This window comes from Triturus cristatus, chromosome 7, assembly GCF_964204655.1.
Source record: "Triturus cristatus chromosome 7, aTriCri1.1, whole genome shotgun sequence".
Lineage (NCBI taxonomy): Eukaryota > Metazoa > Chordata > Amphibia > Caudata > Salamandridae > Triturus > Triturus cristatus.
The window spans coordinates 1,552,401,470-1,552,473,558 of record NC_140590.1 but is presented as its reverse complement, the minus strand read 5'-3'; positions in this window follow the sequence as shown (position 1 = coordinate 1,552,473,558).

Genomic DNA, 72,089 nt, shown 5'->3' with positions numbered 1-72,089 from the left:
ACAAAAGAGCGTAGACCACATCAAATTGGCGGTAGAATGCGTTTATTTTCCTCCTTACAGCGATGTAGCAGCCTATACGCGTTTCAGCCCCGGAGGGCCTTGATCACATGACACGCTGGTCATCAGTCACATGATTTTTAAACCATTTTTTTCTCATTGCTTTTTTTATAATTTAAAGTGCAAGTGTGCTTAAAAGTGACAGTGCTTTATACCACGTTAATAAAGTATCAACAATGCATTAGCTTACTGACATTTTCCCAAATATCAATATTAAAAACACTCACAAAGTAATATCCATAGTATAAATACCTTTTCAGGGGCAAAAAATGTTAGTTCAGTGCAAAATTCGCAATTCAGTGCAGACAGGATGAAATCCTAGTGCAAATTACATAGAGTCAAACTGTGCAAACATTGCAAATTAAAAACAAATTGCCCACAAATAGTTACTTTACTTAAAATCGTAGCTTAAATGCCATGTAAAGTAACTAGTTAAAAACCCAACTTAATGTGGTATTGGGAATCAAAGATGGATAGTAAAAATTGTAAAAAAATAGAGATTATACATACAGATTTTTAAAAAGTACTAATTAAAAGAACTGTACTAAAATGCATAAACAATTTTTACTGCGTGAGGTTATTTTATGGGATTTAGTCTAAATTAATCATCCTTCTAGTAGTTGGTCTTAGATGGATGTGGACTTGTCAAAGCATTGCTGATCACCCAAATAGGAGTGTTCAAATAAAATGTGTTAAGTGCAAAGCAGCTATTTATTATAAATAAATAAATAGAGTGCTAAAAGAAAAATTTGTTTAAAAACATGTCATGATAAAATAATAACCTTAATGGTTTTATTAATCTAAGATCAAGGAGAACAGCTATCAAGAGGGCCTGTTAGTATGCTCAGTTATATATTTGGGTGAGCAATGACTTTGATATTCAGATTAAAAACAGGCCATTGTTGGAACTATAAAAATGTATGGAGGTCTTCAGTCATGTTTAGACCTCCTGGATGTTTACAATCTAGTTCCAAAATATATCTGGTTTCGAGTCTGCGTAGGGATTTTTCCCTGTCGCCACCTCTTTTAGAGATAGGGATCGCATCAATAATAAAAAAAGTTAAAAACTTTGGATCTGATTGATGCTTCTCCTTAAAATGGCGAGCCACTGGGTAAAATTGATCAGCATGTTTGATTGCCCGAATATGTTGCAAAATTCTCTTGTGTCCCTGAAGTTTTGTGCTGCCCACATATCTTAAACCGCAGGGACACAGAAGAACATATACCACATGATCAGTTTTGCATGTGAGGGCTTTATCAATCTTGATTGCCTGCGTCTTGAAGGGTGTGGTGTAAGATGTAGTGTTGACACCGTTTTGACATGCCTTGCAGGTTTTGCATTTGGTGAAGCCCAGTCTGCTGGAGAGCCAATTGAATGCTGGTTTGTCAACTGGGTTGTTTTGAACCAAGATATCTTTCATTGAGGGTGCTTTGCTGTATGTAATAGAAGGTTTCATGGGCAGCAAATGGCCTATTACTGGGTCATTTAGTAATATAGGCCAGTTCTTTTTAATAATCTGGTAGATTTCTTTTTCCTGATTGCTAAAGCCCAAGATAATTCTGAAATTCCCCCTTGGGGGAATAGTGTTAAGAGATAGGGGGCCTGATTCAGTAAGCTGCGGTTTAGGTTGGAGCAATTGGGCCCTGGTTTGTTTCATGCTTTTCTGAATTGCTGTTTTAATACATTTTTGGGAGTACCCCCTCTCTATGAACCTGTCTTTACTTGCTTGTTGTGCTGCTGATAAGTCAGTTGGATTGCTGCAGATTCTACGCAACCTAATCATCTCACCGTAAGGGATACTTTGGATTAGGTGTTGGGGGTGGGCACTAGACGCGTGTAGTATGGAATTTCCCGCTGTCGGTTTCCTGTGTAATTTGGTTACCAGTGACCCATCTTTGATATATACTTCAACATCAAGAAAAATGACTTTGTCAGAGCTTATCTCAGCCGTGAATTCAAGATTAAGATCATTATTATTCAAAGACTTGATGAATTCCCCAGCTTCAGTTTTTGTACCATCCCACACAACAAAGAGATCATTTATATATCTCAGCCAGAGTTTTACATTGTTACGGAGAGTGGACTCGTGTTGGCTCTTGAGGACCAGCTCCTCCCACCAGCCCATGTGTAAACAGGCATAGCTGGGGGAAAAGCTGGCCCCCATAGCCACTCCGCGAATTTGTTGAAACAAAGCACTCTGAAAGAGAAAGATATTGTTGTGCAAGCAATATTCAATCATTTGAACCAGCATTTTATTGTGTTGTTCTTGTTCCGGGGGTCTTCTGTTGAGATAGAATTGCACAGCTCTTAACCCATCTTGATGATTAATACTGGTATATAATGATGTAATGTCCATTGTCATAAGTAGAAACTGTTTTTGCCAGACAAAGTCATTGATTTTTAGAAGGAAGTCACTGGTATCTCTGAGGTAGGAGGGTAGACCCTGCACGAATTCTTCTAAAAAGTAGTCTATGTACTGGGATGTCTTTTCCATCAGGCTATTTCGCGCAGAAATTATGGGTCTTCCTGGAGGTTGAATTGGGTCTTTGTGTAGTTTAGGAAGAAAATAAATGACTGGTGTCGTGGGTGTATCATTTTTGAGGAATTTATATTCATCCGCTGAAATGAGTCCTGCACTTTTCCATGAAAGGAGCTTTGTATAGTACAGATTGTATGTTGTTTTCAGACTTAGATTGTCACTACGACCATAGCATTTGCGGTCCGAAAGTTGTCTCATGGCTTCCTCGATGTACTGTGTTTTCTCCCAAATAACCAAGTTTCCTCCTTTGTCAGCATTCCGAATGATCAGATCTGAATTAGATTTGAGTTTTTTCATTAGTTGATGATATTGGATATCAGATTTATTCATTTTGTACTTAGATGATTTCTGTAATTTGAAATTCAGCGTTTTAATGCCCACCGTAATCTGTTCATTAAAGATGTCAATTGCATCTCGCAAAGCTATTGGGGTAAAGGTAGATCTTGGTTTGAATGGAGTTATAGCCTTTGTCTGATTCCCAGCCGAGTTGGCAGTGTCACTAGAGAAAGAGGTCATATCTGGTTGAGAGATCGTTTGCGCCAAATCTTCCATAACTCTCAGGATGGGCATGTCAGATCCTGTAAGGTTAAAGGGAGGCGAGATTGGTTGATCTTTTGTCATACTTTCTCCGTATGGTGGTGTCTCAGATTTCTTGTTGATCAGATGGAATTTTTTAAGTTTTAATTTCCGTATTCCTTTAAAGAAGTCTATTCTAGTAGAGGCATAGTTGAAATTATTTTTTGGACAGTATGAAAGCCCCAAAGAAAGAATCCTTTTCTCTGATTTATTGAGATGGATATTAGAAAGGTTAACAACAGTGTTGTTGTTCGCACTCAGTTCTTTTGCGGTTTGCGCTTCCATTTCCTTTGATTTTGCCTTTTCTGATTTCCATTGTCTTGCTTTTCGCCTCTCCCTTCTTTTGATGGTATTTGTCTTTCTTGCTGTGTCTGTTGATGGTTCCGTGGGCGAAGCGTTTGACGTCGTTCCACGCATAAAAAACCAACTTCTTGCTCAAGAGTATGTTTGACTGCAGTCTGTGCCAGGCTGTTAGCTCTTGATTCCTGTTCAGTTTCGCTTTCAATAGCTGAGCTGAGATCTGAAGTGGAAGAGTATTCAAGTGTTGATCGACTGGTGCTTGCAATTACTTTTGGTTTCACTGTTTGTGCACCCGTGTCCTTGGGATTTCTAAGGGAATCGTACTTGCGCGCAAAGGTAAAAATGCGTCCGCATTCATAATCGACTTTGTCGCGATGGAATTTAAAAGTTTTTCGTTCCCTTATTTTTTCTTCTTCCTTGCGTAGGCGTTTCATCATTTCAGCTCGTAGTTTGGTTTCTTCATCTTTTAGGTTCATTGATTCGATTTCTGTGTTCAGCTGATCAATCTGTTCCTGCGCCTTAAGACGGTCACTTTCAGCGTACTTGACAAGAATTGTAACCAGCTTTCTTGAGGATTCAAGGTTGGTCTCTGCCCACTCCTTCATCATCCTGGGGTCAGGGGTCTCGTAGCTGGGGGCTATTAATATTCTCAGTCCCCGTGGGACTCTTCCTACATCCAAATAGCTCTGGAGGGACTTGGCTTCCCACCATTGACTTTGTTCGCCTTTCATCAATTTTTCCAAACAACGCATTTTCTCCTTTAAACCAGTTCCTGAAATGTTTGTATTAGTATTTTGATTGGTAACGTGTGTTACGGGATTATGTGCATCGTTAAACATTTCGGAGCATGTCGGCTGACATCTTGCTGTTCGAGGATTCAATAAGGATAATTGGTTGGGACTTTGAAGTGGCAGAGAGTTTATACCTGGTTAGTTTAACACATAGTATCTCCCTTGTCACTTGTCCCCGCTAAACTTCTCACCCAGCACGTTCTGTTTGAACTGATCCTACCTTCACTCACGCGCATGCGTTGCTCCGCGTCCTCCGACCCGGTAACGCCGCACTCCGAGCTCGGCTTCGGATCCTTCGGATAACGGCTGGGGGGCAAAACTGCAGAAAATCCTCCCGGATTATGTCTTCGGTGTCCGAGAACGGACTTTGTCTTCCTTGTCCATGTGTTCGCCCTCGATGAGAAGGGGTCTACTTTGAGCAGGGGACGACAAAAACCGGCGCCATATATCAACGAACTCCTCGTAAGTTTCCTCGATTCTTTGAACACAAAGGAGCGTAGACCACATCAAATTGGCGGTAGAATGCGTTTATTTTCCTCCTTACAGCGATGTAGCAGCCATTACGCGTTTCAGCCCCGGAGGGCCTTGATCACATGACACGCTGGTCATCAGTCACATGATTTTTAAACCATTTTTTTCTCATTGCTTTTTTTATAATTTAAAGTGCAAGTGTGCTTAAAAGTGACAGTGCTTTATACCACGTTAATAAAGTATCAACAATGCATTAGCTTACTGACATTTTCCCAAATATCAATATTAAAAACACTCACAAAGTAATATCCATAGTATAAATACCTTTTCAGGGGCAAAAAATGTTAGTTCAGTGCAAAATTCGCAATTCAGTGCAGACAGGATGAAATCCTAGTGCAAATTACATAGAGTCAAACTGTGCAAACATTGCAAATTAAAAACAAATTGCCCACAAATAGTTACTTTACTTAAAATCGTAGCTTAAATGCCATGTAAAGTAACTAGTTAAAAACCCAACTTAATGTGGTATTGGGAATCAAAGATGGATAGTAAAAATTGTATATATATATTCACTGAAAAAACCATAGGTTTCAGGGGCGTTATAGTTAGCTGGACTTTTCACTCGTACAAAACCATAGAAATTCCCCCGTTGTAGTTAGTTCAGCCAACTATAACTCGCGCGCCCGCAATGCACTGCTGATGACGTCACATATTACATCACTCATGACATGGTCAGTGACATCACTCATGACATCACTGATGACATCTCAAATGACATCACTGATGACATCACTGATGACATCATCCAGTGAATGTGTGTTTTTCTGAAAATAACATATGTTTTATATATGTATATCTCAAGGTCGATGGAAGAATAAATGGGTATATAAGTGTCTAAATGGATGATTTGTTTTTGAAAAATTGATTGTATAACTGACTGATTAAGTGTATCTTAGTGAATACATGGCTTAGTGAGTAATGTTTAAATATGTAAATATCTGTATCAGTCTCTCACTTTGTGTATAAGTGGCTGCATGGGTTGGTGAGTAGCTACATGAGTGTCTATATAGGTTATTAGTTGGTTTTTTGAGTATCAGTATGTGTCTGATGTCTGTATGGTTCGGTGGGGGGTATTACGTAGTGCATAGGTGCATGAATGTGTGACTCACTGTTTGTATGTGTTGAAGACAGCATGTGTGCAGGACTGTATGGGTGGATGAGTGTGTGCATGGGTGTGTTAGTGAGTGAATGACTGTCTCAATAGTGTCTCTATGAGTAACTACATATGTCTTAAACTAGTATATGTGACTATTGGTGTATATAAGTGAGTATATGTGAGAGTGAGAGATTGAAAGAGTTCCTGTATGAATAAGTATGTGTTTCTATAAGTGATTCTTAAAAAGACTAAGTATGTGTAAGTTTCTGTAGAAGTGTGGTGGTGTGTGTATAACTGTATATGCAGGTAAACAGATGTTTGATTCTTTATTAGCATGAGTGACTATGTGTGTGAGTAACTTTATGGATGAGTGGCGTTGTGTAACAGGATGTATAGGTGTATGAGTACATATGATGAGTGAGTACATGTATGAGTGACTGTATAGGACTGTTGGTGAATGAGTGGATGTGGATGTGGATCTTACAATTACTGAATAGGTTGTTGTAACTGGTATTGGTATGTCCATTGTTTTGAAAATTTTAATTTCTATTTTTGAATGTGTGTATCAAAGGTTATATTAGGGGGAGAGGAGGTCTGCCACTCTATCACAAGGATGATGTCATCAGTGATGTCATCAGTGATGTCATGAGTGATGTCACTGACCATGTCATGAGTGATGTAATATGTGACGTCATCAGCAGTGCATTGTGGGCGCGCGAGTTATAGTTAGCTGAACTAACTATAACGAGGGAATTTCTATGGTTTTCTACGAGTGAAAAGTCCAGCTAACTATAACGCCCCTGAAACCTATGGTTTTTTCAGTGAATTTCTAAGGTTTTTTAAATGCTAATTCCTAGCTATAACGTGCCTGAAACCTATGTTTTTTTCAGTGAATTTCAAAGGTTTTTTAAATGCTAATTTCTAGCTATGCCTACAGAGATAGGACATGTGAAGAAAGAAGGAAAAACGCACAGAAAGAAAAAAAGAAATGCAGAAAGAAGCAACAGAAGTCCTCAAAGACGAAGAAAAGTGCAGGAAGAAGTATAACGCGCAGAAAGAACAAACAGAAGAACAGAAACAAGCATCCTAGAGCCAGTGCTATGTTAAAAGACACTCAGAATACAGTGAAAACACCTACATACACTAGGGCACACATTGTGTTGGGGTCCCCCTGTGATTAGCATGACCTCCTCTGTAAGCCCCTAGTATATAATAGGGCAGGGGATTAAAACTACCTCTTAAAACGCACCACAGAGCGTGTTTGAACACGTCACCTAATGCCCCGTCCCCTCCCTTCCCCACTGTGTAAACACGCCCTGTAGCCGTTTTAAGTTGGGAGATTAAGTCCCCTTGAATCCTGAGGGTCCCTAGGGTCCAACTAGACCACTAGGTACCTCCAGTACGCGCCACAGAGCTGTGTTGCAGAGAGGTGTAAAAAGTGGCACGGCCTGCACCACCTCTCTGCAACGCAGAGCAGTGGTGCTTACTGGAAGCACCTGGTGGACTAGTTGGACCCCAGGGTCCCTCAGGATTGAAAGGGAATTATTTCCCCAACTTAAAAACACGCCACAGGGCCTGTGGGCATTCTGAGTTGAGAGATTAAGTCCCCTTGAATCCTAAGGGTCCCTAGGGTCAAACTAGCCCACTAGGTACCTCCTGTAAGCGCGACAGAGCTGCGTTGCATGGAGGTGTAAAAAGGGGCGTGGCCTAGAACACCTGTCTGCAACGCAGCTCCCTGGCGCATACTGGAGATACCTGTTGGGCTAGTTGGCCCTCAGGGACCCTCAGTATTGAAGGGGAATTAATTCCTCAACTTACAACTGGCCAGGGGGCGCGTTTGCAGAGTGCTGCAAGGAGGGGGCGTGGCCTCCGGCGCGATGCCTGTCTTTTATTTATTTATTTTTAAGAAGGAGGGCTGTGTGGCCCCCTTTCTTTTTCTAATTTATTAGCCCTGGGGACCCGATCCCCCAGGGCCTGCACCCTAATTTTTTTTGTTGAAAAAAATTAATTTGGCCCTCCCAAGGCCTTAATCGGCCCGGGGACCCCAACCCCCAGGTCATGGCCTTTTTAAAAAAAATTTATTCTTTAGGAGGGGGGCTGTGTTGCCCCCTCCTCAGGCCACTTATGGCCCGGGGACCCCATCCCCCGGGGCTGGCCTTTCTTTTTATTTAAAAAAAAATCTATATATATTTATAGAAACACCTAGGACATGCTGGACAAACCGTATGTACCTATCACCATGACGATTTGCGTGATATTCATTAAAAGGCGACTATGCATACAATGAGTCCACGTAGAATGTATTCACACTGCTAGTGAAGCTCTGACATGTCTGACACCCTACCGTGCCTATTCCCGGCGCCCCCGCTGGTGGGTACTCTCCAAGTAGACACCCTTGTCGTTTATTTATACAAACATGGGTAGCTATTGACGGGCACATTTAATATACATGCACACCAAGCCATTCAAAGGGGATTCGACAAAAATTCGACCAAACTATGCAAGAAACCCCCTCACGGTTAATAAAACACACATCCAGTGCCCGCCGAGTGCCACGCACCTCTGTGTTGTATTCCACCAGCTAGTGCGTATGCTATGACACTCTCTAGCCCATGTGCACGGTAACACCACCCCGTGAATATGTCATGCCACACTTGCCTTCGCACGGGTTATATTGCCCCATCTAACGTGCCTTCCTCGATGCCTATGTTATAAAGCACAGCGCTATGCCATACATATTACAATCTGGGATCCATATCTTTGTCACAGTGCATATGCAATGTTACACTACCCAGCACATATTTTATATTACAACTTTAGAGACTACTTAGGTTACACAACACTGCCCTGTGCATATTACACTCCAAGGCGCATATCACATAGCAAGCGCTAGTGCCTGTGCTATCTCGCGCTCTCCAATGAATCTGTCATTGCGCACAATGTATTGCATATTATATTTCACGCCCCGGTTCATCTTATATCACACTTTTTGGTGCATAGTTTATACCATATACTATATCTAGTTTTCATTTTCAATTGTGCTCTCAGGACTATGTTCTATATAACACTGCGTCCACCTACCCTTTTCATGGGCATTACATTTTGCGATGGGGGGTGGAGGGTCAGGGGATGTTTCTGCCAGGTGAGCCCGGAGTCACAGTCCCAAACGTCCTCTTCTTCCTGAATAAAAGTGAGATTATGCTGCATACTTGTTCATATTTTAAGTAGTTCGCACAGACACACATTTTAAAAACAAAGTTCCTAATACCCACCTTCTATGAACAGTTAGCTTGCTGCCCCATCCACCTCCTCCCTATCCTCTGTTGTCTGAATCCATGGACTAGCCTCCTCCCTCCTGCCATGCATGGTCTGATGTGCTGCCACTGCCCTGAATTTAGCATGATGTACCAGTCCACTCATCCTGCCCTCCATTGCCCAATTCTATGGCCCATCATTGACCTCCTGCTTAGCCTCTGTGCTTTGCTTGCTGCCCCTATTCTCCTTCCCCCTGCCCTCCAATGTCTTTGTGCATGCCCCTGCTCCATCCTTTTTGACCACCATGTTCCATGGACCTGCCACTCCTATCTACTCTGAGTGTTCTGTTGAGCTGCCACTCCCCTACCACCTGCCTAGCATTGTCAGATGACTGTAACCTGTCGCTGCCACCTCCACCCTGCCTGCCCACATGCCATGCTCCTATCCCCTTCCTCCTGTCCTCCATGGTCCATTTTACTGCCACACCCTTCTGCCCTCCCTGGTCTGTTGTGCTGCAACTGCTCCTCCTGCCTGCCCTGCGCGGTCTGTTGTGAGGCCCCTTCCCCTGAACTCTCTTGTCTGTGCCCAGGTCCTGACCCTCCCTTCTATCCTCCATGGTCCTTTGTGCATGCCCCTGCACCCTCCATCTTGCCCATCATAGCCATTGTGCTGCCACTAACCCTCCCGCTTGCCATGCATGGTCTTCTGTGCTGCCATGGCCCCCCCCCACCTTCCCTGTGTGGTCAGCTAGCTGCTCCTGACCCCCTCCCACCTTCCCTCCATGGTCTGTGTGTATGCCATCATAGTCTCACTGTTGCTCTCCATGGTGTGTCTTGTTTCTAGTGCCCATCCTGCCTGACCTCCATGGTCATCTTGCTGCTCCTGCCCTGCCCCCAGCCCTCTGTTTCCATGTGCAGACCCCTATTCCCTCCCTCCTGGCTTGTCGGTTCCATTGAAATGCCCCTGATCCGTCCCTCCTGCCCTTTATGGTCTGTTATGCTGCAGATTTCTCTCCTGTCTGTCCATTATGGTCAGCTAGCTACCATTGCCTCTTTCCCCTCTGTTGTCTGTTGTCCATGTGCATGGTCCTGTCCCCTCCCTATTGCTTTCTATGTATTGTTGTGCTGCACTCCCGTCCCGCATGCCCTGTGTGGTGTATTGTGCTGCTGCAAACCCTGATGCCTGCCCTGTAGGGTCAGTTTGGTGCACCTCTCAATGTCCCTCCTGTCCTCTGTTATCCGAGTCCATGTCCCTACCCCAATTCCTCCTGCCTACCATGATCCAATGTACCATACTTGCGAACATTTTGAACTTGGTAAGAGGGAGATTTTGAAATAAAACTGGGGTATTGATTTTCCCCTTTGAGTTACATTGAAAAAGAGAAGATTGTAGACAGGAAACAGATCAAGTAAAGCCCATTTGAGCTTAAAAACATTGGACGTTTCCTGGCTGAAACGGGTCTGTTGGCATGTATGGTTGTATGACCACTGCCTCTTCCTTCTGCCCACAATGGTCTATTATATTGCCACAGCCTCTCTTGCCAGTCCTGTATTGTTGGTTTGTTGCCCCTGCCCCCCTTTCCACTGCCCTCCATAGTCTGTTGTGCTGCCACTGCCCTTCTTGCCTGCCTAGTGTGGTCAAATTGTTGCCTCTGCACTCTCCTACCTGCCTTCAATTTTCAGAGTCCGTGCCCCTGGCCTCTGCCTCTCAACAGTATCCCAATGAACAACTAGATTGCTAACATTCTATATTTAATACAAAAGTGTGGAATGCCTGACGTCATCTTGATGTAATCAAAACTGTAATGCCTAGAGCATTTCCTTTAGAAATTACATATAAGAGAGGGTCTTATTTGCATCTAAATTATGGTTAGTGCTCTAAAAAACTAAAATGAGGACATATTTTCTGAGTTTTCAAATAGCGACAAAGAACTTTTAAATTATTTGTAATCTGTATGTTTTTTTATCCAGTTGACCACTTGATTAAATGTTGCATCCAAGGGGAGAGGGTATGGTGTTACTTCCAGAGCTGCAGACTTTGCAACTGGGGAACCAGGTTGGAGTTTCTGCTTCAGCTCAACATTCTGTGATTCTGGTCAAATCACCTAATCTCCCCATGTCTACAACCAAAATGAATTTGATCTTGTGTGATGTAACCAATGTTCATGTAAAGTACTCCAATACCTGACAAGTCTGCACTATATAAAACTGCAAATACACAAAAAATAACTGTTTTGCACACTTCTGTCATTGGGCTACATTTGGGCTACATCTGGGTGATATTTGGGCTACATTTGGGCTCTTTTGTCTCTGGTGGCCATTTTAGGAGATTTATTTGTTATGAAGTTTCCTAATTTCCTCATTTACTGCAGTCTCCTCAGTAGGAAATGCTTTCAGTTTTTTACTTTGATTCTATCAAGAAGGTATTCATATATGTCACACATTTGCCATAAATTCTGAATGTTAGCACTCTAGTTGCTCATTAGATCACTGCAGTAAAGCTACTGCTCACCACGGAAGTCTGCTGCTAGTATTAGAAGTGCATGTTTCAGTCTGCATATCAGAATTTTTTTATGAACTAGAAGAGGAGTTGAGAAGTCACTCAAAATGTGCCCTAATTTTTCTTTCTTCAGCACTAATTATAATTTCTATGGCAAAATGAACACCCTCATTGTGTTCCTTTTTAAATTAAATGTTTTAAATGTTACCAGTTTATTCCAATCAAGATGGCTTCAGGTGTGCCATACTTTTGTCATAAGTAAGACAGTAAGCGCTCTAGTTGTTCTTAAGAACACTCTGGGACATTCTGTCATTGGGCTATACTTGGGCTACATCTGGGTGATATTTGGGCTACATTTGGGCTCTTTTGTCTCTGGTGGCCATCTTGGGAGATTTATTTGTTTTAAAGTTTCCTAATTTCCTCATTTACTGCAGTCTCCTCAGTAGGAAATACTTTCAGTTTTTTACTTTGATTCCATCAAGAAGGCATTCAGATGTGTCACACATTTTCCATAAATTCTGAATGTTAGCACTCTAGTTGCTCATTAGATCACTGTAGTAAAGCTACTGCTCACCAGGCAAGTCTGCTGCTGGTATTCAAAGTGCATGTTTCAGTCTGCATGTCAGAATGTTTTTATGAAATAAAAGAGGATTTCAGAAGTCAAAATGTGCCCTAGTTTTTCTTTCTGCAGCACTAATCATAATTTATATGGCAAAATGAACCCCCTCATTTTATTCCTTTGTAAATTAAATGTTTTAAGTGTTACCACTTTATTCCAATCAAGATGGCTTCAGGTGTGCCATACTTTTGTCATAAGTAAGACTGTTAGCGCTCTAGTTGTTCTTTAGAGCACTCTGGGAAGTTGCAGTAGAACACAAAGGAATCAACTGAAAGTCTCTGCCCTTGTTGGATGTACATGTTTTACTGAGAATGTCAGACTTCATTCTTACATGACTGAGAAAGATAATGTGAATTTACAGAAAATATGCTCTCAGTTTGGTTTATAGATCACCTTCCAAACCTCGGTGGGAAAACTATGAGAAAATAGTTTTCTCTCAAACATGGTTTGTGATATCACAGCAGAAGGCTTTTTCACATGGTAAAATCACCTTAGAACGCACCACAATTCCTAAAATGAGTATGGTACCATCAACAAATGATTTATAATGTAACTAAAGTCTTAAAACCTCCTATTAACTGCAATGCTTTTTAATGAGGTGCTATCATGTATATTGGTCCCAAGATGGCTGCCAACACTTCTTGGATGAAGTACTGACAGCCAATCAGATCTCACAATGAGATGTGTGGTTAGGCTCCGCCCAGATATGTATGTGATTTTACTTTTGATTTTCTCAGGAACTACTGAACAGATTGACACCATATATGCAAAAGGCACATGCCTGACCTGAGGACTACCTCTTTGCCAAATTTCAAGTAATTCTGTTCAGCCGTTCGGGCTGTACCTTGGACTAAAGGTCCCTATGGAAAATTGCATGGGGAAAACGTGTTTTGGGACCCCCCTTTTTTCTCAGCCCCCACTTGACAAATCCCCCCGAGGCTTTCAGGGTAGGAGCGGAGTCGAGCGCCCCACCTATTTTGAAAATTTCGCGAGGATTCGTCAACCGGCGCCAAAGTTATTCCAAATAGAATGTTGCGGATTTCCTATGGAAACACGGTCCTAACTATAACTATCTACTGGCGACCGCCAGTAGATAATATATTACCTACTGGCGGTCACCAGTAGGTAGTTATAGTTAGGACAAGTTTGCATAGGAAAAGCATTTTTTGATGTGCTTATAACTTTGGCTTCGTTTGACGAATCTTTATGAAATTTTCCCCCATTTTTTTTTTTCAGATCAGCTCCTATCTTGAAAGTTTGGGGGTGATTCGTCAAGGGGGGGCTGAGAAAAAAGGGGGGTCCAAAAACGTTTTTTCTCTATGCAATTTCCATAGGAAACTTTAGACAAGGCTACAGGTCAAACTGCTAAACGGAATTATGCCAAATTTGGCAGGGAGAAAGGTCTTGGTCCAGAAAGCACGTTTTGTTTTTAAATGGGGTAAATCCATTCAATAGTTTTTGCCAAATATCAAATTTTACAGATATCGATATTTGAGAATTCTGACATCTGATTGGCTGAGGCGTTACGAGCACGAGCTTGTGGCTCATTGGCTGTGAACGGTTGAAACTAGGAAGTGTTGGCAGCCATTTTGTGACAAATATACTTTCTTAGGAAAGTGAAGCTGTAGATATGAGAGGGGTGACAAATAAAAACGCAATTCATAAATTATCCCTTAAGCGTGGCCACACCCTCCCTTGTTTTGTCGCCAATAGTTTGTAAAAGTGTTGCCCCATATTCTTGTTTATATAGGAGGGCATCAGTTACTTTTAGATAAAGTATAAAAGAAGTGTTACAAGAAACACTCCCGCACTACATCATCTCAGGTCACAACAACAACAAGTAAAAAATAGTCAAACATAAATTACGTCATATTACATAGAAACGTACGCTTCATCAAAACATTAAATGAAGAACTATGTATACAATTTTTTTAAAGCAGCTACTATTTTATAAAACATTAGCAGTGTTACAAACTGTGAGGTACTACGTTATCAACGGAAATAATTGTAGTATATGTTGTTAATTTCTCGCACAGATAGATCTCCAACCCATTTGAACTACTATAAAGTCACAGTATTAAAATATACAGGGTGAGTTTATAGTATTCCACAGGAGAACAAGAATAAGGACCACAACAAAAAAATCAAAAGTTTTACAATTTCTATTCTGTAGAACTCGGGAAAGTTCTGTCGTAGTGCTTAGGGCTCGCTCACTGCGCCGCTAACAGATCACATACTCCTTTAAGAACATATAGGATAGTAGTATAATATGCACTACTATTCCTATATATTCTATAGGGAGAAGGAGAATATTTTCCAGCGGTGAATATGTTCAAAGCTTCTTTTCTCCGGGACTTCGAAATCTTTCCTTTTCGCGCCGACGGGTCATAAACTCCTCTGAGCTCAGTATGAATGTGAATATTACAATATACATACTCACACTATATGATCCCAGGGAGAAACAGTGTAAGAACCAGAAGCTGCTGACGTTACATACAAATCTTTAGTCTTCGTGCCCACGGGTCACCAACACCTCTGAGGTCAAGTATAGTGTCAATATAATAATATACAAAGTCACACTATATGAGCTCAAAGGAGCTAGAAAAGGAACAGTGTTTGCTCTATTCTGTCTGTTTCACAATACAAGCTGCTGACATTACATATAAATGGCAAAAACAACCAATAACACTTTTTTCTAAATACAAATCTTTAAATATTCACAAAGAGCAACATATTATAAATATCTACTATGCCATAATCAAACAACTTACAACTCCGTAATATGTTTTGTTGTCACAAAAGAAGAATCCGACGCTAGAAAATGGAACCTGCATTACAGAATGGACACGCGTTAATAACTCGCAAAAACAAAACTAATCGAACAACGGTGTGGTTTATATACTTTTTGGTTATTGAGTAGTCTATGGAAGGAAGATGCGGCTCCGCTCATTTAGATGTCACCTTTTACAGTTGACACGTGCTCACGTTTTCACTGTTTAACTTGTGCACGTGTTGGGAAAAGTTACAAAATGTGAAGCGGTAAAGGTTTCGATTTCGATCCTCACAAGTATAAGTTCCTTAATATGTACATACGCTGGAGAGCTTATAAACTGTTACCCGGCAAACCGTGTCATTTCCTTTTTCGTGACTAAAAACATCTATTATTTGCTGTAATTCTAAATAGAAGACATTAGAAAAATATCGTTCAGAATAGAAGAAAAAAAAATACATGCCAATATTTCTCATCAGTATGGTTTTAAATTAAAAAAATACCAGCATTTTGTAAAGCATACAGCTACCTCCGGAGAGGTGTCCCGGCGCTCGGGGGCGTCGGGAAGATTTAGCAAGGTGTTGCCCACAGTGACATGGTGGTGGGCTAATGTGCCGCCGGGAATCGAACTGTGAACGCTGTTGTTTGAAGTCAGGTATCATAGCTGCTGCATCACACTTTTTCCACACTTATTTGTTAATTAGTGCTAATTAAGTTTTAAAGATTGTTAAATTATAACTTATAACAGACTACTGTTACAGTTAGTTTTCCACTACAAAAAGTATGCACGTCTTTTTAAAATTTACTTAAAAACAATATAGGTTTCAGGGACATTGTAGTTAGAACTTAGCATTTATAAAACTTTGGTACCTCCTCACACTCTAATATAACCTTTGATACACCCACTGTAAAATACAGACTACCATTTTCTAAATCATTAACACACCAATACCAGTTACTACATACGCACACACTGATTGCTAGGTCTACACACACATCCACTTATCCATCCATACATTCACTCATACATGCAGTCACTCATCAATACAACACTATCATATGCACTCATACATCTTTACAGACAATCACACACCGCCACTCATCAATGCAGTTACTCACACACCTACTCAGTCATGCTAAGAATCTATCACACTCCCATTTACTCACCTATACAATTATACACACACCACCTCACTTATTCATACAGATACTAATGCATATATAATCAGTGATACAAGTACACACTCATCTATACAGCCAGTCTCACAATCACTGACTATCATGTAGAGTCCTTTATATACTTCATCTCTCACATACACGGCCGTTTACATATGTAGTTACTTGGACATGTACCACTGAGACATCCATTCACTCACCAACACACCGATACACACACTCACGCACCCATACAGCTGTTTCCACATACACCCTTGAACCCATACACCCAGTGAATCAACCACTCACACATCTATGCACAGTCACACACCTCCCACCCACCCACACACACACTCAATCTCCCCCTAAAAATACTCAGAAAACCAATCAATAACCTATATAGACACTCATGTAGCTACTGACCAACCCATGCAGCAGCTTGAACAACAACAGACAGACTGATACAGACATTCATACAGTTTAGTCACTAACCCATGCATTCAGTAAGACACATTTAATCACTCACTTATACAGTCAGTCACCCACCTACTAAATCCTCCTTGCAGACACTTATACACCCACTCATTCTTCAATACACCTTGGAATATAAATAAAACATATTTCAAAGTTACAGAAACACACAGTCACTGGATGATGTCGTCAGTGATGTAATCAGTGATGTCATTTGAGATATCATCAGTGATGTCATCAGTGATGTTACTGACCATGTCATGAATGATGTAATATGTGACATCATGAGCAGTGCATTGCGGGTAGCTGAACTAACTATAATGGTGGAATTTCTCTGATTTTGTACGAGTAAAATGTCCAGCTAACTATAACGTCCCTGAAACCAATGGTTTTTTCAGTGAAAATATATATATATATATAATATATATATTACCTACTGGCGGTCGCCAGTAGGTAGTTATAGTTCGGATCTAGTTACCATAGGAAAATGGCAACATTCTATTCCCAATAACTTTGGCGCCGACTGACAAATCTTTGCGAAATTTTCAAAACTAATTCTTTGTTGAGATCAGCTCCTATGTTGAAAGTTTGGGGGTGATTCGTCATAGGGGGGCCGAGAAAAAAGGGGTCTCAAAACGTGTTTTCTCCATGTTAATTTCCATAGGAAACTTTAGATAAGGCTACAGGTCGAACGGGTGAATGGAATTACTCCAAATTAGGCAGGGAGAAGGGTCCTGGTTTAGAAAGCATGCTTTTGTTTATTTGGTGTGAATTAGTTCAGTAGTTTTTGAGAAATATCGAAATTTACAGATATCGATATTTGGGAATTCTGCCATCTGATTGGCTGAGGCGTTACGAGCACAAGCTTGTTGCTGATTGGCTGCGAGCGGTGTGAGTGGTTGCAACTAGGAAGTGTTGGCTGCCATTTTGTGAATCCGTTGAAGCGAGTAAGGTAAAAAATGGGGAAAAAAGGGGGGGGAGTGGGAACTAGGAGGGTAGGAGCACTGTAACCTATGTGGGGTGTTTAGGTTGTGCTTTAGAGGGGGTGCGAAGCGAAGTATTTACCCCTACCGGTGTGTAAGTGGTGGGCTACGGAAATTACGTGAGGTATTGGGTAGAGTCTGATGCGGGTAAGATGAGCTGGTGCGGGACTCAGGGATTAAAGCGTGAGCCCAAATTGTGTGTCTTATGCTGTGAAGTCATATGCCGTGGCCGCTGCACTACAGTTGTGGAAGTAGTGTCCGGATGTGTTTATAACTACTAGGATGAACTACTGACCCGTACTGGTATGAAAGTCCTGGGGTACGGAATATATATGAGGTAATGTCTAGAGTCTCATGTTGCTAAACTGAGCTGCTGCCGGAGTCGGGGATTAAAGCGTGTGCCCAAACTGTGTGTCATATGCTGTGAAGTCATGTGCTCTGGCCGCTGTGCCACATCTGTGCAAGTAGTGTCAGCATGTAGTTATAGGTACTTGGATGAACTTTTGTTTAGAACATTGTAGCTTGTGTATGGTGCTTAGGTGGTGTTATATAGGGAGTGCGAAGGTAAATCAATATGGTATTTGTAGAGCGCAAACTACTCACCCCTAGGGGTGAGTAGAGCTGGGGATCAAAGCAAGAGGTCTGTGCTGCAAAGTGAGATGGTCTGGCAGCTGCGCCACAGCTGTGTGGAGAATAAATTTTGGCAAGGGTGCAGGAGTTGGCGTTATATGGCCCTAAAATAGGGGGCCTAAGTTGTAAGTTATAGGGTGGCCCTAAAAAGAGCCCTTGTGTTCATTAGTTGGAGCCACATATAAGTGCGTATGCACAGTTTCCAGTTATTCAGGAGAACTTGGTTTCCCTGATCTATGAAGTGTACTCCATCACTTCTGTATATATCCACCATATCAAAACGTATGTTGTTATGGTATATGGACCCCATTTTGTGGTCTCTGAGGAATGCAGAGACAGCTTTGTTGACTTTTTTCCAAGATTTTTCTTGGACAAAATTGTTTGGACCATTTTCAGTTCTGTCTTTGGCATTTATTGGAATATACAACAGACAGTTTGAGGCAAAAGTAACATCAATTGTCCAAAGGTGTCCTTCATAAGCATTTCCAAATCTACCCCAGTCAATGTGCCTATGTCGTTTCTACCACAGTGCACAATCATGAGGTCAGGCTGTTGGAGATGCAAACAGGTTTTAACCAAAGGCAACAATTGGTGCCACTTCAATCCTCTTTGTCCAAACCATTTAATGTTCACATTTTGTAAACCTAGGTCTAAGTCAATACGTCTCTGTTCTGTATATCTCTTGCACCAGAAAACATAGCTATGTCCTACGATCCAAATTAGCATTTTGAAGGTATGGCTGGAAGGTATGGAAAGATGTCTGTAGCTCATGCAGTTCCTTGTTTAAAGATGGGGAACTAGTTTCTTTTCGCATACAAAACGGTACCTGATTGGGAGATGAAAAGTATTGTTTTTTAAAAGTAGGGTGCACATTCGTTTTGTGGAAAAGTATGTTTGTGAATGGTTAAGAAAAAATAGTTTGCACGTACATATTATAGTACATATTATAGGATAACATTTGCTCAACTCAACCACACCTGCTACTTGCATTTGGAAGGCACTGTTCGAATTTAAAACAATTGTGAACTTTTAACCTGCACGTGCCGTTAAATGTTTGAGAAAATACTGCCCAAAAATATCGTTAGGTTTAAAAAAATTGATGAACTTTTAACCTCCAATGTTCTAGAAAGTGTGTTGATAGAATACGTTGCATTTCTGACTTCGATGTGTACTTGAATATTAAAAAAACTATTTATATTGAAAAGTAGAAAGACAGTAATAGAGAGAATTTTGGAAAGCTAAAAGAATCGAGGAACTATTGTAATTTGTTCTTGATTACCTACTGGCGGTCGCCAGTAGGTAGTTATCACTGTTAACGGTCTGAAAGTGCGGTGTTGCTCAGAGTGGCATGGTGATGATATGATATAGTACTACACTCGGGTATAAAACCAAGAGTCTAAACCGTGAGGTCATTGCTGTAAAGTGATGTGGTCTGGTGTTTGTAGCATACGTGAGCAAGTAGTGTTAGTAGGCATTTATACCATACAGAGAGTGGGAAGTGAACTACTGACCGCTACTAAATGTTGATAGTATACCGGAAGCGGGAAGCAAAGTAGTTACGCCTACCGGTGTGAAGACTTGGAGATGAAACTGAGCTGATTGCTGTAAAGTGATGGGCTCTGGGCAGTGTAGGATACTAGCCGCTGTAGTATAAGTGTGTATGTAGTGTTAATATGCGTTTATAGTATATAGGGAGTGGGAAGCAAACTACTCATCCCTACTGGTGTGAAGACTCGGGAATTAAACCGAGAGCCTAAATTGTGAGCTCATTGCTGTAAAGTGATGTGCTCTGGGCGCTGTAGCATACTTGTGGAAGAAGTGTTAGTTTACGTTTATACAATATAGGCAGTGGGAAGCGAAAGTCTTACCCCTACCGGTGTCAAAACTCGTGGATGAAACTATGAGCTCATTGCTGTAAAGCCATGTGCTCTGTGTAGTATTCCATTGTAAGTTATAGTAGAATGTTAGTATGTAATTCTACTAGAATCTAAGGGGCATATTATCAAGGAATGGCGTTGAAATTATCGCTGCTTTAGCGGCAGGAAACTGCCGCTAAAACGGCGATAATGGGCTTGATAATATGCCGTAGAGAATTTCAATAGAAGCCCATGTTAACACGAGAACATGGGCTTCTATTGGAATTCTCTACGGCATATTATCAAGCCCATTATCACCGTTTTAGCTGCAGTTTCCTGCCGCTAAAGCGGCGATAATTTTAACGCCGTTCCTTGATAATATGGCCCTCAGTATGTAATGTTAGAATGTAGGGCTGTCATGAGGGGAACCTTGCGGAGTTTGTACACGGTGCCGGATTAGACGGTTGCTTTGCTGTCTGCTCCTGTTGGTGGTTGTTTCAGGTGTCTTGTTTTCTTGTAATAAATCTACTTATTGGATTTACTGCTGTCTGCCTCTTCACTACATAAATTTGGCGACGAGTGGGAGAAGGCAAAAAGAAGGCACCACTCAGCAATATTTCAAAATTGCTTGAGTTGTGCTGAAGACCCGTTTTGATCGTGTAGCTGTTTCTACTCATGCCAGGGTCATCGGCTCATTGAACTATGTCATCCGACTTCTGGTAGGATTTATATTTTTAGATTTTGCGCTTCCTCTGCTTCTTCACTACATTCTGGTTGCTGTACTACATGTGTGTAAGTAGTATTAGTATGCGCTTATACTAACAAATGCATCATGGTAGTAGGGAGGGCGACCTCTCAGGCGCAGCTCATACAATGTCCCGGGGTGTGCATTCGCTGGACATTTGTGTTTGCTATTAGAGGGTGGTGCATGGCTTCCACCCTGTGATAGCAAATACTTGTTCGACTACTTGAAGCGAGAGGAGCAAAACCTTTTATCGCTGTAATGGAGGGGACGCGGATGGTAAAAATGGGAGAAAAGAACAAAAAACAAAAAAGAGGGGGTTCTCACCCGTTCTTTTAAATGAGGCCCCTGGTGGGTGGGTAATGTTCCGTGGCCAATCCAATTATTATATTGCAGGGTCTCTGTAAGACTGGGGATCTTAATGTCACATGTAAATTAGGCACGGAAGGGCACAGAGACGTTTTGCAGCCTAGGGGAGCACCACCTTCCTCGGTATTGTTTACTAATTGTTTGGAGGGTTCGAGGCCAACTGAAGTCCGGGGATCGCCACACTCCAGGTCTTTATTTAAATATGCAGGGTGGGCCTCGGCAGTCCCTGAAGCCTTGGTGGTCCTAGGCAGTGCCTTATTTGTTCTGTAATCACACGGGCAGTACTTATGGTGTTATAAAGCGATACACTCATAGAACTCTTGCAGTTGTACAATTACCTAGGCTTCATATGTCTAATAGTCAATTAGATTATGATTGGTAGGTGCACTCTAATATTAAATAATGTTTTCCTTAAAATCTCCTATAAACAGATGATTTTCACAATAAATAATAGACAAGTGTCGTCAGAAAAAGAAGACCTATACACTCAGTTATTTATTTGAAAAAATAAGTAATCTTTATTAAAACAGAAATAAATAGAAATGTAACTTTAATAGAACAGTATAATAAAAAAAAACGTGGGTTGGACTCCAGTGGAAGCAGCGTAGGAAACCTGCAAGACAAAAATGAAACATAAGTATGTGTGCTATGTGGAAGAGGTAAAGAAAGGTAGTCCGAATGAAAGGACCATAGTGAGAATGGAAGGGAGGGGGAGTGGGTGGAAGGGAGAAGGGGAGGGAGAGTCAAAAGAAGAGAGGGAGGAGGAGACAGAGTGTCGGCCTATTGCACCCAACCCTTAGTGTTTACCTTCCGTCACCCGTTTGTCTAGGACGCTGGGGTCTGCGAGAAAGAGTGTGGTTCAGCAAGTCCTTAAAATTAAATTCATGTGGCCAGAGAATATGGGCCATATTATGAAGGAAGGGCGATAACATTATCGCCGTTTTAGCGGCAGGAAACTGCAGCTAAAGCGGCGATAAGGGGTTGATACTATGCCCTTGTGAATTCCCTTAGAAGCCCAGGTTCTGGTGTGAACCTGAGCTTCTATGGGAATTTACAAGGGCATATTATCAACACCTTATCGTTGCTTTAGAGGCAGTTTCCTGTCGCTAAAGTGGTGATAATGTTATCGCCATTGTTTGATAAAATAGCCCTACATTATTAGCCACGGGAAAATCGCTTGCATGCACATGTGCACCCAGGGTGCTGCACCCCAACCCCTTCCCCTGCACTGTGCTCAATTGTAGGTCTTGCACACCGAAGCTTCACTGCTCACCTGCCACCACTGGTGTGTACCACGACGTGTTGGTGCAAGCTCCTAGTCCGGGGTATGTTTGTACGATAGACCAGGTCTCCGGTCGGGGACGGTGTCTTGATACCAAATTGGAAGGTGTCAGAATACCAGGGCATCATTGCGGGGTCAGCTCCCGCTCCACCCTTCTTGTGCCAATCAATGGAATGTCTGAAAAGGGAGAAATAATTTAATGGTGGAAACGTCTGGAGGTAAATGAAGGTTTATTTCAAGCTTGATAGAAAATAGGAGTTGAGTGCATCCTTCGTTTTTGAAGTACGATCTACCAACTGTTAGTGGTAATCGTGGTTCAAAGAGGAGTTGGAGTGCACGAGAATACACAAGGTTAAATAATAATATGTTATGCCAACGTTCACATACAAAGGAACAGAGCGCATGCTAGAAGCATAATGTGCACGTGTAATGCAGTGGCGGGAGCCTGTGTGCATGGACACTTAGTAAGGAGCTCACTACAGTGTCCTAAAAGCCAACGCCACATGTCTGTAGGGCAGCGTTGCCCGCTGGCTCAGGCCTACAGTACGGTCCAGCAGGTCCTTAAAATTAGACCGATGTGACTGAATGAGGTCAGAGATCACATCATTACGCATGACAACATCGCTTTTTTGCTTGTGCGCACTCAGGGTGATGCACCCCACCCCTCCCGCAGAACCGCCCTCAACAGGCGTCTGTAGGGCAGCGCTGCCCGTAGGTTCAGGCCTACCTTATGGTATAGCAGGTCTTTAAAATGAGACAGAGATGTGACTGAATGAGGTCAAAGATCACATCATAAAACATGGCAATATCGCTTATTCGCATGTGCGCAGTCTGCCTGATGCATCCCATCCCTCCCACAGCACCGTGCTGAAGAGGTGTCTGTAGGGCAGCGCTGCCCGCTGGCTCAGGCCTACAGTACAGTCTAGCAGGTCTTTAAAATGAGACAGAGATGTGACTGAATGAGGTCAAAGATCACATCATAACACATGGCAATATCGTTTGTTCGGACCTGCGCAGCTAGGCTGAAGCACCCCACACCTCTCGCCGCAGTGCGCTCAATTGAAGGCCCTGTGCACCCATGCCGCTCTGCTTACCTGCTGTCATTATTGTATGAGCAAACACTATGGGCAGCAGTGCTCACAATTCAGATGGAGTGTTGATTGCAGGAGAGTGTACACCTCATGGATCCCTTTTGTAGACGACGGGCAGTAGGGCTCACAATTTAGAGCCCGTTTTGATTGCCAGGATGGAGTACACCTCATGGATCCACTTCTTTTTTTTATTGCGCATTGTGATATGCGAGGTGGATGGGGCAAATCATTTGAGGTAGTGTGGAAGAAGAGGGACGTGTGGCGTTGTGGTTATCCTATTTATACGTATGCAAAGTGGGCTTGCGTACGCCAGGCCAGCGTAGGGGTGTGAATAATTATTCCGGGGACTTGGGCGTTGTTCAGTTCCTGCCTGGCCAGGAAGTGTACTTATGTGTGTTTCTTTTGTAGTTTTGACCTCGCAGAGTGTGCAATTTAGATTAGTGTAGCATGTGTAGGGAGGGCGGAAAATATTGTTAATGAGATGGCATGTGATCTAGGATGTAAAGTCTGCCCGTGGCTGATGAAGCTCCTTAGAGCCAGCAATACCCAGGCCGTAAAGCAGCACAATAATGTGCAGACACACACACCAGGGGCATCATGTAACACATATTTGTTTTTTGATGGAACGTTTGAGATGCATGGCAATCACACGTGGAAGGCTAATGTACAGAGCATGAATATTGATCAAGATGATTGTTGCATGTTGTGTGTAGTATAAGATATGTGTATACAGGAAAACACTTTTCAAAAAAGCTTTCTAAGCAGAAGAGATGTCACTCATCAAACGCTGTAGAGAGAATGAGTAAAATGGGTGGGGTCGTACAACTGTTACAATGGGAAATGTTATGAACCAATCAAATGCTTTTTTTTAAGGTCACATTGCAATTGCGCACCGAGCGCGCAAGGAGGCCGCACCCGACGCAATTTTGACAAAATATATTTATCACAATATAAGTTTATTACAGTTAGAAATGGTCTCATATACTGTTTAAAGTTATTTAGATATACTTTTGAGACAAAAAACAAAAGGGAATAGCATACCCGGCGCGATACTATACGTCTGTGACGTAACACAGGGCCTGGCAGCGTGTACTCGTCGAATACGCAACGCGCAGCAGGTGCAACCCCATACGTACATGACGTAACACGTGGCTTGGTACTGCGTACCTGTCGGATACCAAAGTGAGACCTGGGGTGACTTCATGCGTATATGATGTTACACGGGACGCGGTGCCACAAACTCGTCGGATACGAAATGCGCATCATTTACGAGTTTAGCAATATGGTGGATAGGATTCGTGTGGTGATGGAGCTTGGTACGCTACCGGTATGGGAGTGCAGTTTTCTCCCCCCCAAAAAAAAAATACATATTTTTGGGGGAAGATATAACACATTACATGATTTTTAAAGTTAAAAACAAGAACTATAATAGAGTTCCAAAATATTTAAAAATATACTAGAAAAAATATAGGTTTTATAAACATTAAAATATAAAATTAACATTTAAAAAACCTTTGAAATTCACTGAAAAAAACATAGGTTTCACGGACGTTACAGTCAGGAAGTAGCATTTAAAAAAACCTTAGAAATTCACTAAAAAAACAATTGGTTTCAGGGACATTATAGTTAGTTGAACATTTGACTCGTATAAAACCAGAGAAATTCGCCTGTTATAGTTAGTTGAGCTAACTATAACTCGTGCGCCCGCAATGCACTGCTGATGATGTCACATAGACCTATTTAGACACTGCTACAGCAAAAACTGCTGAACGCAACTATACCAAATTTAGCAGGAAGCTGGATTTTGGTAGGGAGATTGTGCTTTTTGTGATTTGGTGTAAAACCGTTCAGTAGTTTTTGAGAAATTAAGGGTTAAAAAACATATAGATATCTGGGTGTTTTGGTCCGTAAGAAGCTCAAGAGACTCTCGCAGGAACGCCAGAGCTTTCTGATTGGTCAAGGGAGCTTTATTTAGCTCTGGCGCTCTGATTGGCTGCCAGCAACGTCAGAATGTTTTTGGCCGTGTACGCCCTCTCCCCATAATAAATGTATCCATGGGGGATAGGCTCTGTGGGACTAAAAATGGCTTGGTGAGGGTGGCGCATGGCCCTCTCCCCTTATAATAACATTAGGCCCCGGGGATGGGGTCCCTGGGGCCAAAAGCAGCCAGAGGGGGGTTGCCTGCCCCCTCCACTAAATAAGTAAAGTGAGCCTGTGGGATGCAGTCCTTGGGGCCAACTGCGGTTCATGAAGAGGGCCTGTGTGTACCCCCTCACCAAAATAAGTAATTTGGTCCCTGAAGGATGGGATCTCCGGGGTCAAAAACAGCTCATGGAGGGGTGCTGCTTGGCCTTCTCCTTTTTTATTTACTTTTTGGCCCTGGGGTCCCTGGGGCCAAATTTGTCTCAGGGATGGGGGGTGCATGCTGCCCTCCCAATAATAATTACTTTACCCTGGGGGTGTGGACCCCGAGGCCTAATTAGGCTTGGGGGGCAGGCTGCCGGGCTCCCTCCCCTTTTTAATAAAATACTGTCCCGGGGATAGGGTCCCCAGGGTCTAATTAGGCTCAGAGGGTGGGGCCACGTGACACCCCTCACCTGTATAATGTAATCAGGCCCCGGGGGATATGGTGCATGGGGTCTAATAAGGGTTGGGGAGGGGGACCATGTGATCCTTCTCTCCCTTTAAAAAATGAACAGCCCTTGAGGGTGAGTTCCCTGGAGCTAAAGGAGGCTCAGGGAGGGGCGGGCACATCGATGGCCATGGGGGATGGGGCCCTCGGGGCCTGAGAAGGCTTGGGAAGGGGGCTGCATGCCCGCCTCCCATGTTAAAGGAGATAGGGTCCACTGGGCCTTTTAAGGTTTGGGGAGAGAGGCCACGCTGCCGCTCCCATTTTTATTGCAACTGGGCCCGGGGATGAGGTCCTCCTGGCCAATTCGGGGTCAGAGAGGGGGCTGCGTGTCCTACTCTCCTTTGCATATATGCATATTACAGGAGCATGGGCAAATGTTTACTAAAGCAATGGCTTGGCTCCTATTATCAATGAGGTAGGATAATATAGCTTACTAAACTCATCCCTTTGAGCAACCGCAAACTATACATACATTTCAAAAGTATATAGCTTTAGATGGGTTGCAAAAGTTTCCCAGAATTGCATTGGTGGCTTCAAGAGAGGATATTTATTGGGGAGGCAGTGCAGTGAGAGGAGAAAGAACAGCGCTTCATTTGTAAAAACATATATGGACAAGGGCCAAAGATATTTCTAAGGAGGCTATTGCAGCTTTCAGTGCCCACTGTTCCTGCCAGTGCAGTCAAGTGACAGAGCCCTTGCTAGCTTCTTATGATCACACTTATACTAATGTGGCAATTTAGATTATTCCTGTCCACCCACCGCTGTAATAATGACTTGTGCGCTGTGGCAAAATAATTTTTTGAGGGATATAGAGCTGTTATACTGTCTGACATATTTTAATATAAACAGACAGCACCATCTTATGGAAGACATTTCATGAATTTGTGGCGGTGGTAAATAATGCATGCCGGAGCCCAGCATCAGCAAGCACTGGCACTAATTAAGCATTTACTAGGAATTGTGATGCCAACGTTAGGTGTGGGACAGGGCACTCACTCTCAAGTAGTGGAGTGAAAGAGGAAAACGCTTACTTATAAATTATGCTCCCTACTGGTTTTTGGACACTGGGCCTTATTTCGACTTTGGCGGTCCTCCTGCGGCACCGCCACCATTCTATCCACAGGAGGACCGCCAAGGCCATGGTGTGCCCGCCGGCCGGATTACGAGTTGAATGCAGGTGGGGTGGGTGGTGCTGCTGCGGTCTCATGGCAATGGGCTGTTGAAGCCTAAAGTGTAACCCGCCGCCATGATGGTGCTGACTGCATGCATGCCACACCATGCAGGAACAGAGTGCAATTACAGAGGGGCACAACATGTGCCGTCCCCTGCATACACCTCCAGGCCCGGATCCGGCAGGGCCCCCTGAGTTGCCTCTTCATCACCCTTTTCATAGCTGGCTCACCGCCATGAAAAGGGCAGTGAAAAGGCAACTCATAATATGCTCAGCCGTGCTGGCAGTGGCACCACCAGCATATTCATGCCAGTTGCAGACCGCCGGCCCAGCGGGATACTTGATCCCGACAAAGCCAGAGGTCTCATTGTGGTCCGACCGCCATACTCAGAATACTGATGGTGGACCAGTAGTATGGCAGTTGTCGGACCCCCACCACAAGTACGGCCGTCCTGAGGACCACCGTACTCATAATAAAGCCCTTAGTTGTTGCTGGAAGTAGTTCTTGGTAACAACCTTGGAGTGAACCACAGCTAGTTTAAACTCTGTAACAGGGGTGAGGTTTCCTTCTCCAACCTTCCATTGAGTTAACAATAAGATTAGTAAATATCCCCACCTCTTAGAAACAAAATGTCAGATATTTTTGGAGAAATGTAACATTACTAGAGTTGCTAATCCAATAAGGCACATCAATTTACCACTGGTTTAAGTAACTTGACTAAGTATAGTTACAGAATTTCTAGAGATTGCTCCACTTGATTTAGACCAGTCTAACTTACTCACAAAAAAATCATTAGAAAATTGTAGGGGAGGGGTCATGAGTAAATATTCTAACTATTCATCGTAGGATTGCAGACAAGCAACAATTGCCTGTGCTTGAGACCTCCCCTTCAATGTAGGTAAACACGCATCTTTTAGTTTTTGGCCTCATCCCATAGAAAATCTAGACAGCATAAATAGCTCGAAAGGTTGAAAATGCTGGGTTGAAATGCTAACCCAAGTGAATGCCTGTGGTTAAAGTTTTTTCAAGCATCCCCCATCATCTTTTGTGTGTTTGATTCCACAGTCTAAATGATCAACTGTATGCCCAGATTTAGGGATATTGCTCACAGTGCCACCGGAACGACGCTAAACCTGACTAAAAAGTCTCAATCAGGGCAAAATCGGTATGAGGTTGCCTGTGTTTTGATTCAGAGATGCCCTGGCTTGAATGTTTGTGTTTGACTGTTCCTATTTGAGCAGGATTAAGGCTGATTTGCATATGGCTGGGTCTAATCTGAGATGGCATGGTGGGCCAAAGAATGATGGGTTGGAATGCTACCCTAAGCAATTACCAGTGGTTAGAATTATTACAAGCATCTTTCAATCACCTTTTGTGTGTTTGATGTAATGCCCTAAGTGGCAAAGGATATGCCTAGACATGGGTCTCTTGCTCACTCTGCCACTGGAACTAAGCCACACAAAATTGAAGAGCCCCATTGAGGGTGAATCTAGCTTTGGTTTTCTTTCGTTCCAGTTCGGAGAGGATCCTGCTTGGCAATTCAGGCTCGACTGTTCCAATTTGACAGGTTCAAGACTGATTTGCAAATAGCTGGGTCTAATCTGAGGTGGCAATGTGGGCAAAAGCATGATGAGTTTGAATGCTACCCCAAGTGATTACCAGTGGTTAGACTTATTGCAAACATCCTGCCATCACCTTAAGTGTGCTTGATATAATCCCAGAAGTGCCCAGCTGTGGGTCCTTTGCACACTATACCACTGGAAATAAGCTACACTTAAGAGCCCTGATCAGGGCAAAACCGGTCTTGGGTTTCTTTTGCTCTGCTTCAGAGAGGACCTGGCTTGACAGCTCGTGCTGGACACTTCCTATTTGAGCAGGGTCAAGACAGATTTGCATATGGACGGCTATAATCTGAGGTGGCATGGTGAGCTCAAGAATGATGGTTTTGAATGCTATCCTGAGTGAATGCCAGTGCGTTTGAAGTAATGTCCTAAGTGGCCAATGATATGCCAAGATGTGGGTCCCTTGCACACAGTGCCACTGTAAACAAACTACACTCAACAGAAGAGCTCCAATCAGAATGAAAATGGTTTTGGATTACTTGTTTCCCAATTCGGAGAGGACCAGCCTTGGCAGTTCAGGCTGGACTGTTCCTGTTGGAGCAGGGTCAAACCTTATTTGCATATGGCTGGGTCTAAAATGAGGTGGCATGGGACGCAAAATAATTGAATCCTACCCCAAGCAATTGCCAGCAGTAGGACTAATTGCAAGCATCCTTACATCATCTTTTGTGAAGTTGAACACTTTGCCATCTAACCCTTCTACAACTTTTGTACCTAAATACCTACTTTTTCATACTATCACCATGTCTGCCATATCACAAGTGTCTTCCATCTTCCTGTATCTCAAATTACCGGGATTAGGAGCACTTGAATCGGTTGCAGGTCTACCTCTGATGAAATTGCAGGGACCTCCGAGCAAGGGATGAGGACAGAGGCAGACCTTAACCCCCGCTGACAGACTCCTAGACCACATCACCAGAATCTATACTGTTTTTGCAACTTGTATGATATTTTCTGTTTACAGGAAACATGGAAAACAACTGAGCTGTTCTTTCAAAATTACATATCCATAGACATATTAGCAGCAGAAGATTCTTTGGGGAGACCCAGTGGTATCTATACTATTGCTCTGCAATTTAGGAATATCTAAAAGCAGCATTTCTCATCACGCTAAAAATATTTTGGCAGTATGGGTAAAGTAGGATACAAAGATAAAGCTCTGTGTAATTAATGTTTATATTCCCCCTTCATTAGCCCGGGACAGGAAGAGAGCAATATCAATGTTGAAAGGGATTGAACCTTTTATATGTTTAATCCAAGGGCTAAAGTGATCATGACAAGGGATTTTAATAATAATTTGATCCAGAATAGTGGAAAAGTTCCTTCGGGAGACTCGTTGGATCAACAGTTGCTAGTCCCCACCTGATCTTTAAAGAGAGGAAACTTACAAACTTGGGGAGAATGGTTAGTTACACGCTCAAGGACCTGGGATTACGCCTCTTAAAAGATAGACATATGAATGATCAACCGGCCAAATCCAATTTTATGAGTATAACCTCTTTTATTGATTATACCTTCATTCATCTGATTAATTTCAATAATTTATAGGATTTTAAAATAATACCTAGAGAAGAGAGTGATCATAATCTACAGCATATTAGTTTTAGTGTTCAGATAGGGGAATATTGATCAGACAAATATTTGGGCAAGGAGGATCTCACGATAAGAAGAGGGAAAAGGATAATCTGGAATGGTGATTTTAGTTTCAATTTCAATTCAAAAGTTAGTTGGAACAAAATATCTTGGTTCAACCTCTTTTTCTCAATTTTTTTCTCGGGTATAAATTTACACACAGAAGTATTCAGGTTAGTCACAGATTTCTTTATCACTCTACTTGCCCGAATCTTTGACTGTTTAGTTGTTAGAAAATCGTCAAACTTTTGACAAGAAAAATGGAAATCCCCAAATGGAGCACAAAATAAAGCTACAAAAAACAAGGTTTAGGAAGGAATTAAGGTACCTTATGAAGGTAGAAGGGAGTAGGTGAAAGGCATTGGCTATAAAAAAAGCCGAAGGCTAATTTAAGAAGGGAACTCGGGAACAATACAACAAGAGGACAAGACTGTAAATGGCCAGAGTTTCATCATGTAATACTCACAAGAAATAGCCAGGTTTTTGGCCTATTGTTGGAAAAGGTCCTAAAACCAATAAGAGCGGATGTGACCACAGAATTCCATATAAACAATGGGATCAGTATTCAAGCTCTTTATAGGAAGAAGTGGATTTGGTTGGGCCACCTATGAATGGGTATGCAGGATGGCTCTCATTTTAGGATCAACCATATAGAGGTAAAGAGATTAATCTATTTCTGTAATAATACGCAGGCACCTGACCGCAGTGAAGCTTAATCCAGATAATTGGGGGCTTATCTTATGCCTTATGTTTAACATGGTCATACCCTCGGGGCTTATATTGCCTTCATTGAAAGGGTCATTTCTGCATCCCATCTATAAGAAAGGCCCAAAAGATTCCCATTAGTACTTACCGCCTTATACTGGACGCAGATGGAAAATTATTGCAAAGCACTTACTAGCCTATATGCAAGCCTGGGCAGAACAATAAAATAGATTGTCCTTCAACCAGATAGTGTTTGGGCAAAAATGTATTGCAATGGACAACATTGTGGCCTTATCATTAATGTGACAGAAGGCCTGTGCCCCTAAAAATAATTTGCATGCATGCTTCATTGATTTCTATACAGCTTTCGATAAGGACGTTTGAAATAGGCTGTGGGGAAAATTGTGTGAGTGGCCTCTTCCAGCTTACCATAGAATTGCATAGTAACACCTGGGTGAGAGTTAAGCTAACTGATGGCTTATACCCAAAATTTCCACGCACAATGTGCTGAAGCATGTATGTATTTTGGCCCCACTTGTGTTTAGTTTGAAAATATCTCACCTCGTTGACATTTTGAATGATGCCCCAAAGCTGATGGGAACTAAAATGCTTTTGATAGCATATGCAGTTTACTTGGTCATCTTGTCACCCACCCAGATAGACCTACAAAGACAACTGAGCAGAATGCAATCTTTTAATGTAGTGAACAATCTCAGCATTAATTGTAACAAACCACGGTAATGTCCTTTGGATGGTGATGTTCCAGTTTCAGTTGGACAATAGCTGATACTAAGTTGGAAGAGGTTTCAGAGTATACATTCCTGAAGTTACGATTGACAAAAATGACAAATGAAAAAGCCATATAGAAAAGTGAAGATATAGGGCCATATGTATCAACACATTTCCCCATAGACACAGACTGGGCAAAACCCTTTGATACATCTGGCCCATAGACTTTTAAGTGTAACTGGGGCAATAAATAGTTCTCAGTGGTGTATGGGGGGGCAATAGGTCCTACTTCAGACGTTTTAAGGCCAAGATTATCCCTGCTCTTTTATATGGGTGCTTAGTTTGGAGTTGTAAAATAATTAAGAAAATTGGATGCAATATTTTTGAATTCCACCCAAAGACTCTTTCATTTAAGACATGCAACATCAAAGTGCTGCTTACGTTCAGAATTTAGTCTTAATTCTCTGGGGCCATGGCTGATATTAATATAATTAATAATTTCTTAGATTGCAAGTAAGCAGGAATTAACACTATAAAAGTAAGTATTAATAACGCCTTGGCACTGTAAATGCCAGGGTCATTGGTGTCAAAAGGATCCATCACTAGGCAGCTGTCTAAATATAGTCTTCCTGCATTGGGGGTCTTAATAAATATGCCCAGATTCGCTTTAAAGGTAGAAATAAAAAAAAGTAATTAAAGAAGAATGCTTAATGATATGGAGTCTGCAGCAAGCTACAAGCACAATGAGTATACTGTAGAAACATATACCTTTTCAAGACAATGTTATATCAATTACAATATGCTAGCCTGGTAGAAGAATGCTTACTTGTGCTTTAGGGTTCTCTATCTACCTTTAGCTTCTATGGCTCTTGGACTTCAAAGGGTCAAACTTACAGTACGTGCAGGTTGTATAAACTGGCCTATGAGTCCATTGAACATGAAATAAATGACATACCAGCATGTGTAAAGCTCACAGCTACCTCTGGAGAGGCGTTAAGGCGCTGGGGGCCGTCTGGAAGATTAAGCGAGCTATTGCTCAGAGTCACAAGGTGTTGGGCTAACCTGCCGCCTGTGATCGAAACATGAGCCCCCTGTGTTCCAGAGTCAGCCGCCCTGGCCGCTGCACCACACCTCTTCCCTCATGTTATATGTTTATGTCCATCAATGTTAGAGGCTCTGAAAACATACCTCAAACCCAATTTTAAGGCTGACAGTGTCAGAACTATTTCAAAGGAATTTTTATTCTGTTTTAAAGGCAATACAGAAAAATTGATGGCACATGTGGTAATATTTATTAGCCAGGTTCTCAAGTTGTGGGAATAAATGTCTCAGATTGCCGATACTGGAAGGGAATAATGCATTAATTGAACCTTTGCTTTTGATGTATATATGTTTTAATGCAATCATGACAAATTGTATTTTAGTAGGTGCTGACTTTATCCGTGTAAAATATTGTATACAATTTCAATGAAACTTAAACAATAAATTCTTAATTCATGCATTCATTCATAGAGGAAACATAGAAGGCTTTCCGCATCTCTACCATACAATGCACTGTCCTCCCACATGCACCTGACCCCTTCCAGTGGCACGCATAGGCCCCATGCAGACATTTACTTCCTGCTCTGAGCAGGCGGTGAATGTCAGCAGATTTGTCCCAGGAACAGGGGATCATCCTCAGCAAATGCCCCAGTATAGCCTGGTCTGCATGATTACCGCCAAGTCCCTCCAGTCCTCGTCCCTTTCCTTACTAATTGGAGATGGCCATCTCCACGACAGAAAAAACAACAGGGGAATGAATGTTGGTACACCTAACCCCACCCACTCCCACAGGGAGTACATAAGCAGTACCTACCCAGCATTCCGCCTGTTCATTTTTTCTGTCTGCTGACAGAATGGGACGTGGTTACTGGTTGTACTTACCTGCTGCTGTTTCGCGCTGCAGTCTTCGCAGGATCCCATCGGGCTGCTGGGCTGTCCTCACGTGCTGCTGCGTGGTAGCTCCTGGTCTGGTGGGCTTGCCGGGAGCCGCGTTTGTAGGCAGCCGGCCCTTTCTGGCTGAGGATCCAGTCCTCCCGGTCTGTTCCAGTTTGAAGTGCGCGTCTTCCTGTGACTGGCCGTTCTGTAAGCCGCACTGCTACAGCTGTAGGGTCACTCGAGCCGGTCTTGGTGGTACCCCTGGAGTGTCTGGTGGGGTGGTATGGCCCTCTCCTGTAGCCCGGCGCTGGACTGCTGGAGGGTACCTGGGCTGGCTGGTGGGGGCAGGTGTGTGATTGTGTCTGCCTGCCCTGGGGGTGAGTACGGTTTAGCGGCCTGGTTCTCTCGCTGGCCTTTTGAGACCCCGGCCTCCCTGCTGCTTGGACTGTGTTTGGGTCTCTGTTGTCTATCTCTTTCAGGGGGTGTTTCTTGATGGCCTACTGCCCAGCGCTGAGTTGGTTGACGGTTCCTGGGATAGATGGTAGGGGCAGATGGTGTGTTGTGGTGTCTGCCGCCTGCCTCGGGGGTGAGCACCACGTAGCGGTTTTTTTTCTGGCTATGGCTTTTGGAGTTCCTGGCCTCCCTGATGCTTGAAATATGTTTACTCTCTCCCCGCTCTTGGTGGCTCCCTCTTTTGGGGGGTTTTCCGGTTTGCCTGTTGCCCGGCGCTGCATTGGTGGACTGTGCCTGGGCTGGCGGATGGGGGTTGATGGTGTTGTGTTGCGTCTGCCTCCCCGGGGGTGAGTCCCGCTGAGCAGTTTTCGTTCATCTTTTCCTTGCTCTTCTGTGTGTCTGTCGCATTTCTTGCGACTTGTGTCGGGCCCTTGGAGTTCGTGGCCTCCCTATTTCTTGGGTTCCGTTCTCGCCTGGGGGGACTTGGTGTTGTGCCCTCTCTCTGGCCTGGCATGGCCCTTGGCGCTGGGGTTCGCTGGTGCGCTGTGCCTCTGCTGCCTCTCTCTGGTCTCCTGCAGCAGTGCATAAGTGGATGAAGGCTCGGAAGCTGCACTGGTGGTGCCCCTGGTATGCCTGGTTACCAGTGCTGGTGTTTGCCTGTTGCCTGGCACTGGGTTGTGGGGTGCGCTTGGGCTCGCCCGGGGGGGGGGGGTGGAGTGCTGTGTTGCGGTTTCTTCTCTCCTCTTTCGTCCCTTTCTGGGTGCCCTAGCTGTTTTTGGGGTTCCTCTGCCTCCCTGCTGCCGGGTCGTTTGCCACCGGTGGGGGCTGGGTATTTTGGGTTGTCCTTCGCTTATGACTCTGCGGCTCCTTTGGTCCTTCCCGTTGCTTCTGCCTAGCTGATGGGGGTGTTGGCGTGGCAGCCAGTTTGGTCTGGTGTCTGCCTGCACTAGAGGTGTGTGCCTCTTTGCAACTTTTCTGATTATCGCTCCTGCTTGATGGCCCCGTTGTTGCCCTTCTACAGGTTGTGTCTTTCACTGGCCTGGCTTTGCCACGTCCCCGGGATGGTGGCATCAAGGGAGCTATGCTTGAGATGTCCCTTGTGTGCCTGGTTGCCATTGGCCTGGTTTGTGGAGTGCCTGCAGTGTTGGCTTGGTCCTGTTGCTTTCCACTTGGGGCTTGCCATTTGGATTTGGTCCTTTGGTGTTCCTGCGTGCCTTAATGATGTTTATTCTGGCTGGTACATTCTGGTTCGGTGGCTGCTTTTGTGTCTGTGGTGTCACTGGTTTTTCTGGGTCTTTTGGTGATTCTGCTGTTGCTGGGTCTGTTGAGGTCAGATTTCTGACTCTCTTCCGGTCCCTGCCCCCTCGTGGGTTGTGTCACCTTTGGGTTCTCCAGGCTCTTTCCTCCTTGGGTTGTGGTGTTGCCACGAGTCTTCCGGTCTGGGGCTGTCTGCCCTTGTCTCCTGGCTGTGTCTGGCTCCGGCGGTTGTGGCCTATTGTGCCTTGGGGTTGCCTTCGGGTGTCTCTCTGTGTCCCTTATCTGGCTTCCCTTTCTCTGGTCGCTTTGTGCCTTGTTTGGGTGTGGGTCTTTTGGCCCCTTCATGGTCAGCGGTCCTGTGCCTAGTTTAGCTGAGGTCCGTTATGGCCTCCTTGCCATTTCCTCTGGCCTCTCCTCTGAGCCTGCAGTCCCCTGGTGGAGGTTGGGCTATGGCTTTGGCATGCCGGAGTGGGCTGCTTGGCTTCATCCCTGTCTTCCTGCCACTTAGGGTTCCCTGTGTGGCTTGGCTGTGGCTGGTTCCTGTGTCTTTCTCTGTGCCCTTGGTGGTTGGGGGTTGCCGGGTTGTGGCTGTTGGCCCTGTACTGCTCCTTCCGGGCCAGAGGGGGCGCCCTGTTGGTGGTCTTGTGTCTTGCTGGCGTTTCTGCTGTTCGGTCTGCTGGCTTCTCGGGTGTCTGTGGGGATATCTGCGGGGTTAGACTGTGGGCCACCCTGTTTGTCTCTCCTGTTTTTGCCCATGTAAGGCTGGTCTTGGGGCTCGCTTGGGGTGGTTCCTTGGTGTCGTCCTTTGTCCTCCAGGCAGGTTGGTGTGCTGTTGGTTTAGTTGGGGGTTTACTCCCTTCCATGTTCTGTGATCTTGTTCGGTTGCCAGTGGCTTCCCCTGCCCTGTGTTTCTCACCTGTGGTCAGCCCCTGGGTTTGTGGTTGTGGGTGTCGCCCTTGGTGTGGGTTGTTTGGGGCGCCGTCTTCCCTGTCGGCCCTCTTTGGTCTTTGGTCTTTGGGTTCCCCTGGTTTTGCCTATCCCCACTCTTGGTGCTGTGCCCTGGTCTGGTTCGGGGTCTGCTGGGGTCGGCCCCTTGCTTTTCTTTGAGCAGGGTCCTGTTGTTGACCTCCTTTTGGTGTGGGGGGGCTTGTGCTTCTGCTTCTGGCCACGATTCCTTCTCTGGGTTTGGGTGGTTTGGGCTATTGTCGTGGTGTGGGTGCCCCTCTAGACCTTTTGTGCCCTGTGAGTACTTCTGCTTCTTCTGGGCTGCCTTGTGCTGGTTGTTTCGGGGGGGCCTGGTTGCTTTTGCCCCTCTGGGGGTTCCCTTGGGCTTGGGTCTCTGTGGGTTGCCACCTTTTCGGGCTTTGATGGTAGTCTTGTGTCCCTGTTGGTGTGTTGTAATCCTGTTCTACAATGAACAATTATTGTAAAGATGCATGTGATGACGTCAATATTCATGTGATAGTAAAACCTCCTTCTGTAGGGGTCTTGAAGTGGCCACTGGGACGCTCGAAAATCGACCTAAACACAAGACCATCCATTCAAGATCTCAGTGGGTCCTGATGGCACAACTGCACATATTACCTGTGTGGATGAGCTGAATTAATACAGGGTGCTCAAGTTTTTTGGGAGAAGAAAGAGAGTCGAGAGTTAGGGCCAAAAAGGAACAAGCATTTACAATGCAACGGTCTCGGCATTGTTAAAGTTAGAGCTATTGGCATTGCTCATGACATTATTTTTGTTTATGTTTTTGTTTTTAAAACATTTAAAGAAACGGCATTGTTATTTACAATGTCAATAGCGTAATCACTCTCAAATGCGAGACCTATTGCATTTGCACCCACACACAAATAGAGCCACCCACACACACAGAGCCACCCACACAGAGCCACCCACACAGAGCCACCTACACAGAGCCACTTACACAGAGCCACCTACACAGAGCAACCCACACACAAATAGAGCCACCCACACAGAGCCACCTACACACACAGAGTTACCCACACACAGAAAGCCACCCACGCATAGAGCCACCTACAAAAAAAGCCACCCACACAGAGCCACACACAGAGGCACACACACATTTCAATCTCACCTTCTCCGCTTTGCATCATTTTTGTCTCTCTCTGCCCCTCGCTTCTTTGCCACCTCAAGTTCCTGTCTTTTCACAAAGCTCACACAGCCCCCACCTGCCCCCACCACTGAGAAAGGTGAGAAAAATAGCACCTACGTCTGGTGGCTTCCAGGCCAGGAAGCAGCTGGTCATTTGTGTGCAGTTGCCAAAAGGCACGGTTTAGCCCAGGATCATAAATGTGTCAGTGCAGATGCTGGGAGCTGATACAAACCAATGTTGCATTGTCTGCCATCGGCCTTTGCTGAGCAGAGAAAGGATTGTGTGTGGGTGCTTGTACAACATGCTCAGCTCCAGCTTGTCAATGTAGTGACTAATCGGTAGATCTTACTCCGCCCCCCAAACCCAATAGCCATACGAAGGTTAAGTGGGGGTAAAGGCAGTGAGGGCGACCCCTGTGTGGAATAGGAGAAAGGTTTACGTTTATTAACTCGTGTTTTGGGGATGGGGGTGTCACAACTAGTTGGGAACACAGATATTGTGGTTAACTTTTAATTAATGTCACCTGGAACTTTCCTACTCTCCTTCGACCCTCCCTTTCAGATTCCTTCCTCCCCTGTTTTCCTGTCGCTTCGAAGTGGTCTGGGCGAGTCGGGCTGCGCAGACACCGAGGGTGCAGCCGGGCATCCCTTTCGTCATTCCCTTCTCCGTTTATCATCATTGTGTCTCTTTACTCCCCCCTCCTCCCCTAGTTCTAGTCAAGATCTCTCCCTCTCGCGTCTGCTTCTTCACAGCGTGTTGAAGCTGCCTAATGATATTCTAAGCGCTACACAATAAAAGACAACCAGACCAGACAATATACGTCTCTAGTCCTAGCCTGGGCTTTGAATCGACTTCCTTGTAGCCACATTGCAAAGGAAACCCCAGGGCTGGAAAGTTCCCTTTTATTCCGCAGCACTTGAGAGACTTTGAATCGAGGCGACACCACGAGCTAGAACTACCAGTTCCAGGAAGCCATGGGAGAGACTTTTGGAGCAAAGTTCATGTTTGAACCATGATGATCCCTGGGAGTGATTTCATCGGAGGCGATGCCACTGTACCAAAGGCATCTCAAGCCCTCTCCTATCAGGATCCCCTTCGCACTCTCTCAGACACCACCTGACACTGTATTTCCCTTTTCCTATTAATTGGACTGTTGGCGCTTTGGCTCAGAGCTCGTCTGTGGCTGTCCACGGTGGTGGTGTTGGGGGGTCGCTGTGTGTGTGTGTGCTGCAGGGTGAGGGTTACTTTGACGGACACTGGCCCCATCAGCGCATGTGTGGACTGGAGTGGACAGTTCTGAATAGGGCTGTTTGGCATAATAAGGTGGTAAGAGGGGTATTCACCGTAAGCAAGGGCCTTAACAAGTTGAAGTCCTGGTTCTGGGAGCTGCCCGCATTACCTGCATGCCCGAAGTGTGACTAACTTTAAATTCAAGCAAACAAACAGAGTCATTTCCGCTGGAATATTTGCATACGAGGTGACCCACCTGCCGTTCGGCCCCAGATCACCCCTACTTATACGTTCCCGCGGCAGGGCTCTTTGGTGTCGTCCTATGTAAAGAGCAGTAGTGGCGCCACCCTACAACGGGTGCAAGCCATGAACTTCCCGTAGATACTAGAAGAGTACTACTCACCCGGTGGGACACATGGAGGCAGAAGGAGGCTGGTTCACCGGAAACCCGAAACTATAGACACAATAAATCCCCAAGGTGACTCAGCGAGTTCGAAGGTCACCACTGCAAGATGCAGCGATCGAAATCGTCGGGGGCGCAACAATCATTCAATGGAGTCGCCATGAAAACCACCGCCTTTCTCCGAGGTCAGCCAGAAATGCCTCGGAGAAACGCAGTGTCGTTTTCGGAATCGGGTGTGTTTTTCTTTCTCTCCTCTTGCCATTGGCTAGAATGTTTACATTCCAGAGGAGAGAAAGAATGGAAAAAACTCGCCCCCGAATCTGAAAAAGACGGGGCTTGTTTGGAGAGACAATGCTCTTCTCCAATGGCTGACCAGTATTTTCGAGGCCAGCCAATGGAGAAGAGGTAAAAAAAGGGGCGGGTTAAAGCCCCACTCCAAAACATTAAATCTCGGAGCGAGACTGCGCAAGCGCAGCCTTTGAGCCGAGACCTAAAAAGGGAGAGGTCCGCGTGTGGTTTTAAGCACTGGCAGTACAAGTGCTGATTTAAAGTTTTTGGGTGGGTGGCTGAGCTGAAGCAGTGATTGAACAGTGAAGTCAAACAGGCCACAGCCATTATCTTGGCTGAAAAAGAAATCAATTGTGCTTCGAAGTCCATTATTTCTGGTTCTACCGTTGGAAAATTGCTCAAAAATGGCTCCCTTATAAGTGTTTTACTTGCATGCAGTGCCTGGATGCTGGGATAAAGTACTTATTTTTTTTATAACTATCCCAATTGAAAACATCCCCGAACAAATGCACAGAGTACAAACGGAGATGTGATGGAGGGCATTACATGAAAATAAAGGCAACATATTTTTTCCACAAATGTGAGCGTGGATAGTAATGGTTCCTTCTTTCTTTGAACGGGCATTGAATCATTGATGAACAGGTCCATTTGGGGGCCCCTGCAAAGAGAAGACATCAAATATAATCATAGGAAGATAAGTAGGCATAATGTGCCACAGGTCACTCAGCCATCAATCACCAGGCCACGGTGACCCACTCTATGGAACAAGAAAAGCACACGGACAGCCAGTACCAGGCAGGGTTACATGTTCAAAGAAATATCACAGACCAAATATATAATCATATAGCTTTGAAATTCAATTAGGAAGAATTCATGTTTTAAAAAATATGTAAGAATTGAATAAACAAGAGAATTCTCAAAAAGACTGGCAATGCACGATATTACTGACAACACATTAGGCGACACATTTCTGGACTATTGTATTGATTTTGTATTCTTTTTGTGAGAAATTAGAATCTACATACTGGTAAACAGAATTCTGCCCTTTTGTAATTGAGTCAACTCCACAAAATATGTGTCCAGTCTTGGAATTGCCATTACAAGCTAATGGGGTAACCCAAAAACCGACCAACCAAAACGACCTGGGTGCAATACGGTGCAAAAAACAATTGGTCCTATTGACATGGATACACAGCAATACTCAATGTTGTATTTGTAACAATAAGAGCAGGATGATAAGAAAACAATTGTCACAACATAAATATACAAGCCTGGATTGTTTTCTTTATCATTCTAAAGGCAGATGTGCTTTGATTGATCGGCCACTTTCTCTTATATGGTATATTTTGTAAAAATCTGAGAACTTTCCTGACAGGCTTACTGCAGCGACACGGTTCCTTACCACTGCTCTTATTGTTGGCTATAACTTTCAGCTTCATTTTTTCCTCTTCATTCATGTCAATTGAGCACTCCTACGAGCACTTTCTCTCTTTCACTAATAGGAGCAACCTAAAAGCATTGATTATATGCAAATGCATTTTTTGTCAAAATTATAAAGAATTGAATTGATTGTACAGTCTTCAACAGCTTTTTCTTTCTCTCTCTCGTGCATATCAATTGTGGTTGATGTGAATACAGTATTGAGTATTGTTGCATATCCTTGTCAATAGGATCAGTCTTGGAATTAGTCAACATGAGTGGAATGGTTACCTGAACCAATTATCCACAAAACAACTTTGCCTTAGGGGAGTGAGCTCTGATCCTGCCTCCTCCTGGTCATCTGCTGGCTCCATCTTCCGGTGCAAGTGCGCCTCACCTGGCGGTTCGAAGAATGGCAGGAATCTGACTGTCCTCAATGTCATTTCAGACGACATTGTCAGGAATTGCCCTGTCATTCCAGACTTCAATATAAGGAATTGCCCAGATACAGAATAGGAGTCCCTGAAAGACTCAAAGTCAAGAAAAAAGACATAGGTGCCAATTACGATCCGGTAAAAAAATTCCCCGTGCGACTCGTATCCGGTGTTTTTACCGTACGAATCGTACAAGTGCCGTACGAACTGGCAATCACGATTCGCATGGTAAAAAGTCCATACGACCCGCATCGGGAATGATTTCCCACACGTCCTCGGGTCGGAAAAAGTGTCCGACACGTCCTCGGACGATTTACCGTACAAACGTGAAAAGCGAAGTCCGACCGGGGAATCACGATCCGTCCCGGGCGTCCGAATGTACAACCGTATGGTTAAAAGACCGTCCGCACCGAACTCCAATAGCAACCATGGAGACGTCCAAACAGATGCCCGGTACGCGCCGTCCCCCACCCCCAGCCCCCGCATGTATGCGCCGTACCCCCCCCAGCCCCTGCATGTACGCGCCGTACCCCCCCCAGCCCCCGCATGTACACGCCTTACCCCCCCAGCCCCCGCATGTACGCGCCGTCCCCCCCCAGCCCCCGCATGTACGTGCCATACCCCCCCCAGCCCCCGCATGTACGCGCCATCCCCCCCAAGCCCCCGCATGTAAGTGCCGTACCCCCCCAGCCCCCGCATGTACGCGCCGTACCCCCCCGTGTATGTACACCCGAGTACGTGTCAAACTGTACGTGTCGAACCCCCCGTGTATGTACACCCGAGTACGTGTCGAACCCCCCCGTGTATGTACACCCGAGTACGTGTCGAACCCCCCCGTGTATGTACACCTGTGTACGTTCGAGTCGTACCCCCACCCGTGTATGTACGGTGCGTACCCCCAGCACCGTACATACACGGGTGGGGGTACGACTCGAACGTACACGGGTGTACATACACGGGGGTTCGAAACGTACTCGGGTGTACATACACGGGGGGGTTCGACTCGTACTCGGGTGTACATACACGGGGGGGTTTGACTCGTACTCGGGTGTACATACACGGGGGGGTTCGACTTGTACTCGGGTGTACATACACGGGGGGTTCGACTCGTACTCGGGTGTACATACACGGGGGGTACGGCGCGTACATGCGGGGGCTTGGGGGGTACGGCGCGTACATGCGGGGGCTTGGGGGGGTACGGCGCGTACATGCGGGGGCTGGGGGGGGTACGGCGCGTACATGCGGGGGCTGGGGGGGTACGGCGCATACATGCGGGGGCTGGGGGGGGGTACGGCGCTTACCGGGCCACCTACTCTGGTCGTTTTGCGCCGTACTTCGCTTTTCCGGCACTTTTTGGGTGCCGTAAAAATATTGCCGTCTGGACTGCTGTCGGTTCGAATCGTACTTCCTGGGTCGTGAAACGCGGCCTGAGAGCGTCCCGACGTCACGTCGGCTCTTTCCCCGGATCCCATTTGTATGTATCTTTTCGTCGGTCGGTGTTTTGTACGACTCGTACGGAAATGGTGTTTCCGTGCGAATCGTAATTGCATGTTTGTAAAGTTTTACGACCGGGTACGAGTCGGACGGAAAAAAGCCTCCGTCCGACGGTTCGTACCTGGTTTTTGCCGGATCGTAATTGGCACCTTAATATTAGGGCAACCAGACCTGACTGCCCTTAATAGCGATTGGTCCCTGATTTCATAAGAAGAATCAAGACCATTCCACCCAGGGAGCAAGTGATCCCTGTGCGAGCACACTAGTGATGTCTACAAGGAAGCGATGTACGTGTGTTAATCTTCATATGTCTGGTAAAGACAGTATCTGCCGCAGAATGGGATGAGATTATATCACTGAATGTCCTCCAACTGGAAAACCTGAGACCCCGGATTTCTACTAGATTGTAACATAGACCAGCTATACAACAGAATTTAAGAAAAGAGGACTTGTGAATTACAAGTTGACCCTGTAATGTGATAATATTTTTCGCTTACTGCCTATAAGTGCCCAATCCTTTCTCATGATCTTTGAAGGGACATGTAAGGATGACAAATGTAGAATATTTATCAGTGGGAAAAAAATAATACATTTACAGGTGCAGGTATTGGGTGACTGATATGCCAACGCTTTATTCAAACCTCTACAGACCAATTATAACACTCAGTTCGTCCGAATGAAATATAGTTAATCCTCCAAAGACCGAAAAAGAATGGATTCTGTATTCTACATGCACATCTTGCAGAGAATAGAAGTCTGCCTTCTAACCGACCTGTCTAATTCTTCACTGTGTTGGTTCCGATGGGGTCCTAAGCCACCTCCACCCTAATAATGATCAAATTGAGTAATTGTGCAAATAGTGGAAGGGCTGCACTGACCAAGCTTGCCTCTGGTTTTGCGAGCACCCGGACTGATCGTTGCACATTCACTCGTGCCATCGTAAACGTGATCAAATCTGAATCTTCAAATTGTGAGCTTGCTATTATCATTAGACTAAGACAGTGACTGCTTTCGAGCAGTTCCTGAGATCACCAATCCTAAAGCATGTTGTGGATCTGGGACTGGGCAGCCACTCACTAACCCGTAGGATTCATGCAAACCCCTCACACACTCAACATATCTTCACAGACCTTCCATTCTTCCAGTAGCACCAAGGGCACTCCTGGAAGGTCACCTGTGTTGCTCTAATCAACATGTCTCATCACCCAGCCCTTCTGCTCAAAGGGGAGATGCTCACCCATCACAGCCCATGACGAAGGAAGCCTTGGCCCACCTTCAGGATTAGCATACAATGGGCCCAAGGGAGGGCCCTTAACACAATGATACCACCCTAGGAAGCTCTCTGGTCTGTGGGCTTTATGGAATCTCGGACGGTGCTCAAGAGCCAGGCACTTTATATTATTTTCCACCCTTTATTCTATTGTCACTTTCAGCAACAAAAAAAACTGAATTAAAGGTGATATGCATAATATTGGCCTCCGGGCCTCTACTCAATAAAACTGTGGAAAATCTGCATTACTGAATGATCTGCTGCATTATCAGATGTTTCAGCCTGTCAGGCTGGTGTCACCATCTCAGTCCTTCTTCAAAACAAACGCTCTCAACCTTAAAGACAACAAAAAGAAATTCTACCCCATCAACACTCAAAACAGTGAGACAAGATCAACATCGAAAACATGCAGAAGTGAGTAACCCTTCTCAACAAGCTTAACACAATTACTAGACATTATTTTACACCATCTCACAGTCTAGCAACCGATCCGTGCTGGGGCGCTGCTTCAGGCGTCTGCTGTTACTAAATGCTGGGTTCTCAAATGCCAGTATTGAAAAAATCCAAGGCTTACTAGTCTAGACTCTATCTCATGTCTCTTTCTGCCCCCGACTACACTCCCAGCCTCTCTCTTTCACTCTAGAAGGTTACTTTTCATCCCAGCTTTCTCTCTTTGTGTTTGTTTCCTCTCTTTCTCTTCCTCCTTCTTTCTCCCTGTTCTGACTTTCTCTCTTGCTCTGGGTCAAAGGGTGATGATGAAAAGATAAGTCCACGCCTTCTGGTGCCTACCCCCTGCCTTCACCTATGCCCAGGCCTACCCCACTTCCACTTTTTTCCAAGGACGCTGGAACTAGGGGAATAGGGGATGCTGCAGACCCCCTCATTCTATGGAAGAAAATATCAGTAAGAGAATATGGGATCAACTATCTTTTTTTGCAGCCCCTGTGTTAAAAAGAAGTATCATGGAAATTGAATTGTTCAGTGAAATTAAACCGTAAACACAAAACCACTTTTTTTTCAAACAGCTATGTTTATGTATTATGTTCTTGTTCGTGTGTCTAGCTTTGTATTACTTGAAACTAACCAGGCACCCTCCATGGCTAGGGCACTGCATAGGTTGAACGTACAAAGGTGATTCAAAGGTTTCTGAAAACACCCAAACATAAAAATGATCTACTTCTTTTATAAAGTGTGCCGCTATTTTGAAAATACGACCCTCTTAAATGTGGAATATTGCCCTCCAATATTGAAGTGTGATGGAAACGAATATAGATACACGGTGTACTTTCGTTGAAGCACACCAAATTAGACCCACTGCATTTTTATAATACTCCTTAACAGGCTTTTCTTTTTGTAGTGGAAACTGACCCAATTACAGATTACAGATCAAAATTCATTATATTTTCCTGCATAACATTGTGCACTTATTGGAGGACAAGTGTATTAATATTATACTTATGGCTGCCATTCCAATATGCATGGAAATGTTCAGAGGTAAAAATCATGTAATAATGGGCTCGATTAGGATGTCGGGCCAATAGGCAGTCTGTGGAGACAGGCTCAAGGCGGCAGTCGGAGTCTAATCCCTACAATGGAGGTGGTGCCTGCGGAAGAACCGCCGTAGGGATTAGAATGTCAGTGTCCGACAGCCTTTTCATTGTGGTCCCACTGCTATGAAAACACTATCGAAGAGGGACTTTGGGGGCCCCCAGTAGGGCGCCCATCCTCCGTGGGCCTCCGATATGTGGCCACAAAAAGCATTTTGAAAACATCCATGCAACTTGTGTCAGGCACCATACGGTGCATGGATGTTTTCAAAATGTTTTTTACTATTGCGGCTTGTGCAGCAGCCCTTTCCCTGGGCCCGCTGCACAAGCCACAATAGTAAAAAACATTTTATGACTGCCAGCACAGCGGTCATATCATAATTGGGCTATTGGGACCGCAGAATCCTTGTCGGATAATCTCGTGCTCGAAACGATGGTGTTTAGATGCTCGTCCGTTCGCCATCGTAATGAGGCCCAATGTGAAGTGTTCCCTGGGGCAAATTTACCTCCCCATTCTAACTGCTATATGTTATGGTGAAACTGCATGTTTCTCCTTGGCCAGATCTGCAAAACTTGAAATCTGGATTGAGCACCTTTTGCCAGAGACCAAGTGCTATTTGCTCGGCACTTAGAATGTCAAAGTGGGTGCAAACAACTGTTTGCCTCTGATTTGACATTCTTGCCATGACTAAGAATGAGGCTCTATGTGTAAAGTTTTATGTATTATGCTAGGTAATGTACAAATACGTTGCGACCTGTCTTGCAGCCTCCAAGCATGGAATAGTAACAGACTGCCAACACCAGTGGCAGCCATTTGCAGAGTGTAAGTGGTCAATTTCTGCCAGCGTCACCCTGCATTTCAAATACATGGGATTTACAAAGAACAGACACTGACTCTGGGATCCACAGCATGCTCAAACCAAGATCCCTTTCAAAATGACCCACATTGTGTGTTATTGCAACCTCAATTCCTTTATAGCACACGGTTTGCAATGCCTGCAGATTGCAGATTCAAATGTTGTGATGTAGGCCTGTTGTACCATGAAGGGCTACGCCAAGCATTTCACTACTGTGAATGTTAGAAATGGGATTTCTGGTTGGCTAGGGCAAGCGCCTAAGCCAGGCAGAAACCACCACTCTAGTCAGGGCAAGGGAGTTACACAATAAAGATAGCCCCTGCTCACCCCCTCGGTAGCTTGGCAGAGCAGTCAGGCTTATCTGAGAGGCAATGTGTAAAGCGTTTGCGCAACACACTCACACGGCAGCGACACACTAGGCACACCACTAAAGAATCTCCACACAAGGTTATATCAAAAATAGCCTCTGTATTACTGATAAAACACACCAGGGCACAATCACAAATATACACTGTGCCACCTGGCACTAGGTATTACTTTACAGGGGATCATATACATTACAGGGCCAATCGGGCCACTGTCATAACCATTACACACATAGTGAAAATCACAGCCAACCAGTAACTACCGGTAACATTGCACGTAGCATAAACACATTATGCATATGTACCTTCGGCACCTTGGGCACGAGCATCCTAGCATGACCTAGTATAGCATACTATGCAAAACAGAATCAGCAGTAGTACAGCGCATCACAGGATTGTCTAGCATACCATATTAGGCACACATCACCACAATAGCACCAGTGCCCTACTGTAACCAGGGCACCACACTTGTGCATCAGACAACTTCCAGTAACTGCAATGTGTCTTTACATCAGGGTACCACATACAACAGTCCAAGGAGTCCGTAATTAGTAGGCCACTAGGCGATCATCGAAAACCCAAGGAGCGCACTAGCTCCTACTTTTAAGCCACACTGGGCCCGATAATCCTGGCGACCATTAGGTACTACTCTACTTTCTTGGCCACCGCTCTGGGCCCAAGGCACTGCGCACCTATCCTGGGGAGTACCACACCGTTAGGGTGCTCCGTATTCCATGCAGTGGGGGCCTCCGTCGAGGTTTCACCCCGTTCCTGCCTAACAAGAATGGCTCTGGTGCCAAGCGCAACATTTAAGGGGTTGGGGTGCAGCACACCCAGTCTCCGCAAATGAAGAATGCCGCCGGTTATGCAGGCGTGAGAAAAGGAGGGGAGGACACCCACGCTGCAGGGAGACCTCACCACCCCTTCCCACCAGCACTGCCCAGCTAAGGCAGCTCGTCTTGTTCTTCTCCTTGCAGCCAACTGGAGTGTGGCAGCCCACGGTTGCACAGAGCGGCTGCCCCTACAGAATCTATGATCCCCCGGTAGCAAAGAGTCCTGCCCGGGTCTCCCACTACTGCTGACACTACTCACCTCCCTTTCGGCCTCTGTGGAGACTCTACAAGCTTCTATGCTGGGGAAGCTTTGTACAGAGATGCAGCCTCACGCCCTTCTCCCAGAGAGGGCCCACGGGACCGGGAAGCAGCGCACACCAAGCACGACTGCAAAAAGTCTCTGAGATCACCCGTCAGGTGCCTGCTTGTGCCCCGGGGGCACCAGGGAGCGCGCAGCTCTCCAGGGGTACTATGCCGGAAGGAAAAGAAAGGGATCCGAGTGCTTGCACGCACTACACTCAATTCCCAGCTGAGTCTGCTGTCATCCCAAACTTAGGAACAGCTGGCAGGGCAAGTCCAGGTGCTCTCAGCACGAGCTGATGCCAGTCGACAAGAAACAGCGGCTGCTCCCAGAATCACCAGCCAGAAATAAAGCTAAGGCTGAAACAGGTGTGGTGTCACACAGTCTTTGGAGAACACTGAGGTGACCAACAACAGGAAAGAGATGGGCCCAGGCAGGTCAGCTCACAGGGCCCTCCTGCAAAGGGGAAGTCCTTTGTGGCAGTTCCTCCTGGTGCCCAGCAGCCCTCTTTGCCCAGATCCAAGTAAGCAACAAAAGCACAACCACTCACATGGGGTCACAGCCCCAATATTTATATGGAACGGGTCTTTGTTCTACCCCTGCACAGGGCTCTGCGCTCGGTCCAAACCAGTTCTGGGAGCACCTACACATGTGCACAACACCCTCCTTTGTCAGTGTAAGTCCTGGCCCCAAACACACCACAGGGGGGCGTAGCCAGCATTGTGTGAGGCAGGCCCTGTCCTATTCAGGGTCAGGTGCTACTCCTCCCACCACTCCAAATGCAGATGGGCCTATTCAGCCTAGCGCTGACTCACCCAGCCCCTCTGGAGCCACTGCACCTCCCCAGCCCCTGTCACTCCGGAGACAGACATGCAATATACATCAGGCAGGCACAAAGACACATAGCACACAGAAATGCCTACTTCTAAATGTGGAATTTCTAAAATAGAGATTATAAATCTGCGCACACCAATAAGCAGCATTTATTACCACTGTTCCAAACATACCAAACTTGACCACGCTACTCCTCTCATGTCAGGAATTACCACTGATACACCTATCAGGGATTCCCCAATGCATTCCTATGAGAGGGTAGCCTCACACTAGTGAGAAACCAAAATGGCTGTTTGTCACCACCAGGACATGCCACACAGTCAAGGCACATGTTCTACCGTCTCCCTACAGTGCTCCCTGCCCATAGGGCTAGCTAGAGCCTTCCTTAGGGGTGACTGATATGTAGTAAAACTGGAGTCACAGACGTGGCAACCACTTTATGTGCCACGTCACAGCAGCAGTAAACTGCGCGCGCAGGCCCTGCACTGGCAAAGGCCTGAGACAGGTTTGAGAGGCTACTTTGGTGGGTGGCACAATCAGAACTGCAAACCCACCAGTAGCATTTAATTTTCTGTCCTTGGGCATCTGGGATACCGCTTTACAAGGGACAGATAGGTAAATTAAATTAGCCAAACAGGTATAGACCAATCTTACCACGTTTTACCATAGAGAGCACATGCACTTTACACTGGACAACAGTGCTAAAGTGTCCAGAGTCCTAAAACTACCAACACCATGTCAGAAAAAAGGCCAGGAGGAAAGCAAAAAGTTCAGGGATGACCCTGCAAAAAGGGCCAAGTCCAACAGTGAACAATGAGGTACACAGTCAATTCCTGTCTGATTCATTCTAATGAGCTGGGCGGTGCTCTCCTCACTGCCCTCAGCAGGAACAGCTAATTGTTTATAGGGTATAATGTGAGAGTGCTTGCACCCCAAGTCAAAGCACTGCACTGCAAGTAGCCTTGTTGAGAATCCGGACTGTTCTGATATTTCAAAACACTTTCAATTCTGTTATTGATAACTGTTCTGGCCGCACCCTCGAACCCTTTGGACAACCAAACTACTCTTACGTGCACAAGTTGTTGGGAACAGTGTGGCTATCCACTTAAAAAAAAATCAAGAGACCCTTTCTTTAAAATTATACTCTTGAGAGGAAAGCTCAGCTGCTGCACAAGTATCCAATGTTCGAAAATTCCCAATTGAAGTGCAAATAAATATTCAAAATCACAATACATGTGTCACACCTGTTTCGCTGCTGGCAAATAGGTGGCACTACAGATTAAGCACTCATGGCCAACATTTGTGCGATCTACAGAACAGGAGTTTGAATGCCATCAAGGCTAGGTAAACTTTCTTCTTCCAAGACAATGTCATTAAATTGGGAAATAACGACAACCTACTGTTCTTTACAGTGCTTAGAAATAGCAAAAACTTGTCACTAATAGTTGTATAACAAAGCTTTTCTAAGGGCCCAAATTATTTTTTGGATAGGATACTCCGCCACAAGCATGACCGATATCCCGGCCGCCATATTGCAAGTGCATTATATTCTATTCCACTTGTTCTACAGCAGACAGGAAGTCTGTCACAGTAGTGACGTAGTATCCTGTGTGACAAAATATAATTCAGGCCCTAAATCACTTTCAGGGCTTTGTGGAATAGTCATGAATGCCAACAACATAGTATAACAGTTAAAGGATGGTAGCAATTTAAAGGATATCCAAAAGCCAGCTAGCTTTCCACGTTCGTCCTTTAGAACCTACATGCAGCTGCGGCCTGTGCAGGTAAGAGCGGTGGGGCAGAGGGGCACAGTGCAGGGGGGAATTTTGATGGACGAAAAGGAGCGAAAAATAATTATTTATTAAATTTTTCCTTGTCGTGGTCTGTCAAAATACCCCCTATCGGGCCCCACCGCTCTTACCTGCACCGGCCGTGGCTTCCTACTTGTCGTCCACCCAAAGAAGTATGAAGGATTTGGGTGATGACATCGTCAGAGTCAGGATTCATCACTCCAGATTGCCACTCCTGGCCCTGTGAGGATCAAAGTGACTTTATTAGGTCTGTAAAAGAATCAAGAAGCTTCTTTTCCAAAGCAGTGTTTGACAAATGGGGTCTCCAGCTATACATGCGGATTTTTGAAAGAGCCCCATATCGCAATGCACATAAATATCAGACTACATTTGTAAATACATCAAGAAATCTATATCTGTTAAAATCATCTTTTTTCTTAATCAATGGAATAAAAATAAAAAATTAATAGAGACAGGTAGAATTTACAGAAGGCGTTAAAGTGCAAAATGGTGTGCTGGAAAATGTAATCACAGGGGCAACAACAAATGGAATGGAAGAATAGCTGTCCATTTTGGAATGAGAGATAACATAAAATAATACCTAACCAAAATCTGCAAAGAAACATCCCCCTAAAACTGGGTATCAGTAGACAAATAATGTTCGGTACCCAATGACTTCTGTAAGATCAACTAAACCCTCAAAGAAGGCTTGGCATACTTCACCACCTCAGGCAGCCCAATTCTGTCCCCATAAGAGCGCTTCTTCTCCCAAAACGTAACTGTTTACAAGCATTCAGATTTGGAAAATAAAGAAGACCTCCCAGATCATTAGAGACAAAGTTAATATATTTTGACCAAGGGAATCTTAAGCCATTTGAACAATTGAGACAGTCTTTAATGATGCTCTATTGAGCAAGGCTTTGGGATTGACCCAGATGGAAATCAAAATTAGCTGAGTGGCCAATTTAATAACATCCTCAACGTATTATACGCCCAACTCCTCATGTCAAAAGTAATGTGGACTGCTGGAGGGGAGATCAAGAAGCCTATGGCAAAAAAAAATCTTCATTCTCAAAGTATCATGTTGGACAGTATCCCCAAATACCTGCACCACAACATAAACTTGCAACAGAATTAATTTTGTTTATTTCTAACATGGGAATTAAAAATTTGCATCCAAACAGCAGCAAAACCAAATACGCCCCAACTGAATGGTCAAATTTTTGTCCTCTAAATTTTAGACAGGCAGTCCAAGAGCTAACAGTTTCAAAAATGCCCCCTAAGTAAGAAAAATAACGATTTCTTTTGATAACTTTGTTTTTTTATGGGCATTGTCCTAGATTTAGTAGAACAGTGCATACGAACATCATAGATGTTTTGGAAAGCTTTGTATCAGGATCATCCATGAAAGAAACAAAAGCATCTATAAGATTCTGAAGACCTTTAGAGGCTCAAGGTAACAACAAAGGATTGTCGGCATAAAGTAGAGCATGGATTGGTCTGTGATCAACAAGTGGCATATCTTGGACATTGACTAGCAGATGTGAGTTAAGGTTTTTATGGACAGGATAAACCGAATTGAAGCAAGAACACAACCCTGACGGACTCCCATGTCTAGGATAAATAAATTGGTACATACCACTCAACTAACTTAAATGTGGCTGACAGGTCAACGTGTGGCCCAAGAAGGAAGTCGAAATACTCTAAATTGAATAGCAGCTGCCACTCGTCATCATTACTCTAAAGAGTTGGAGGCCGAAATGATGAGCTGGATTGATTAATGGTGCTAGTAGTCCTATTGATGAATGTACAGATATGTATTTACGTGCAGAAGCTATATTTTATAGCCCAATATTACTAGAAAATGGGCTGTGCTTGTTTCTGTGAGGGTTAAAACTCAATGTCACAATATTTTGAGGGTCACCATCACACATATTTGAGAGGCATTGTTTTTAAAGTCTGCATAGGATTCCTGAGAGCTAATGTTTTTTCTGCATAATTTGTATGATGAATGTAATATCTTTTTGCTTCGTTTTGTAATTCAACTTTGTTTCTGCTGTGAGGGAACATTCTTACATTGATGATCCAAGGTTCCATCTGGCTGCACAAGGTGTCTCTGATGGACACATTTCAGTTTGTGGATCTGCATTTGCCACAATCTGAAGCAATGGGAAGCATTATATGAATCTATCATGCACTCACAACTAGAAAATTAACATCTGATTGAGTATATATACTACCAAGAACCTAAGGGGGATATTCTCAAGAACGTGTGATAGCCATCGCAAAAGTAACTAAACGCAACCCTTAACATCGCATTCTATCGTGGGAAAATTAAGCCGTGTTAACTAAGTATTCACAACACGGCGGTACCATGCGATAGTCTCTAGATAACGCTTCAAATGACCGCGATAAAATCAACGCCATGCCGCAAAAATGCGAAACACTAATGCAAAAAAAGTTGCGATGAGGCCAATCGCGATACAAAAAGCAGCGAAAAACAGAGACAGGCCAGCAAATCCCACGCTTCTTGTGGGAAAATGCACCATAAAAGCTACAAAAACAACACACCAGAAACAATCTAATGTGCGTAGCAACATGGATGCACCGTGCACAGAGGCCAATGCAAACCCCACAGACCACCAGCAAGGAACGACGGGGTCCGGGATGGCCAAGGACAACAGGGAGAGGAAAACGGGGTGCAGACCGCAGGAAAACCAGATCAGCGTCACGGACGTGACAGATCACTACCATCAACTGATCCACAATTAGACTACCTTGAATGCAGTCGGAGTGTCGAGGAGGCCAATGGAGGAGGCCAAGAGGCGCTGGCACGATGTGAAAACCTAAACCAGGCACAAAGCCGCTGCCAACAGGAAGGCAGCAATGGCGACATGAGGTGGGAGTCCTGCGCCACAGGAGGAGCAGGAGGAAATGGAGGCCACAGTCATCAGTGTGGAGACGGTGCAAGGAGTCGGGAGTCCGGACACAGCTCGGGAGGACCTGACACAACAACAATAGTGTGAGTAACGACCAGGGACTGGGGGGACGTGGGGAGATGGGCACAATGCCACACATGCACAACGATGTGTAGCACACTGCACACCCACAATTACCCAGGATCATGTCCCTGATCCCCGTGGCACACTGCAGCACACACACATAGCAATCACAGCACATCCCATGACAATTTGGCACAAATTGCAACACCGACACTTCAGAACAGGGGACACAACTGGGTCCGCTCATGCGCAGAAACAGATCAATCACATTGGACAGAGCAGGGAACTGTGAGATGCATATGTACATGTACAACCTCACATCCGTCACGTAGTCCAAATGTCCACTGCCCCCCTCAAATTGCCAGCACCGCCCAAACAGTCACAATGTACATTGTCACACAGTCTGCATGTCAACAAGAACAATGCACCAACATAAATGTCAACACAATGTCAACATGCATCACCCCTTCACATTGCAGAGGGACAAACAACACATCCAGCAGGGCAGACCAGACAAACCATCAGTGATGCTGGAGACGACCACCACACCTTCGACACCGACACCCTACAACAGCTCATGGACATCTCAGGCAACCCACCCCCCAGGAGCAGGGCAGCCAAGCTACATAGAGGAGACCCCAGCCCCTGCACAGACCACACAGCAGGAAGCACCTGCAACCACGGCGGGCTACCAACACTTCACCGAGGCACACATCGCATTCCAATGTCAGGTGTCAGAATGCCAAAAGGCGGTGTCCGAACAGGTGCGGGTGGGCTCAGTGCTCATGGAAGCGGAACTACATCACATACGGGGTGTCGAAGTCCCATCAGGGACCACCTACACCCCACAAAGGAGACCCACACTCCGACAGAGACACATGCATGTGCACATTTCATGTACTGAACTACGGCCAGAGCCCCCGGAATTACCATCCACACACCCATGCTGGTCCTCCGTACGACAGCTCAGTACACCGCTCTTACGTATGCCTCCATGTACTTTGTAAGGGAGGGCCCTCAAGTTTTGTTGTACAACTGCCTATAACAAGTTTAGCCCTTGCTCTCTGGCAACTGGCTACACCACGATCTTGCCCATATAGCCAAAGACGTTTGCCCATTGTGCTTGTATTAGGCCACATTCCCACCAATGTGCATCACCAAGGCCTCCTTCTCACCACATCTCCAGCACTGGTTGCGGCATTCGATAGATCTGTTTTCACCGACTTGCAGTTACATCCCTTTATAGAAGAAGCTAAGATTCCGAATCCTGATTATAAATGCTCTGAAAGCTTCTGGGTTAATTCTTCCACATTGGTTCCCACGTGTTAGCTGGCATCTCACTCCCTAGTCTGTTTCCCAGCACATCTTCTACTCCTCCCCTGGTGTCATTCAATAGGGAGCAAAGTCTCAATATCAGCCCTTTCGTAGAGTCACATGTTCCCGCTTAATTTTTAAGAGTGAGCGGTTGCGGCAGAGATCTCCAAACATTTAAATGGATTTCCACCTACCAGGAACCTCCTTTGGAATTGTTGGAAGGTGTTAGAGAGGTAAACTTGGTCATAAGCACATGCTCACAGATGGATTCACCTTTGTGATAAGTCCTCAAAGTTACCCACAGATCATTTCAAGATGGATCTACATATACTAGAAATTGAGTGGTTCTCTGTCCTACCTATATATACCTAAATAGAGGGTTTCCTTTAGATGAGAGGCCACACAACTGAACTGTAATTTACCCTTGCCATACGCATGATGTCAGTGGCATAGCAAGGCGGGCGGGCAGCGGTCCGCCTCGGGCTGCACAAGTGTTTGGGGTGGCAGCTCCCCCCTTACCTGTGGCTGCACGGGACAGCAAACGCAGGTTTCGTTCACCAGCACCAGCCCCCCCCCGCTCTTTTGGCCGCTGCGGGCAGAAAAGACTGGGACCGCCACAGGCGGCATAAGGCCTTGGTCTAGGTGCCCCACTGCATGATGTACATTTAAAACACCAGGAACCAGAACATGCTGTAACTCTGAAACATAAGTCGCAATCTGTAAGATTTCCAATATGGTTTACAGTACTGATAAACCCTCGCAGTTCACAACTTCCACCTCTACCGCCCTCAAGTAACCCTTCTCTCACTGGGACACATAGTCTACTCTGGCATCCATCCAGTCTGCAGGGTACACACAGAACAGTGTGAACATCATTGTGGATATTTTAATGGGAACTCAATGAGATGAACAGTTAATATAATGAGATCCTTCCTAAAATAATATATCAGCAGGATGTTTGCAAAAGACATGGCCTAAATTGTGGTACAACATTACATCAACTGTTATTCATTTGCATCAAACTAAGCAAATGTATTCTTTAATTCACCCAAAAAATTACCCACCTCCAAATGTTGCTACGAATGTAGATAACAGTTTTGAACAAATGGAAAAAATCTAATATTAACACGTTAAGGAATTTAATTTGATGCTGCCTATCAACACTCAACACGCCACAGACATATCTACAACAGAACACAGGTGTTTTAAAAAATATTGAGTTTTTTATACTAAACTGCACTGCACAGTATCAACTACCACACTGCCAAGGTAAGTAGATGAGGCAGTAAACATTGTACAGCTATACTTCCCTATTTTACTCAAATGATTCGAGCTGTTGAGCCGCTCAAGCAGCAGCGAAGGTGGCAGCGAGGGAGCAGCGGAACAAAACGCCCAAAACGCTGAAAAAAGCAGCCTGGGGATATCGGGCGGCTTTTCCCTTCCAGTGCCTTCGCCAAGCGCCAGCCAGCCAGCCCAGAGGATAGAGACAGTGTTTTACACCGGTACACCATCACATCGGGTGTCTTTGTCCAGCCACGTCTTGCGACCTGCGGGCTGGGCCAGGCTGTGAGCAGCAGCGGCTACGGAGTCCATTCAGTCTTGGTGGTTTTGACTCGAGGGGTTCACACGGACTTTGGCTGCCGATTGAGTGGCAGTCAGTGGAAGTTTCTCAGACTACCTTGCTGGTGGCTGAGGGGCCTTCCGTAGGCCCGATTTTTAGGTCTCGCCTTGCTATCGCGTAAGCGATTGCAAAGCGAGACTATAGAAAACGGGTTAAAAAAGTGCTCCCAAAAAGCGGATTGCATGGCTAGCACGCGCACAATCACGCGCATCGTGCAGCCATGCAATACGCTTTTTAGGAGCACTTCAAAGGGTCCGCTCCCCCGCCCCCAAGCGCGCGCGCCACGCTCCGCCGGGCTTGTTTTGTTTCCTTCCCTTCTTACCTTCCAGCACCACTTTCTGTTTTACTCTTTTCTTCTAACTCCCCCTGCTTCTAGCTTTTTCTCCTGTTGCACGACTTAATTTTCTTATTCTTTATTCTCCATAATTTCTCTCTCTCTCGCCGCCTCCCACTCTCTACAAAGAGTCATCGCAGGAAATCATATATTTGTCTTTTTGATGGATGTTTTAGCTAATCAAAACTAATCCGAGCCACTGCAAACAGTGACTTTAAACAGTGGGCTGATGTGCCTGGCGCGCTGTATTTACAGTGAAGTTGGCTAGCGGAAAGTGACGTGCCTATCATGGCACTACTAGGCAACAATGTGTAATTTGCTTTAGTCTCCTCAGTACCATGGTGCGTCGTTATATTGTTACCCTCCGTGGAATCTAAGAGTTCACTTATAACTTGGGCTTTTGGGTACAGGAGCTACGATCTGCGAGGCCCTATGGCGTAGTGTCCTTTGTGTATACAAGTTCACCCTTACCCCCTCACAATCTCAATGCGCCCCTAGCTCCTCACCCTCACGTGAGGACAAGCAGTGCAGCTCCTCTTAATGTTAACACGGAGCTTGCGAAAAGATCGACTGACTAGAAGAAGCAAAGTAAAGTCCGCAATTTAGCATGTCGCAAACATTACAAAGGACCAAAAGAACCAGCCTAAGAGAGACTCAGTCGAATCTAGCCGATATAAATTAACAGAACAGGAAACCCAGCATTAACCATGGACTGCGCGACATCTCAGACTCGTGTATATTAAGTATCTTCAAACTATCCCATGTAAGGCATTAAGGTAATGCCTGGGAATCAAAGCATGACCTGCAGCACGTCATGCTATTGCAGTAGTCGGACTGAGCTCAGCTCCAACGAATACCTCAATCTTGACCAGCAGCGCTCGTTGGTGCACTCGGACGGCACTCATTGGTGCATTAGGACACCACTCAGCTCAGCTCGTGCACCTCAATGGTGACGTGCGGCATGCCCGCCCCGCACACCTTTACCAGAGTGCTTCCAATCCGCTCTATAGCAAGTATGACCTCGTTCTTAGGCCAAGAACAGCTCTACCAATTGTAATCAAATTTAAACTACTGCACCACTTTCATACATTTGTGCCAGCTCACCTCAGCCTCTGCTATCCCAGAACTGTCACCCCCCCCCCAAAAAAAACAGCTCCCTAACTTTAATTATGAGGGCCATCTCTTCCGGTACGGTATCCAGACACAAGAGACTGAACATACTGCTCAGCAAAAGCACCTCACTCCTGACAGGGAGCAGCCCTGCCAGTTGTTTTTTTATTACTTTTTTTCAATAAATAATTACACATTTGTAGGCACAGAAAACTGCCTTGCAGCGCCTTTCGTCATCGTTGTATCAGCCAGCCGGTGTATGAAGCCATAGAACTCAGCTAGAGCACCTCAGTTCAAACAGCGACGCCTCCTATTGATTCTCCCTAGGAGCGGCAGACTGGATGTTCAGCACTCCATGCTATTCCAACAGTGGAACTCCCGCGCCTCCCGAGTCATCCCACCACTGCCTGCAATTCCTAGGGCTATGCCATCGCCGGGAACCAAGAACCGGGCTCAATCAATGCCTCTCGCTCGTGACCTACAGCTCTCCGTCGTGCTTCTGTGAGGAGTGCCCATGTAAACACTCCCTGCTCCTGGGCGTAGAAACCGCGGGGGCCGGGGTATGTTATCACCCTTCCACCAGATTTTGGAGTGGGGGGGGGGGGTTCAGGGGCAATTCCCACCTCCAGATTTTTAAGTGACAACTGAAGAATATACACATCTTCAGTCCCGTGGGTACTGCACGACCTCTTTGTTTTGTTAATTATTTAAATTGTGGTAATTTACTAAAATCGTTCAGTTACATAAGCCAAGGAACCCCGCAGTTAGGGAATGAAGGTAGTATTTTCGGTTAAGGCTACAGCTGGATCGCCTGCTTTGAAATAAGAAGGCTTTTGGGAAAGCTTAACTCCTGATCACAATTCGCTACAACAAGCATTGGTAAAGCCGTGCGACACGTGTTGCAGTGGAAGGACCGTTTCTGGTGCTTATGGGTATGGTCGAGTGTTAAACTGGGAACCAATGAGGTGCAACCTATGCCCAAGAGTAAAAAAACGAGAACAAAGTGAAGCAATACTATCAGAAAATGTGCCGCAGTATGCTGCATAATTTGCTTTTTCTTGCTGCATAATTTGCTGCACATAATTTGGTCCTCTTCTGCCGCATAATTCCAGTACTAGGAACTACGTATCGCTTTCCTTAGGCATTCAGTTTGAGAGCACATTGAAATAATTCAGTAAAGGATCTGTTTTCTAAAAACCCAACTTGTGTGTGTGTGTAACATACAACAATTTTGCTTTAAATTTAATAGGAATATAGGCTATATAAACAGAGAAAGTAAACAGGCATTTTGGGCAATTCGTGGGAAGGTAGTCCGGGCCGGGCGCGCGCACCATTTGGAGGCCTGAAAGCACTCGTTTGCTTTCACTTTCGCGGGCCGCACGGCAGTAAAGATCGGCAGTAAAGATTGCAATCTCTTTGTTCCCAGCATCAGTGAGATGCAAATGAACAATCAGCGTGAGGCCAAAGGTCTTATTTTTTTAAAAACAAATCAGGTCACTGCTACAGTGAAAGGAACAACAAGCATTTACAATGCAATAGGTCTCGCATTTACGCGAGTTTAAGCTATTGGCATTGTAAATGACGATGCCTTTTATTTATGTTTGAAAAACGAAAACACAAATAAAAGGCATTGTTATTTTCAATGTGAATAGCTCAAACTCGCGTAAATGCGAGACCTATTGCATTGTAAATGCTTGTTATGGCATGGCATTGCGATTGAACAGTGAAGTGGAGCGGAGCGTAGTACAGAGCGTGCGAGCAAGAGTAAGAGCTGCAAGAGCATCAGGAGCATCAGGAGCCGTGTGGAGCAGTGAGTGGCGTGCTGGGTCAAGCCCGTGTTAGTGTTGGTAGCTGAACTACTAGCCCGCAGTTCCAGACAAAAGCTGCGGGAGTAAAACTTGCCAAAGGAAGGCACTAACGCTTTTTTAAGTGCCAGGAAGCGCATAAGGTGCAGTCAGGGAGCCCGTGCCAGCTGTTAAACCGCTGCTACGAAGGACTCCGAGCAGCTGGGCAGATAGTGTTTCGGCTTAAAACCTTCAACACAATTTTTTGCCTCGGATCACGCTGGAGGAATTGGGGTAGCCACTGAGATTTTTTGAGATTATTGTGGCTATTGAGGCAGTAGCGGCCTGAGGTGACACTGACGAGACACTGGTGAGACACCATTAAGTGTCAGGTGTGGAGTGCGAAGCGAGGTAAGGAGGGAGAAAGGTGGGGGAGCAGGGGGAGCTGGGTCTCTGTGGCGTTTCCACCTATCTCCTCTCATTTCCTCCTCATTCTGTCTGGTGTGCTTGCTGCCATGCGGCATCAGTGCGCTGCCTGAGCGGGGTCTCAGCTATCAGCCGCGGAAATAAAGGGAAGCTGCAAGTAGCAGTAAGCAGCAAGTTTCACCTGCTAGCGGGATCAGGTTGACAACTGAATCACTGAATCATTAATAAACAAGCAATTGAGTGGAGATGAGAGCTTGTTCCTTTTGACAGTTAAGTACGCTGGTGCGATATGTCCTCCAAAAAATTACGCTTGGGGTGTGTACTTTCCTCGTCACCAAGCCGTATAAGTAGATTAAGGAGATCTTATCGCGTGACCAGACATCTACAGCATCTTTGTTATAAATCCCAGCCAGTCATTAATGGCTTCTTTAAAAAAACTTCTTGGTCTGCTCCTGTGGAGGCAATATAGGGTCAAGAAGGCTTGCTTTCTAAGCCTCTCCTAGCAACACCTCCTCACTCGTCAATGGGGGAAGCACAGAGGAACCCTTGTGGCCTTGCAGGGGGCCAGATAAAGTACTGCGAAGGGGCCATGGCCCATACAAATTTAGGAGCGGCGGACGGCTCAAGCGAGCAACCATCTGATACCCCCCTACGCATAAACCTGGGCCCGGGTTCTCGCGCTCACCATTCAACCCAACAGAGCCAGCAGAGCCAACATTACATTTTTCTGAACCAATCAAACTTAGAGTGCCCTACTGCTGGTACATCCACCGCATAAGTCGCTGTCTTGTATGCAAAACTGGGTTCTGAACATCTTCTCAACCAGCAGAGTCACCAAAACATTCCAGTGAATAGGGAAAAATTAAATTGTACGTCTGTGGCTGCATCTGTTGTCTCTCCGGAGCAGGGGGGTGCTGACAAGGGAATACGTGATGACTGTGCACCTTGGTGTACCTGAGGACCCCGGGAGGATTCAGGGAGAGGGCATTTTTGCTATGGATGAGAAGGCAACAGCATGTAAAAAATGTAACCCAAGGGAAGACTTTACACTTCCAGACATTGATATAGAAGCCCAAACAAGAGGCTGGGATGTCCCTTGTGATCATGCTGACAAAGATGGTTATCCTAAGAGTAGATTTAGGAAGAAGAATACTCCAATTGTAAGTTCTTCCCCCAGATGACTCTCCTTTTTTATATTGTAGCACAAGTCACTTGATTGGTACTTCCCTGGAGTCTGCTTACGATGCTCATGATTCTCATGATGTATTCCTGCCTTGTTCACAATTGAAGTTGGGAAATGAAAATGAGAAGCATGGTGTGCCTTCTGAATATTTTGTCTGTACTGAAAGAATACTAAGTTCCATTTTGTCTTTATTGGAGAAATCTGTATTAAGTTCAGACCATGTGCTGGAAATGATTTCAGAGAGAGAGCAGAGAGATGTGTCTCTCCAAGCAGGAATACCCCTTTTCCTATTGCCCACCATTGAACCTTTGTGTAATCTTGAAAAGGAAGAGCTTTGTCTAAACTCACTATTTGGGGAGACCATAGTGGGCCCCCCTTGGGAAATGTCACACTAAAATCTTACCCTTTGTTCATCAAGGGAAAAAAGGGGGGCAGTAGAGATAACGAGAAAGATGAGAAAACAGGGGTTATGTTGGGCAAAAAGTCTGGGGAGAGATGGAGGGGGAGGCCCCAACCCCATCCACCTCCCAGGCCCAACCCCCTACCTCATCGGGGAAAGGAGGATCAAAAGCTAGGAAGAGGGGAGGTCTTGCAAGAAACCTTAAAGGGGATAATATGAAAAAGAAACATAAAAGACAAGACGATTCCCTAAACGGAAAATGTCAAAACTACATTTCCCACAGATCCCCGATAGCCAGAGTGATCTTCAGACTATAATGGAGGAGGGAGGTCTCAAATTGCCAGCTGAGGAGGGTGCTGCCAGAGACCCGATTATAGTGCATTTAACATCAGATGGGAGAGTGGAGGCTACAGGAATGGCAGCAATTCCATCGAGTCTAGTGTTGCAGTCTCCACAAGGACCCCATTCCCTCTAGACTAGCGAGTCGTGCGATCCCTTGGGTAGGGGAATTCTAAAGAGAGTCAGGGCTGCCATACACCAGACATGGTCCAGAGTTTTGGGGGCCAGAGTGGATGCCAACTTAGAGGTGGGGCCGCAAACGCTGTGCAATTCACAGACAGGATCTAATAGAACTTTTACAGCGACAATATCATTGTATAATAGAAAGCCAGATATTCCAATCACCACTACTGTGTCGCATCTGACGACTCAGTCTAATGAGGAGGTACAAGCTGTTAGACGTGGTGATAGAGTGCCTCTATGGATCCCCCCAAGAGACGCTGCAAAGAAAGATATTGTGGTGCAGAATGTTTCTTCTCCCATCGTGGATTTATTTGGCTATTTGATGGTGAATCCTGTCCGGTAAACAGAGGAATCATTCTCAAGCTTTTTTCCGAAATAGTGGCAATAAAGTTGATAGAAAGTAAATGTAAATTTGATACTTGTATAGCGCACTACTCATCCGCAAGGGTCTCAAGGCGCTTGTATGAATACCGCTGTGGAACCCATCCTGGCTTTCCCTGTGAGGTGTCCACTCCTGGGCACCCCCAAGGTGGAGGCCAGGCATCCTTAGCATTGTGGGGGCCGTTGTGGAGATTAAGCAAGCTATTGCCCAGAGTTGCAGAGTGGGACTCCATGATTGGAATAGGCACCGAGGCAAGAATTATCAGGTCCGTGGAATTTTTTTGGAGCCCAAGACCCAGCGAGGCAGGGAATTGAACCCTGGTCCCGGGCTAGACCTCTGCATCAGGGTCTGCCGCTCCAATCATTGAGCCACAGTTCTCCAGTGTAGGGATATTTCACTCTTGAAGATTAACCTGCATGAGAGCTTTTTCTATTCTAGAGTCATCTTTAGCTCTTTGATTGTGGCCAACTTGGTCATGCAGAATTGCGACCATTTCTTAAAACGAGGGCTGGATCTAATGCCTGTATTAGAATCTAAGGAATATCCCACTACGTGTCCTAAAATTCAGTGCCCAAAAGTACAGAGGACCGGTAATTCTGTGGTGCTAGACGCTTTAGACCCCAACTCAGAGTTCCCATTGGGTAATTCTAAAAATATTATGGTCTCATTAAATAAAAGGGGTCGCTCAATAAATCTGATGTCAAATGCTGTAGGCACCTGCCAGGACACAGACATAGAATACGATTTGGCCCAGTGAAGATGGCTTGCAAAAGCCCTGAATACCAACTGTACGGTAGTAGAAAGAAGCGCTACTTTGAGGGAGCCGGGTGGGGGGGGGTACTTCTGTCCTGGAATATGGCTGGTTTGGGTCATAAAGAAGAGAAATTGAACTTTTTAAAATCCTTAAATCCCTCGATTATATGTTTACAAGAAACCTGGTCGTGCAAAGATTTTGATTGTGATGGCTTTTATGTCTTCTCTTGTTATGCAAAGCAATCCGAAAGGGGACATGCTAGCGGGGGGGGGTGTCTCCATTTTGCTCAATAACTTGATTAACTGGAATCAGAAAGTCCTTCGCCATACATCAAATCTCTGCATTTGCCTTAAGCTGTCATGTTTGGGAGAATCTGGCAGTCCTACCTTCTTCCTGGTGGAAAATCCATATATCCCTCCAGGGAGAAACTTCGACCATTTGTTGAGTACACTCTTTTCATATATTCATAAGCTAGCTACCATGGAAGAATGCCACTTAGTAGTATTAGTGGGAGATTTGAATGCAAAAATCTCCAGTTCGGCATTGGAAATGTATGCCAATCCAGATAAAGAGGAAATCTGGCATATTCCAGATTCTTTACTACCAAATAAAATAAAAACTGACAAACGGGGTTTTCTCTTGCTTGATAGTACCAGAAGCATGGACTTGGTCATTTTAAATGGTAGGGTACCGCTCGATAAAATAGCAGAATTTACTTTTAACTCCCATTATACACAAAGCCTATTGGACTACGTGGTTGTCTCCTACCAAATGTTTGGGGCCTGTGAAGGGGTATCTCAGTCAGTATGGAGTGACCACAGCATAATAGGTTTGACAATAGCCTTTAATCTACCCACACAGAATCAAGGGAACTTGGACCAGGGCTCGGTGGTTTTTAAAAAAGATAATGGACGTTCCTTTTGGACACCAAAAAATACCACCAAGGTAGGTGTGATAGTGAAGAAAACTCATGTAGAACAGCAGGGCCATGCTTCTGCAAACATTATACAGTTCTTCGAGGCCCAAATGAAGGAGAAAAAAAATTTAAGTTCTGATTTCGTTGGCCCCCGTATGGCAAACCAGGGTTTGCCCTTGCTGAGAGTATTAAATCAAGAAATTAACCGTTTAGTCCGAAAACAACATTTACAATTCTCCATTGGCAAACAACAGGAAATCAATCGCCTTAAGCGAGCAAGAAGTCGTTATAAACTCAGAGAGAAGAGAAGGGAGTTTGATGCCAAATGGATTGGGTTGAGAGAAGCCGCAAGAGCTAAAGACTCAAAGAAATACTGGCACTTGATCGCAGACTATTGTGATTCAAGACAGAGGGCTCCCTATTCCAATTCCAGAAAGGGAGTGGGTGGTCTATATTTCCTTATTATATAAAAATAACAGTTCAGTACCTTTTTTGATGCCCGCCATAGAGGAGTCTTCTTTTTTGGAATATGGTCCTCCGTCAAGGGATGAGGTAGTGGGTTACATAAAGAATGCTAGAACCTCCGGCGCACAAGGGCCGGATGGAATCCCGATTGTGTTAATTAAAAAGGAGCCAGCGGCATGGGAACTCTTTTGGCGCCAATGTTTAACTTCTGCTTTCAAACAATTAATATTCCCTCCTCTTGGAAGGGGAGTATTATAGTTCCTTTGTACAAAAAGGGCCAGAAGAGTCTACCTTCTAGTTTTAGACAGATTGCGTTGTTGGACGCTTGGGCAAATTATTTGCAAAAAGTATACTCTGTCACCTGCAGCAATGGGCCCATGACCAGAACATCTTACCACCAGAACAGGCTAGCTTTAGAAAGAACCATGGAACCCTGGACAACATTGCGGCTGTCCAGACCATCGTAGAGAAATAGGCTTTCTCACGAAGCATACGAGTTTATACGGCTTTCATTGATTTCTCCACGGCGTTTGATAAAGTGGATCGTCAAACGCTGTGGAGAAAGCTTCACCATCTCAGTTTGCCACACCATCTCCTGGGCCTCTTGATAGAATTACATACAGACACCTGGTGTCAAGTGATGATGGGAGGCCCGCAGGGTCTATTTTGTAGGATTGAGACTGATAATGGGCTTAAGCAAGGCTGCCTGTTGGCTCCTCCTCTGTTTTCTTTTTATATATATGATCTCAACGGCATGTTAAATTTAGTGTGGGGGGATGCCCCTAGGATTGGTACATTGTACATCGGTTCCTTACTATGTGCAGACGACATTGCAGTTTTCGATTTAACTCCTATTGGCTTGCAACGTCGACTGGATGCCCTAACTAAATATGCGGAGGACCATTTTTAAAAAAATCAATATTTCCAAAAGCAAAATCTTAGTCTTCCGCAAGAAAGGTCATAGAATAAAGAATGGGTATAAGTGGTTGTTGGGGCATGAAGAACTAGAATTGATTGACTCATATTTATACCTGGGAAAGTTTTTTTCAAAAAATGGGCGAGATTTAGAGCATATTAAACTGTGTGTTGGTAAGGATGCCTCCCAGGCCGGAGCTCTAAACAGATTTTATAAAACAAGTGTGAGACGCCATTTCAGTCATGTCTTGTCAGTATTCAAGGTTAAAATTCCTCCTTCATTAACTTATGGTGCAGAAGTATTGGATAATAACTACTGGCTCGCTTTTGATAAGGCTGAAGGCCTGTTCTTCCGCCAAATTTGCAATATAAACTCTCTGGCTGCCCCACATGTTCTAAGCTTGGAATTCGGTCTAGTCTCTTCTTATATTTTATCTCTGTCAGCGGTCTTGAGGTGGGGGAATGCTCTCTTTTGGGGGGATGAGGGCTCTCTTAGGTCCACCTTGAGAATGGAAATGTTTGACAAACTAAAGGATCAATCAGCATTCTTTAGGTCATTTGCTTACGCAAATGACATATTTGGGCTCAGTTTAAATAGTGATTCACCTATGCCAAAACCTGCACTGAAGATATTTTTAAAGAAGTCCGCAAGCTCAATTAGTATTGCAAGAGATATAGTTTTAAGTAAATCTAAGTCCCACAATGAGGTGGTTTGCGGGATTGCCTTGGTGAAAAGGCCACAGCCTTATTTAACATGAAATCATCTACATGGGATTAGAAGACTGATACTTCTTTTGAGAATTAACCTGTTGCCCTTAAGAGAAGTTACTTGTATATGGGATAAAATCCCAAGAGAGGAGAGAATTTGTGAATTGTGTCATATACAAATCCAGGATCTCAATCATGTGCTATTTGTGTGTCCTGAATTACAAAGAGCAAGGCGTATGTTTTTAAGATCATCATTTATTAAATGTAATATTCATTCTGCTCAGGAGGCCCGACCATTTGTTTTATCCCCACCAAATGATATGGTCTGTCATAGGATATTCCAATTTTTAAAAACTTTTCTGGCTATTTATTAGGACATTTTTAAAAGTCTAGCTACAAGGTTGTAACGTCTAATGGTTGGACATTGAAGAACTTTGCACTGTATACAAAGTATGTCTCTCCTTCCCACTTTTTAATCTATTGGTGTATTTTAGAAAAAAGGGAAACATTTTTTGTATTGTATTTAAAATATGCCTTTTTTATTGTATTGGTGTATTTTGTGGACCTCCGTAGGTCCCATCACCCATCACTTTTTGTATTCTGAGTGAGATGCCATAAAGACAATGGGTATACCCAGAATGACATTCCTGACTTCACTTGCCACAGGACTCAAGCTGCACATCACTGATGACATCTAAAAAAGCAGAAACTGGTCTGAAGTTTCTTGTGTTCCGATTCAGAGGGGGTGTGGCTTGGCTGTTTGAAAGGAACCGTTTTTATTGGAGGAGGTTGATTTGCACTAGGTTGGTACTTGTCTGTAGTGATTTCAGATTAAAACATCCTCTTACCCACAATATGTTTATGTCTTTCTTCAGCTCAGGTCATGGGAAGGACGGAGGGTATAGGAACTCTGGGCTTCATTTAAATGTTGGCGGAAAGGGAACTCCATCACAACAGCGACAGAGTTCCCTCCCCACAAACATCTTCTCCCCCTGCTCGATTAAGAATCAGGCAGATAATAGGTTTAATGACAGTGGAGAATACTCCTTCCACTCCGGCTCTGCTGTGATCAAACATCTCTGATGGCTCGACTGAGTAAGTGCCGTCCGAGGATTGGCTGTATGTCTGCCCACCTAACTTAGGGGCCTATTAGGCTCTCGGGCTGATCACCACCGCCGGGCCGGCGGTGGCGATCCGCCCGCCAAATGTTCCTGTTTCACCCCTGCCATATTAGTATGGCAAGGGGCACCGCAGTGGACGGAACGATCGTCCACCGCTTTTCTGCTGGTCGGATTGCTGGCCGGGCGGAAAAGGCACACAATATGGTGGTGGTGCAGGCATCATATTATGATATGATGCCTGCGGTGGAATGCCTTTCCATGGCGGAGACTCTGTCATGGAAAGGCATGCAGGAAATCACTGTGGGGGACCATTGGGGGGTGGGGGTTGGGTGGATGCACTGGGGGGGTACCTATGTTACCCCCCATCATTGCCATGCACAAGGTGGCAGGCACCGCGCGGTGCCTGTCACGTTATGCATGGCAATGCACAACATGAGCTTTAACATTGCGGTGGGTGCTCCTTCCTGCATGGCCCACCGCAATGTTAAAGTCGAGGATGCAGCCGCCAGTGTGGCGGGCGCATCCTAATTGGCCTGGCAGGACCGCCGCACCTCTGGCGGTCGGTCCAGTGTTCTGTTCGGGGGTGGGCAGACATCGTAATAGGCCCCTAAGATGGGAGAACACACAGATTTTCAATGCCCGTCGCTACCAGGAAAAACCTGGTGGTAAGGGACATTGAAAAGTGCTCAATGCCCTCTTTGTCATGGAAGGAAACTCCCATAGCAAGAGGGGTGTTTTTTTATTTTTTTTATTCAAATTCCACTGTGGGGGTTCCTTTTTGAAAATAAAATAAATGTGCGTTTCAATATGGCTCTGTCATTTTGACAGAGCCATCTGTCAAACTTACAACACATTGATAAGAACCGCCAAAGCGGTGACTCCTGCCAATGCCAGAAATGTCTGCTGGGCCAGCGGACATTTCTAAATTCTAAAAGCCATTAGAGAAGAGACTATATGTACATCCACTCAATTAGGATGGGCAGAAAATGACGATTTTTACTGTCTATCATCGCCAGGCAATCCTCGGTGGTAAGGGACAGTAAAAAACAAAAATGCACCCTCTCAATGGGCGATGACTCCCATGTAGAGGGAGGCATTATCTTTTTTATTTTCAAAAAGAAAATCCCACTTCAAGACTTTCCGTTTGAAAAAAATAAGAAATCAGTTACGTGCAAGGCTCCATCATGTTGATGGAGCCCTGCACCAAACGGCAAAAAGCATGGACATGAACCGCTGTGACAGCGGTTCCTGACTATGCTTTAGAAATCAACGCCTTTGTGTTCATTTCTAAATTTGTCAGAGGACATTGCTGTATTGGTGCAATTTACTCTATAGCACTTGCAGAGACACAGGCCTCCATCCAAATGTTTAATCCTCCTCTTAGTGTTATATTGAACCTGGGTAGAAGGCCTCAGGTAGCCTTTTTGAATGACATCGATGAATCCATAGAAATGAAAATGGGACAATAATAGGGCTTCTAATGGTTATTCATGTCAGGTTAGGTGATATCACCCTAAAACTCCAGAACAGGGATGACTGCTTTATCAGGATTCAGGCAAAACACATATTCACAATAATACACAGGGTTTGGAGACTATGAAAAACAGGCCAGACTAGACTGCAGAAGTTGGGAACACTAAACTCCTAACTGATACACAATCCATGTTACTAATTTCCTGGTTTTAGGTACAGTTCTTGGTTTTTAGTGGCAGACCTGTTTTTAACACAAGTCATGGCATTCGGCCTCTGCCTGTCCTCTGCCTGGCAATGTGTTGTGAGTTGTTGTGAATCTCCTGTTTTATATCAGTTTGCACTGGTTAGCTGTCTGAATTAGTCATCTGGAACGGTTGTTTTTTTAACAAAAAATATCTGAACTGTTATTGTAAAATGATGTTCCATGTAGATCACGCACATTTCAACCACAGAGGACATCAAAAAGCTAGTTGCCAGGTAAAGGAGTTTTTTTTTCATTGCTTCTCGTGTTTCGACAGCTTGCGCAACCGCTACCAAATCACCCTATTGCAATTTGCCCATAAAGGACGTGGGCCCAGAGTGGGAATTATGCAGAGCAGAATTGCCATGTGGAATTCCATTGCCACAACTACAAGAGGGCCTGCACCTGGGGATTTACAGGGTACTAGAACAATAAACTCCAGCAGGAAAAATTGCTGGGGGAAGTCTGCTTTGTCACACAGACCTCTTCCATGACCATTGCCTAAAACTTAGAAAAGTGATTGGGAGAGCATTACATGCACCCCCTGGCAACCCACATTCTCCACTCCTTTCTTCACAATCCTCACTTCCTACCTCCACTCCTGCCATACAAAAGTCCCATGCACACTTCTACCACAGTCCCCTGCACACTTTTACAACCAGCTCAGAACACATGGCAAATGTGTGTGTTAAAGTCCACGGAAAAAGGTATACCATACAGAATACAACCTGGTAAGTCCGAGTCCACACTGTAACTCCCTATTCCTTTGGGTTTAACTCATAATTACTGTGTTGCGCCCACCACTACTGGTAATTACTAGTTGTAGTTTGCACCTGACCAGTACAGTGAAACATATAATCGGGCCATGGTGGGCTACTTAAAGTGCCTGCGGATAGATCAATAGGAATGAAAGGCCCAGTTATTATATCTCATTACACGTACAAGTACACAGCATGGGTACTTCACTTCACTTTAACTCCAACAGAAGACTGCGAATGCAATAATGAGAGGCAGTGCTTTTGTATAATATTGTTATTTGTATAGCACTTTCCTAACCCTTGACAGGCCCAAAGAGCAGATCTGCAAGAGATGTTCCTTTGTTGATTTCTTTTAATGCTTTAAACCTATTCATAACATTAGGCACTATTTAAACAGAAACTGAAAGAAAAACTGTATATTATGTCAACACATTTTAACAATAATTATAATTAATGCTCCACGATCCAAAACCTGTCCATTTTTTAGGTCGAGCCCTGAGCCAGCACGCAAGTGCTGCTCTGGTGCTGGGGGTAGTTGAGCACGGGAGAGAAGCGACACCCACTCTCCCGCCCATCTTTTTCATTGTCTTGTTTCTTTGTCCTTTACTAAATACTGCTTTCCATTGGTTTATAGGCCTGTTAGTCCCTTCCCTATGATGGCCATGTCGTCATTTGTATCCTTACATGGCTACTGGCCCCTTTACTTCGAGTACTATTTTCTCCCTATGCCTTCTCCCCCCTCCCGCAGTCCGTGCCTTCTTGCCCCTCCCAGCACTCCTGTTGTTTATGCCTTCTCACCCCCTGCCCCCCGCGCACCCGTTTGCAATGCAATAGGTCTCGCATAAATACGAGTCCTATTGCATTGCAAATGCTTGTTTTCTTTAAAAATGCCCTACGGGTTACCATTGTAGTCGGAAGCGTGCAGATACCAGCCATATCTGATAATGATTGATTGTACCTTCATAAGCCATTCCAAGATGGCATTCCAATGCTCATATTTCTTCTCATCATCCTTACCTATATTGTGATCATGAGGCCCGCGCCCGTAGATCCCGCTTGTTGTCCCTATGCAATAGTTCTAGAAACATATATTTATGTCCGACGGCAGTCTAACTGTTTGAAATATTTCCCACATTATTCTGTATGAGTCGTCCGTACAGGGCGGAGTATATATTTGACCATTATAAGATGGTGCACGATATTCTATCAGGGGGTGCTCGTATCCTTGGGATAGATCACATGACTAGTGCTCGTTTTTGTCCCTAAAAATGCCTGGCGTTTTACCATTGCAGTCGGAAGCGTGTTTCATGGCGGCCTGATCTTGACGTTACGCATGATGGACAGTAGTCTATTTTAATAGAGCATCCTAACTAAATTAATTTTTTGTACTCACAGCCAGGCAAGAATTGAAGTAGTTTCTGGATCCATATGCATAGACATATTATCAAGATGGCATTCAGTTTAATGCATTCACATTTGCAAAGATTGAACATGTAGATGCTACGTATCGTCTTTTATGGTCAGTCGTTGATACATGCTGGCGGCCTTACATATTGTATAAAGGTAGCACATATGAGGTTTTCACTCATAATCAGAGGGCAGTGAGGTTTATGCACAGTCACTTTTCATAAGGATCTCGCAATTACGTTGGTCACTTTGCGTACTTTACCTAACACAAGAGATCTCTCTCCATATCCATTCAATAGTGATAAGGGTGATGGTCTCTCTTCTTTCTTTTCCTTTTCTTTCT